At 55.6% G+C, this 70,174-nt stretch overlaps 1 protein-coding gene across 2 annotated transcripts; it reads left to right on the forward strand.

Moving 5' to 3' along the window:
- Window positions 1-28,863: 28,863 nt before the first annotated feature.
- On the forward strand, window positions 28,864-41,128 carry LOC138431438 (short stature homeobox protein). 2 transcript variants are annotated; one of them, XM_069573595.2, is made up of 5 exons: window positions 28,864-29,146; window positions 32,918-33,126; window positions 37,144-37,201; window positions 37,359-37,447; window positions 39,784-41,128. In XM_069573595.2, exons 1-5 carry the CDS (start codon window positions 28,864-28,866, stop codon window positions 40,027-40,029), a joined length of 885 nt encoding a protein of 294 aa, XP_069429696.1. In that variant the 3' UTR covers window positions 40,030-41,128. The 2 variants fall into 2 exon arrangements, with proteins under 2 accessions (XP_069429696.1, XP_069429695.1); XM_069573594.1 differs by lacking the exon at window positions 28,864-29,146 and having other exon boundaries at window positions 32,507-33,126.
- Window positions 41,129-70,174: the final 29,046 nt, after the last annotated feature.

Below are 70,174 nucleotides of genomic sequence, written 5' to 3' on the forward strand. Positions count from 1 at the left end.
CTCCGTAGTGTCCACGGAAAGCGGATCAGAAGGAAGCCTTTCCTCCGGTGACAAACCTTCTCTTCTCAGCACCAGGGGCCCCCGGAGACGTCCTGGGCGTCGTTCCGTCTACACTCGGGGACCCCGGCTTTCAGAGCCGCCACCAGCCATGAGCCTTAACCCATTCGGGGTCCTCCTCGCGGGTCCAAAGTCCTGGACAGGGTGAAGGAGGCGAGAGGGCTGGAAGACAGGCCAGAGGGGAGACTCGAGAAAGGAAGAGAGGGTGCCCGGTCGGCTTCTGAGACGACGAGGAGGACGACGCTGCGGACACTCGACGCCGGTGGGGACCGATGACAAAGACAGAAGCCGGCTCTCTGCACAGCCTGCCGCGCGCTAATTATCACATCAGCATTCTTTTTTCTTGGCTGAGAAAATGTGAAAACGTGTTTCCCTTTGGCCCCAAGACCGCCTCCAGCCGCGGTTCTGAGCGGCTGCAGCGCACTGCCGGTCAGACGCCCCGGGGCCATCTCTCCTGCTCGCGGGGGCCCCTACCTGGGCAACCCCCGGCCCCTCCAGGGGGTACTCAGCCGGAGTCCCCCGAGAGCCCCAGGCCCACCTGAGAGCTTTCCAAGTCTCCGTCCCTCCTTCTCGCCCCCGCGGACCCTTCCTGATCCCTCTGGCTGCCCACCCTGTCTTGCTCGGAGGGTCTGCAGAATGCCAGGTGGGGAGGACTCTGAGACTGCGGGTTGGGGGAGAGGGTCACACTTCTGTGATAACAGGGTCATATCTCTATGCCTTCCGTGGCTGGTGCTTGGGGTAAAGAACCTGCCTGCCACTCAGGAGACGGAAGAGACACACGTTCAAGCCCTGGGCGGGGAAGATGCCCTGGAGGAGGGCACGGCAACCCGCCCCAGCGTTCTCGCCTGGAGAGTCCCAGGGACAGAGGAGCCTGGCGGGGCTCGAGTCTGTGGGGCCTCAGAGAGTCAGACACGACTGAGCGACTCAGCACGCGTGCAGGACTTCTGCAGGTGGGATGGGAAGGTGGGAGTCGCATCCCTGAGACCCACCCACGGTCCGTGGGTTTGCACGCAAGCCGGCCGAGCCTGCACCACCGGAAGGCAGGCACCTGGAGCCTGCGGGCCCCTCACCGCCACCCAGGACCTGGCCTCCTTCCCTCAGCTCCTCCTGAGCGCAAGGACCTGCATCAGGGCCCCTGATTGGGGAGGGTGGCCGATCTGCAGGGGTGGTCAGTGTCTGTTCCGATTTCTCTTCTCCTCCCATCGGGATGTGACCCTCTTTCAGAATGCTGATTTTTGGATTTTGCAGACGACTGTGTCCCAGATACAATTTTCTCTGACATTACGAATATATTGAGAAGCAAATACTGGCTTTTTTAAAAAGTGTGTCTGTACAAGGTCCACGCCTTTAAGAGAAACCATCACCTCTTCTTTTCATACTGTTCATGGGGTTCAAACCACCCAATCCTAAAGGAAATCAACCTGAATATTCATTGGAAGGACAGATGCTGAAGTTGAAGCGCCAACACTTTGGTCACCGGATGGGAAGAACTGACTCGTTTGAAAAGACCCCGATGCTGGGAAAGATTGAAGGCGGGAGGAGAAGGGGGCGACAGAGGATGAGATGGTTGGATGGCATCACCGACCCGATGGACGTGAGTTTGAGCAAGCTCCGGGAGTTGGAGACGGACAGGGAGGCCTGGCGTGCTGCAGTCCGTGGGGTCGCAAAGAGTCGGACGTGATTGAGCGAGTGAACAACAATATGTAACTCTGTTCTGTATTTTCCGAGTCTCCTATAAATGTGTCCTCATACTTTCATAATTTAAGAAACAAAAAAAAGAAGGAGAAAAAAAAAGAAAACAAACATATGGTTACCAGGCGGGTAACAGAGTGAGTGATGAATGAGAAGATTGGGATTAACTCATACACAGCACTGTATTTAAAACAGATAAACGAGGGCCCACCGCACAGCACAAGGAATTTTACACAGTACTCCGCAACGACCTACACGGGCAAGGAATCCAAAAAGAGTGTGCATGTGTTTACGTGTAAATGAATCACCTTGCTGCAACCTGAAACACTGGGAACCAACACAACGTTGGAAACCAGCTATGCTCCAATAAGTATTCTTAAATGGATCAGTCTGTGGGCATTAGTGAAAAAGGCGCTTAAGGGGAGGAGAGTCATTCAAGGCGTCAATATACGTGCAGATGTAATTATTTTGTGCATGCGTGCTCAGTCGCTTCTGACGTGTCTCTCTGCCACACCCTGGGGTATAGCCCGCCAGGCTCCTCTGTCCGTGGGATTCTCCAGGCAAGAACACTGCAGTGGGCTGCCATTTCCTCCTTCAGGGGAGCTTCCCCACCCAGGAATCAAACTGCGGTCTCCTGCATGGCAGACAGCTTCTTTACGATCTGAGCCACTTGGGAATCCCATTCTAATTTTCAGACATCATTTATACAGGGGAAGACTGTCTAAAAAGAATTCTCTCTCTCTCTCTTCTTTTTTTCCATGTCTCCCCACAGTGCTTTATGGAATAACCCATTTTCCTTAGGAGATATTGCAGATACTCATTTTATCACACGAGTACCCTAAAAGCCTTGTATATCCAAGGTTCCGCCTGCACAGAGTGAAAGATGGAAAGAAACAGGCTGCAGGAAGCGTGTGCAATATTTCAAGTGTGCGCTGGTTGCTCAGTGGTGTCTGACTCTGCGACCCCATGGACTGCAGCCTGCGGGGCTCCTCTCTCCATGGGGTTCTTCTCCAGGCAACAACACTGGAGTGGGTTGCCCGTTTCCTCAGCTGCGGCCAGAGGTATAACCATCTATGGAACCGATTCGATGGACCAAATTTGGCAGAGTCGGTCTGTGCTCACAGGGTGTTAACTGGGTCACCTGCAAAGATGCTGAGACGCAGCTGCGGATACAGGGGTGCGGATTCTTAGCATCTTTTTCTCTGCACCACCCCCCACCAACCACCGTGGGTCGCTGACCTCTAATCAGGCAGCCGCCCCCCTCATCCCACCCTTTGGCAGCCGCTAAGGACCTGATTACCTATGAATTTATGGGGAGCTGCAGGAACTGGCCTTCCGCTCCCGATAATGTTTTCTGACACATTTCAGGAGCCGCGGATGATGTGCGAGGCATTATGTACGAGGGGGCCCGGCGACGGTCCACCGGAGACCTCTGGCTACCGACAGGCTCGCCGGGAAAGCGGTTGCCAAGGCAACGTGCCCCACAGCTGTAGTCAGACGAGGAAAAATAGTTTTATGATTATCTCAATGAAGTTTTTCCCTTTTCTTTCTTTCTTTCTTTTTTTTTAATTCACTGGAATCTTTTTGTTTGCAATCTCCATCATGTGAGTGTTTCAATAGGGTCCTCTCTAAACGGAATACACGTACGAGATGTAATTTCTATAGAGTCGCCGAGTGTCCTCTGTCCGTGGGATTCTCCAGGCAAGGATACTGGCGTGGGCGGCCATGCCCTCCTCCAGGGCATCTTCCCGACCCAGGGCTCGAACCCGCGTCATCTGTGGATTCTTTACACAGATGTCGTTTCTACTGAGCGATTAAATACTGAAGCACTGTCTGGAAAGATTCTCTTGTGGACCAAGGAGCCGGGATTGGGGGGCAGGAGGGCTGGAGCGTCTTTAAGGAGGAGGTCCCGAAAAGGGGATGGGAAGATTTAAAGGGAGGCTGGGTGGTTGCCCTAAATGCCTCCAACCTCCTCCCTCCTACGTCCCGGCCCGCATGGACAGGTACCTGGCTACCCTCAGTGTCTTCCGTGGTCTCCCCTCTCTCTGCCTTCCCACCATGCCCTGGAAACAGGACAAAGACCCGTCAGGGTTTGAGAGGGGGAACCTGAGCTGGCCCGTCGGCATCATTCACTGCCTCTCTTTCCTGAAGAGTTTGCTCGCTGGGGAGAAAGGGGAAAAAAAAAAAAAAAACCTGTCTGACATGAGTATGGAATTCATTAGAGACGCCGATCACCTGGAACAGGACCAGCAGTGACAGGTAATTTTGAGCCTTGATTTTTTTTTTCCCTTTTTTCCCCCTCCCAACGCCTCTCCCTAAGGTCCTGACTGTGTCTCCCCATTTGTACCAAACTGGAGGTATCTTTGGAAAGGCTCAAGCTTCCATAAACTGTCCTGTGTTGTTGCAAATGGGGGCAAGAGGGATACCACACTCAAAACCCAGGAGACTGCAACGATTCGGGGGCTGCTGGCAGCGACATCTGGGGGGCTTCCCTGGGTGGGGCTAGTGGGAAAGAATCCGCCTGCTAAGGCAGGAGACACGGGTTCGACCCCTGGGTTGGGAAGATCCCCTGGAGGAGGGCATGGCAACCCACTCCAGTCTTCTTGCCTGGAGAGTCCCACGGACAGCGGAGCCTGGCAGGCTGCAGTCAGTGGAGTCGCAAAGAGTTGGACAGGACTGAGGGGCTAAGACACACACACACAGGGATAAGGAAGGTGCGGATGGCAGCTTCCAGCCACAGCCGGGAAGGCGCGTTTGTACAGATTCAAGAGAAAGGCTTTTGGCAGCGCCAGCCAACGTTCTTAAAAAGATTCTGCATTCGACACAGTCGTTTCATGTCTACGACGGTGTCCGACATCAGGAGCAGCAACCAGAGCGAAATCAGAGAAAGACTCGTTTGGAAATGCGTTCTGTGTCAGGCCAGCAGACTCTTGGTAGCCGGTGGGGGGGGATGTGCACTACTCAACACTGGGCCTGGTTTTGTTTGTCCAGCTATCTGTGGCGTGCGGGAGTGGGACTTAGGTCAGATCTTCCTTGAAATCACAAGCAGGAAAATTCCAACTGGAGCGAATTTCCTGGGGTTTCAGTGGCTACAGTGGCTACGACTCTGAGCTTCTACCACAGGGGACCTGGGTGCGATTCCTCCTGCGGGCGCTAAGATAGCATACGCCACGCAGCACAGCTGAAAAAGAAACACACACAGTTCAGCTGGAGGACAAACCTAAGTCACTGCTGGACAGGCATCTCCTGTAACATCTACATAAGTGTAGAGTGGAAAAACCCTTTCTTTGTGACCAAGAAGAGAGACAGATTTGAGCGCGGAACATGGTTAAAATTGCCACACAAACTCCAGTACAGGGCTTCCCTGATGCTCAGTGGTAAAGATATCTGCCTCCCAGTGCAGGAGACATGCGTTCAATTCCTGGTCCGGGAAGATCCCACATGCCACGGCCCCACTAAACCCGTGCACCACAGCTCGTGAAGCCTGGGCACCCTAGAGGCCAGGCTCCGCAGCAAGAGACTCCACCACAGTGAGCAGCCTTGGCATCACGGCCAGAGAGTAGCCCCCTCTCGTCGCCTCCAGAGAAAGCCTGTGCTCAGCAACGAAGACCCAGCACAGCCAAAAATAAATATTAAAAAAAACAGGATAAAGATAAAAGAAAACCAGTACACTGAGAGCGAATATTTGCATTACACAAAAGTGTGTGGCTCAGTAACCATCATATGTAAAGAGCTGGTGCAGAGCAATCAAGAAGATGCAGACCGACTCCATGGAAAAGTGGCAAAAGGGCTACACGTAGTTTTGAGCACCTGCTCTGCTAAACAGCCAAGCTGGGGAAGCCCAGAGCTCGGTCCTGTTGTTCAGTCACCAAGTCGTGTCTGACTCTTTGCAGCCCCATGGACTGCAGCACGCCAGACTTCCGTGTCCCTCAGCATCTCCCGGAGTTTGCTCAAACTCATATCAAAGCAGAAATAAAATCTCCTGAGACAATGCTTGGTTTGTTTTCTCCCCAGCATCTGCTTTATCCTGTGCCAGGAAAACTTACCATTTCTTCTTCTTTTTTTCATCTGTTCTTCAGCCAAAAAGTCACATTTTTACACATCACAAAAAGTAATATTTGTGTTTTCAGAGGTACATACTATAGTCATTGGAAAAGACCCTGATGCTGGGGAAGATTGGAGGCAGGAGGAGAAGGGGATGACAGAGGATGAGATGGCTGGAGGGCATCACCGACTCAATGGACGTGAGTTTGAGCAAGCTCTGGGAGTTGGTGATGGACAGGGAGGCCTGGCGTGCTGCAGTCCACGGGGTTGCAGAGAGTCGAACACGACTGAGCGACTGACCTGAACTGACTATCGTCTAAGCCGTGAAGCTAGAATGCCCTGGGTGCATGTTTTGTTTTCTTAACAGAGGGCTTTCTGCAAACACTTCCTGCTGGAGACAAGCAGTCCTGGGACACGTGATTCCACGTGTCCACCTGTGAGACGCCATCTGTCCATCAGGCACCCTGGAACTGCGGTTCGGGACATTGCTCTAAGTGTGTACCATGAGGTTGCTGCAACCACACACACACACACACACACACACACAAACAGACACACACACACAGAAACAGACACCTACATGCAGGCTTCCATGATGGCCTAGCTGGGAAAGAATCTGCGTGCAATGCAGGAGACCCAGATTCGATCTCTGGGTGGGAAGATCCCCTGGAGAAGGAAATGGCAACCCACTCCAGTATTCTTGCCTGGAGAATCCCATGGACAGAGGAGTCTGAGGGGTTACAGTCCGTGAGGTCGCAGACGGTCAGAGATGACTGAGCGACTAATACTTCCCCTTTTCACTTTCATATAGATATATGAATAGTAGCGATACTATGATATTTTATTATATAATATAAATTGATACATAATAATAAGTTTGAAAAGATGCTGGGATTATACAGAGAGATAAAGACTTCTTTTTGGACCATAGTTTCCTGACCGGGGGTGGAAACCAAGCCTCCTGCAGTGGAAGCCTCGCATCCTAAGTGCCGGGCCGCCAGGTGAGTTCCAATGCAAACCAATTTGGGGGAGTGGATTTCAAAGCTGCCCATTTTTTCCCCTTCCCTGGGACATGCTTTAGTGCAAAGATCCAGGTTGTTTTAATACAGTCCTGAATGAATCCCTCTGTCCTTTTAAGTTCTGTTTCTACTCAGGGTCTACCTGGTTTCACTCCCTCTTCAAGGCTGATAAACTGCAAAACAGAGAGAACTGTTTTTTCTCTCACCGGGCAAAGCAGACGCACGATTGCTTTCTAAAGGCAGAGAAACCGTGGGCCTATTTCCAGCAGCGCCGGGAGATTGAATTAGCAGTGGACAGACCGATGGTCTTCACTTTTCTAAACGATAACATCGCTTTTTGCTTCCTATCAGAATCCTGGTCCCAGGAGGCAAAGATTAAGGGGCCTCGTTTTCCTTCTGAGAAAACGACCCTGGCGCTCTTGAAGCTAAAACTCAGGGGCTTGGGGGGGGGGCACACCGGTCCCCACAGATGGCGTGTCCGTCCCTCACCACCCCGACCCTGGAAGGCCACTTAAGTTTCTCCGGTGACCCACATGCCGGAGAGAGAGCTAGTTAATCGGCCCCCGGAGGACAAGAGATTCCTGGGGATGATGGCTCACTGGGATTTCATCACAAGTGTGAACCCATCTGGTCAAGAGACTCCCCGGAGACCACAGGTCAAGAAAAATACACTCGGGACAGAAAAAGTGTGTTGGCGTTTCCATGCACAGAGGGGCAGGTCTGCGAGGGGCCCAGGACACCCAGGAGGCAGGCGCAGGGCCTGTGGCCTGCACACCGCGCTGGAGAAACGAGTCAGAAAGAGTTAAATGATGAAACCAAGAGGCGAGGGCCATTAAAACCCAGAACGCTGGAGGCAGTGGGCGCCCCTTCCTGGACTCCGAGTCCGTCCCCAGGTCTGACAGCCGCTTCAGTCACCTCCAGGGCAGAGGGTAAGGCAATTCTCCCCTTTTTAATTGATAGGCAGGACTTTGCGGGAGATGATAGAATAAGGCCACATCTGACTCGCTGCAGCGCTTGTCGTAACACCTGGGATTTCTGTCTTCTCCTAAATGAAGACGGGGCAAAAATGAGGCTGCAGAGCACGCGATGCCACTGGTACGCAGAGTCTGTGACGGGCAAGACCTGCCAAGACACGGGCGGCTTCGTGCCTGATTAGGACCGCAGCGGGCAGGCCGAAACGAGGCATCAGAGCTGACTGCTAAAGGCACAGGGTTCCCTTTGGGGGCTGATGAGAATGTTCTCAAATCGACCACGACGACGGTTGTCCTGAGCTGTTCCTTTCAAATGGGTGAGCAGCATGCTCCATGAATGACACCCCGATCAAGGTATTTTGCAGAGAGAGAGAGAGACTCCATGAAATGCAAACCATCGATGGAAGCCATTTGCAAAATTTTTTCGGAGATGAGGTTCAGAGGGTGCGGACAAATGTGCGAAAGATCAGGGGCCACGGAGCCACTGCCGTTTCTTGCAGGCGCCCTGTTCCACGGGCCGCACAGGGTGGTCTCTACGGCAGGCGTGTGGGGGTCCCCAGTGGGTTGCAGAGCTCTTGGGATATTGTCCTGGGTGCGTGTGGCTGAGACGGGGTGTCTCGGAGGATTAACCTCCTCCAAATGGGCTGCTCTCATCCCCACACCACATCCAGCTGCATTTTCTCGTTCACCCAGCTTGAAATTTGAACTGCCGTCAAAATGACTCATGGATGGACGTTATACCCAGATTTTGATGTTACTGGTGGTTTTCTCTCTCTCTTTTTAAACGTAATTATAACTGTTACCTACAGACTGCCTGCAACCCTGATTGACTCAAAGCCAGGTGTTAAGGAGACATTGTTACTTTTTTTTTTTTTCCTGTTGGTGAAACACAGGAAGGCACAATCAGCCTTCAGAGTCAGGAACACAGACGCCTGGATAAAGCCGAGCTGTGGAAGACGGGTTGCTATTACTGTGAGGCTGGGAAACGTCACAAAAAATGTCCAAATGTTTCAGGTGTGTGGAATGACTTAAACTCCCTCAGCCGCCCAAAGGCACACTCTCAGCAGAGGTATCCAGAATCTGAAAGGTCTAAATTATACATGTACCGTTTTTCCTCTCCTGTTTTCAAAAAAAAAAAAAAAAAGCAGCTGGTGGCTCAAATGATAAAGAATCTGCCTGCAATACAGGAGACCTGGGTTCGATCCCTGGGTCAGGAAGATCCCCTGGAGAAGGAAACAGCAACCCACTCCAGTACTCTTGCGTGGAGAATCCCATGGACCGAGGAGCCTGGCAGGGCTACAGTCCATGGGGTTGCAAGAGTCAGACACGACTGTTGTTTTAACTCTTGCTTTTTTCAGATAAAATGAAAAGGGAAATTTTTGATTGAGTGGGGAAATCCGTGGAGTGTAAGAAAAGAGTAGCTTTTCCTGACATGAGTGCCCTTTGGCATGTATGAATTTTTTTGATGTATTTATTATTTTGGTTGAGCGGTGTGGGGTGCGGGGTCCTAGTTCCCTGACCAGGGATTGAACCCGTGTCCTGTTGCTCTGGAAGCACAGAGTCCCAACCAGTGGACCGCAAGGGAAGGCCTCCCTTTGATACTTGTAATGATTTTGTGGCTTATGGGCAAAACTGGGCACACACAGTCCACGTGGGAAGTTGTCAGAGGCTGCATACCGATGTCATCAACAGGTTCTGTATTATCCGGGCTTTTTAAAAAATGCGGTTTTGCGTGTCAAGACTCTTGAGAGTCCCTTGCACAGAAGGAGCTGCAACCAGCCCATCCTAAAGGAAATCATTCCTGAATATTCGTTGGAAGGACCGATGCTGAAGCTCCAATGCTTTGGCCACCTGATGTGAAGACCTGACTCATCGGAAAAGACCCTGATGCTGGGAAAGATTGAGGGTGGGAGGAGAAGGGGACGACAGAGGATGAGATGGCTGGATGGCATCACCGACTCAATGGACATGGGCTTGAGTGAGCTCTGGGAGATGGTGAAGGACAGGGAGGCCTGGCGTGCTGCCGTCCATGGGGTCGCGAAGAGTCAGACAGGACTGAGCACCTGAACAACAGCAACAACAGGCTTCATCAAGCCGTTGATGTAAAGACACACCCTCCTCCCGAGCAGAGACAGGCTTTCTGCAACCTCCTGTTTGGGCGTTTGCCCAGAACTTGTCCTCCGGACCCCACTGCTCCGTCTTTCTGGGTGGCAGGAAGCCCTTGACCGCCAGGGTCCTTCAAAGCTCTCAGAATTGTCAGCCTGGCGGCATCGTCTTGCTGAGAACCAGGCAACAGAGAAGCTCGTCGGAAGCGGGGTTCCTGGGGTTGGCGGTGGTCCAGGGGTGAGGAATCCGCCTGCCAGTGCAGAGGACACAGGTTCAATCCCTGGTCCGGGGAAGATTCCAACACCACGGGGCGACCAAGCCTGTGGGCCACAACGGAGCCCTAGGGATACACCCGCTGAAGCTGGGGCACCTGGAGCCCGTGGTCCCAGACAGAAGCCACCGTGGTGAGAAGCCCGCTGGTTGCAAGGGGGCAAGCCCACATGCAGTTAGGAAGACCCAGCCCAGCCAGAAATAAGTCAAAAAATAAATAAATGAAAGACAGACGACTTACTTGTTCAGACAGGAGGCTCCCCATCTTTTTTTGTCTTGCTGAGTCCTCGCGAGAAATTCACAGGACACTCCAGGACTGAAGGGGCTGGGGGTGTCAGCCCAACAGGCCCCCGCCCCCAGCCCATGAGACACCCACCGTTCAGAGGACCGCCCCCCTCCACCCTGCCCTGCCTTGGTTCAAACTGCGTCCTCCCAGCCGAGACTGCAGCCGGCTTTCCAGCCTCGGTCTGTCGCCCACAGCCTGCCTGAGCCTGCGCTCCCTCTCATCTGGGTCGGCGCTGTTGGCTGAGGGTCGGCACACCTTCTCCCGGTTATTGGAAGAACGTGTCTCACGCGATCACCCCCTGATCCTTCGTTACACTCTTTGACGGTCAAGGGGAATGGCTTGAACGCCTATGAATGGCAACCAGGTGGAATCAAGACCCTGCCCATAACTCTTTCCTTCCCCCACCCGTCACCCCTGAAACGTTTGGGGGTGTCGCGTGGGGTAGCCTGTGAGCTCAGCTTCACACAAATGGATTTTAAATGTTTCAGATGCTCCTGGCGCTGGAAGGAGCCGGGGCCTGGAGCCGAGGGGAAAAAAAAAAATGACAAATTAACAAATCTGTTCTATTTTTGTCTCGTTTAGACTACTTTCCCCCAAAAGATTGTAGGCCAGTTAAATTGAAGTCGTGTTTGTTTTTGTTTTAAAGCAGCTGTGTCTAGAGGCTTTGCCATAAAACTCCTCTAGGTGTCTTCTTGAGGCCGCCTGTGTGCATTTCTGGGGAGGAGGACTTGGGGTGAACAATGGGCCTGCAGTGCAGGAGATCTGGGTTCAGTCCCTGGGTGGGGAAGACCCCCTGGAGGAGGGCATGGCAACCCACTCCAGTGTTCTTGCCTGGAGAATCCCACAGACAGCAAAGCCTGGTGGGGCTACAGTTCAGGGGGTCGCAGACAGTCAGACAGGACTGAGCAACTTAAACTTTCACCTTCCCCTCCACGGGGGGGAGTGCTCTGCAAACAGCTGACCACATGCACCCACCTTCCCCTCCACGGGGGGGAGTGCCCCGCAAACAGCTGACCACATGCACCCACCTTCCCCTCCACGGCGGGGAGTGCCCCGCAAACAGCTGACCACATGCACCCACCTGCAGGGGCGGCTGGGGCCAGGTTAGGTGGGCCACGACGGGGGCCCTTCTTAACGCAGCAAACAGCCTGTTCCTAGACACGCCCCCTGACACCCAGGACCCAAAAGCACGTTCACAGAAAACCGTGCATCTCACAGACCCTGGTTTGGGTGCTTATCTGCAGGCAGATACAGAAATCCATAAACAGGGTCTGCTTCTGAAATAGTCACACACATTTTTAATCTACGCACGTTTAAAAATCAGGTGAGCAAGCGTGTTTTAAAATGGAGCGCGTCACATTGAGCAGACGGGCCGCCGGGGTGGGAGGGGAGTCTGGGGAAGAATGAATCCATGTGTGTGGACTGAGTCCCTTCACTGTCCCTCTGAAACCATCACAACATTGTTAATCAGTGATAGTCTGGTAGATACTAAAGTTGTTTTTTTTTAAAGGCTGTAATTGATCCATATTCATTATTGATACTCTGTATAAAATAGATAGCTAAAGAGGACCTGCTGGGCAGCACCGGGAACTCTGCTCGATCCTCTGTAGTAGCCTTGTGGTCACCAGGGGGGAGGATGGGGGAGGGGATAGTCAGGGAGTCTGGGATGGACATGGACACACTGCTGGATTTAACATGGAGAACCAGAAGGACCTGCTGTCCAGCACCGGGAACTCTGCTCAGTGTCACGTGGCAGCCTGGATGGGAGGGGAGTTTAGGGGAGAATGGATCCATGTACATGTAAGGCTGAGTCCCCTCTCTGTCCATCTGGCACTATCCCAACATAGTTAATCAGCTATACCCGAATACAAAATAAAGTTTGAAGAAAATGGGCACACGGGTATAGATATTCCATGCTCACACACCTCACACGAAAATCTCTCTGCTTTGAGATCGCATCGACTATGGACAACCCTCAAGATCAGCCCAACATTCATTTTCTGTCTATATCTGTGGTTTTTCCGAGAGACACACAACTGCTGTTGCTCTGTGTGAATAAAGTGTAAACCCCTCGGTGTTTGTAAACTCTGGGGCTGCTACCCGCTTCCCCGGGGAGGCAAGAATATGTCCTTTTGAAAATAACTTTCACGACGATGCGTTATGAGCTCACTTGTTATGAATTCTGCTATTTCTCTCTTAAAGGGAAAGGTGTGGAAGGTTCCAGGGTGTGGCGTGCATAAAATATTCGTGTCATTCCTTGAACCACCAAAGAGAGGCCCGGGACCCCAGCAATGCCCAGGTGAAGTATGTTTAGAGACACATCTGTGGGCAGGACGCCCTAAGAGCTTTCTCCCGTGGGCTGGAAGGCAGTATTAGGCACTGTGCTTGTGATTCTGGAGAAGGGCATGGCACCCCACTCCAGGATTCTTACTGGAGAACCCCACGGACAGAGGAGCCTGGCAGGCTATAGTCCATGGGGTCGCAAAGGGCCGGACACGACTGAGCGACTGAACACTTCACGCTTCTAACATCTCCTGGACAGCTGAGCTGACTGTGCCGCTTTGTAAACACCTCAGTAATTTCTTTCGCATCAGGGGGCCAACATATCAGAGCTTCAGCTTCAGCACTGGTTCTTTATAAATATTCAGGACTAACTTCCTTTAGGGTTGACTTGTTGGATGCCCTTGCAGTGTGAAGAGCTGACTCATTGGAAAAGACCCTGATGCTGGGAAAGATTGAAGGCAGGAGGAGAAGGGGACGACAGAGGATGAGATGGCTGGATGGCATCACCGACTCAAAGGACATGAGTTTCGGTGGACTCTGGGAGTTGGTGATGGACAGGGAGGCCTGGCGGGCTGCAGTCCATGGGGTCCCAAAGTCGGACACGACTGAGCGACTGAACTGACCGAGTTTCTTTCAGGCGATTCTTTTCCCAGTGATTTCCACCCCCTCGTCAGGCGTCAGAGGGGCCAACCAAGACGATGCTGACGATGTCGGTGGCTGACCGACATCCGAGGGTAGCGGCCCTCAGGCCAGGAGGGATCGGGGTCCGTCACGGACAGAGAGCGGGGAGGCACGGGGCAGGGAACGCTGACGCCGCGTGAGGGCGCCGAGGCTGCCTTCACCCAGAACTGTCACTTCGGGCGCTGCCAACGCGCCTGGCACTCAGGTCGGTCGGAAGCACGCCTGCCACAGGGCCCCGAAATGAGGAGGGAGAAATTAGAGCAATTATCCGTCCTAACGAGCCCCGCATCTCTTGTGTTGTCATTCATGAGGTACAAGATATGCAGCCGGGATTTTCTGCCTGTGGCGTTTTCTTAAACAGGATTTCACAGGCAAATAAAAATAGATCCCCACGAAAAGGCTTGTTTGGGGGAAGCTTTCGGTTGTGGGAGGCAGGGCAGAGGAGGCGTTCAAAAACAGAGTGGACAGAGACAGGGAGGGTGGGCACGGCTCCCACGACTCTGAGCCCCCCACCCCGGTGTGTTTTCCAGGCACCGGCAGAAGCGGCTCATCTGCGTCCGGTCTCCGCGTCTCGCAGGCGGGCGGCCGGGGCTGCCACGCGTCTTCTCGGCCACGTGTGGTCCGCACACAGCTTCTGCCTGGCTCTCCCTCAGCTGTCTCTTTGTCCAGCCGCCAGTGGGTCACAGAGACGGCCGTCACCACACTTGTCATTTCACCCAGCTCTGAGATTGTCAACCGTGACTCAGGACATGGTGGGGTTACTGTTGCTGTTGTTGTTAAACTTTTTATTTTGCATTGGGGTTAGGCAATTAACAACCTATGACGGCCTCAGGCGGGTAACAAAGGGACTCAGTCATCCAGACACACACACGCGCTCTCCCCCAAACGCCCCTCCCAGCCAGGCTGCCACGTGACACTGAGCAGAGGTCCCTGTGCTGTCCAGCGGGTCCTTGCTGGTTCTCCATGTTAAATCCAGCAGAGTGTCCATGTCCATCCCAGACTCCCTGACTGTCCCTTCCCCCATCCTCCCCCACCTCTGCCACTGCAAGCCCCTTCTCCTAGTCTGCGAGTCTCTTTCTGTTCTCTACGTAAGTTCACTGGTATCGTTTCTTTTCAGACTCCACATGCGAGGGATCTCATGCGATAGTTCTTGTCTGTCTTGACTTCACTCAGTAGATCGTGGCAAAATTGGATGAGGGGGAGATGGCTGTGTGAGCAACATGTTGGAAGAGTTTATTACAGCTCAGAAGTTCTCAAATGAGCAAGCCCGACAGAAGCACGTGAGTCCCTCAGCTGCTCCAGCCACTCTGCTGCTGCTGCCGCTCAGGCGTGTCCGACTCTCTGCGACCCCGCGGACTGCAGCACACCTGCGTGACAGGCTTCCCTGTCCATCACCACCTCCCAGAGCTTATTCAAACTCACGCCCACCGAGTCGGCGACGCCATCCCGCCATCTCACCCTCTGTCGTCCCCTTCTCCTCCCGCCTTCAGTCTTTCCCAGCATCAGGGTCTTTCCCAGTGCGTGAGCTCTTCCCATCAGGTGGACAGAGTACGGGAGCTTCAGCTTCAGCCCTTCCACTGCTCACCACAGACTGATGACCTTCAGGGTGACTTCCTGGTGGGCTTAAAAATAGGAAGGGGCTCAGAATCCATCCCCGGCCTGCAAAGCACCTGTTGCTTGTAGCACGAGCTGCTTTTGACTTGATGATGTCATCGGTCGGGGGCAAATCGCAGGATGGCTGAGCCAAGCGACGATCAGGGTCCTTTCGTGAACAAAGAGTTATGATTCGCAAAGTGCAGTTCTGAGAATTGCTCTAAACTGTCCCAAGGAGGCCGCGATTCTTGCCTCTTGCCTGCCACCTTGACCACCCCTGCCCCAAGCCCCGCATTCATCTCCGTCTCTCCCTATAACCTCAGATTCTCCTGAGTCACGGAGCTTGCCCCGAGGGGAGCACTGACTCTCCGCTCCCCTGTCTGCAGCTGGGGCTTTGTGCTAACCACCAGCTTCCCTCAAGACAGCGCTCCCCCCCCCGCAAGGTCACATCTGGCCTCAGGGCCAGTCTTCCCGTTCTCCAATGAGAAAAGCGAAAGAAAAACCCTTCCCGTCTTTCTTGCCTAAAATGCATGCAGTTAGCACACGTCCCGCTTGCAGAAATTGGCTATTTCCTTTGCTTGGAGAGAGACTGTTTTTGAGAGGAGGGGTGTCTGCCTGCCTCTGGGGTGGATGAGTTTGCAGTTGGTGCCTGAAGGCTCTTTGATAAAGACTCTTCTGGGGAATTCCCTGGTGGTGCAGTGGTTAGGGTTCTGTGCTCTGCCTGCTGACGGCCCAAGTTCAAACCCTCGTCAGGGAACTAAGATCCCGCAGGCTGCAAGGCCAAAAATAAGTGACATAAAGTTAAATGAAATGGATTAAAATAACCTTCTTGTTGCAGCCGGGCGTTCCGGAAACACGCTCACTCAGAAGGGCAAGGCAGATGGTGGAGTGTAGCTGACTGCACCGGTGGGCCCCAGGCAGAGTCTCCTCTCAGCCAAGGACCCCAACCAGCGTTTGTGGAAACGTTCTATACCCTAAGCGTACATGCCCAAACCCACTTCCCCAAACTCCCTGAAACTAGTCTGAACCAAGGGAAAAGAAAGATACAACCAAAGTTAACCCGTGATCTTATGCCTTAAGCCTAGGTAGTTACCAGTGGACAATCACCAATAGGCCTGTGGTTACGCCCCAATAAGCATAATACAATGTATGATACTATCCACTTACACAGAGAATTAGGGTATTCTTTTCGGCGATGGAGAGCCCCGGGGCTCTTCCATGGGGTGGGGTGGGGGGGCTGGTTTTCCAGTCGGGAGGTCGTTTCCATAGACACTGGGCACAGAGCACGAAGTCCACAGTCTGGCCCAAGAGGGAGTTCTGCTTTCAAGACGGAGCGTGTTCTCTCTGTTTCCTCCTTCATTCAGGGACACATTTGGGACACATGAAAAGATAATACCGAACTGGTGGCGAGAGGTGGACCACAAAGAAAGCTGAGTGCTGAAAAATTGATGCTTTGAACTGTGGTGTTGGAGGAGACTCTTGAGAGTCCCTTGGACTGCAAGGAGATCCAACCAGTCCATCCTAAAGGACATCAGTCCTGAATATTCACTGGAAGGACCGATGCTGAAATTGAAGCTCCAATACTTTGGCCACCTGATGCAAGGAGCTGACTCACTGGAAAAGACCCTGATGCTGGGGAAGATTGAGGGCAGGAGGAGAAGGGGACGACAGAGGATCAGATGGTTGGATGGCCTCACCAACTCGACGGACATGAGTTTGAGCAAGCTCTGGGGGTTGGTCATGGACAGGGAGGCCCGGTGTGCTGCAGTCCACGGGGTCGCAAAGAGTCAGACACGGCAGAGTGACTGGACTGGACTGAACCAAGCTGGTAAAAGGTCTTCAACGTGTTGAGTATGTGGAGGGAGAAAAAGAATTGGAAAAATGTGTGGCTAAAACCATCTCTCCCATTTTCTTGTATGAGCTTCTCTGAAGCCCGCAAAAGCAGCTCTTGGAATGTGGGAAGGACTGGATCCGTTTTTCCGACATCTGGTTAGAAATTCATAGTTTTCCCTCCCTTTTTTTTTTTTCTTCTTCTTCTTCTATTAACATGTGGCATGCCGTGGTTAACTGTCAAATATGAACCCAACCTTGCCTTTCTGGGATAAACCACTTTTGGCCATGGCGTGTCATCCTTTTAATGCATACACTTTTGAATTCGACTTGCTGGTATGTTTTGTTAAGGATTTCTGTATGATTCTGTATATTGGTCTGTAATTATGGTATTGTGGTGTTTTTTTTTTTTTTGGTAACATCTTTGTCTGATTTTGTATTCAGAGTGATTCAAGCCTCACGAAACAAGTGAGGAATTGTCCCGTCTGTGTTATCACTGAAAGAGTGTGTGAAGGTCATTTTTCTTCCCTGTGGTAGACTTCGCAAGGCAGTGTGGGCCTGGAGGTTCCTTTACGGCCACGCTATTAATTATGACACCAATGTCTTCACGATGTCTGTCTATTCATATATAACTATCCACGTTTTCGAGTTTCCCTTCTGTTAGCTCTGGTAACTTACATCTTTCAAGGATGTATTTCACCTCAGTGATTGAGTTCATTAGTAAAAACATTGATACTGTTCCCTTGTGGACCTTTTTTTTAAAAAAAAATTTTATTGGCTTATAGTTAATTTAAAACGTTGCATTAGTTTCTGCTGTACAGCAAATGAATCAGACATATATACATATGTATATATATAAACTCTTTTTGAGGTTCTCTTCCCATATAGATCATTACAGAGTAGGGGCTAGAGTTTCCTGCGCTATAGAGCAGGTCCTTACTCAGTTCAGTTCAGTAGCCCAGTCGTGTCCCTCCCTTTCTGAACCCATGGACTGCAGCACGCAAGGCCTCCCTGTCCATCACCAACTCCCAAAGCATGCTCAAACTCATGCCCATTGAGTTGGTGATGCCATCCAATCATCTCACCCTCTGTCGTCCCCTTCTCCTCCTGCCCCCAATCTTTCCCAGCATCAGGGTTTTTTCAAATGAGTCAGTTCTTCGCATCAGGTGAGTAAAGTATTGGAGCTTCAATTTCAGCATCAGTCCTTCAGTGAATATTCAGGACTGATCCCCTTCAGTATGGACTGGTTGGATCTCCTTGCTGTCCAAGGAACTCTCAAGAGTCTTCTCCAGCACCACAGTCCAAAAGCATCAATTCTTCAGCGCCCAGCTTTCTTCACAGTCCACCTCTCACGTCCATACATGACCACTGGAAAAACCATGGCTTTGACTAGATGGACCTTTGTCAGCAAAGTAATGTCTCTGCTTTTGAATATGCTATCTAGGTTGGTCATAACTTTCCTTCCAAGGAGCAAGCATCTTAATTTCATGGCTGCGGTCACCATCTGCAGTGATTTTGGAGCCCCCCCCAAAATAAAGTCTGACACTGTTTCCACTGTTTCCCCATCTCTTTGCCATGATGTGATAGGACTGGATGCCATGATCTTCGTTTTCTGAACATTGAGCTTTAAGCCAGCTTGTTCGCTCTCCTCCTTCACTTCCATCAAGCGGGCCTTGGAGTCGTCTCTTTCACACACAGCAGTGTGCGTGTCAATCCCAACCTAAAGAGTGTATCGCTCCCCGTCTCTCACCCCTGGTGACCGCAGCTTTTTTCCTGCGTCTGTGACTCTGCTCCTGTTGTGTAACCAAGTTCACTGGTGCCGCTTTTTAGGTTCGACATGGAAGTGACCTCATGTGACATGTGTCTCTGTCTGTCTGACTTACTTCTCTTCGGAGGGCAGTGTCTAGGTCCCTCCGTGTAATATTCCATTCTTTTTCCTGGCTGCATAGTATTCCATGGTACACATGTACATCTTCTTTACACAACTCAAAGAATACACACACATGCACACATACAAACACACACATAGACACACATACATAGACACACACACACAGACACACACACCTGCACACAAAACACACACATATACACATGCAGACACACAGACACACACATGCACACACACATATACACACACAGGCACACACACAAACACACACACATACAGACACACAGAGACACACACACAAAAGCACCCACATACACACATGCATATACATACACACACACAAACACACACCACATATATGCATACGCATACACACACACACCACACACAAACACACATACAACACACACATACGCACCCAACCACACACAAACACACATACACACATACACACACACATATACACACACAAACACACACCACATATATGCATACGCATACACACACACCACACACAAACACACATACAACACACACATACGCACCCAACCACACACAAACACACATACATACACAGACACACACACAAACACACACACATATACACACACAGACACACACATATACACACACAGATACACACACCACACACACAAACACACAGACACACACACCACACACAAACACACCCACATACACAACCACACACAGACATACACATACACACCCATACACATACACACCCATACCACACACAAACACACCCACATACACACAAATACACACACATGCACACACACACCACACACAAACACACCCACATACACAACTACACACACACATACACATACACACACACACACAGACACACACACCACACACACAAACACACACACAGACACACACACAGAGCATCTTCTCATCAAAGTCTGGGTCAAGCATGCAGCCCTGCACTTTCTCCAGAGGGAGGAGACGGCCCTGGCCTCTGACGCCCCTCCTGTCTTTCACCAGCTGTTCCTGCAGCCTTGAAAGTGAAAGCCACTCAGTCTTGTCTGACCCTCTGTAGTCCATGGGATCATCCAGGAAAGAATCCTGGAGTGGGTAGCCCTTCCCTCCTCCAGGGGACCTTCCCAACCCAAGGATGGAACCCAGGTCTCCTGCACTGCAGGCGGGTTCTTTACCAGCTGAGTGCCTTCGGGGTGCTCTAACTCTCTTGCCCCCCTTCCCTGACCTGTATGCCGACAGAACAAACCCCAGCATCAGAAAGACAGAATCCAGGCTCTGCTCCCAACAGGAGGACCTGGGAGGATCCTATCCAGCCAGTTGTGCCCTGAAGCCACAGGGACGCAAACTGCCCCCCTTCTGCTCTGCCCTGGGGCATCCCTCTTCACTTGCACCCCCAAAAGATGCCTTTCTGATCCTCACACAAGCCCCAGGAGTCTGGGAAATAAAGGGCAATTTAGATTTGGAGGGGGTGGTGATGGTGGGGGGCGGTGCTCTTCCCTGTCCAGATTCCGTTAGCCACCCCCCCCCCGCCAATCTCCTTCCCTCTCACGTCAGAGTGGCAGCGGAGAGGAGGACCAGACCCCGGGGCCACAAGCCAGCTCCAGGGCCACGCCAGCGGCGCAGGGCTGTGCCTCTCAAGCCAAGGCCCTGGCACAGATGGGACAACCAAGTGTTCACTGCTCAGTCGTGCCCGACTCCCTGTGACCCCATGAACTGCAGCCCAGCAGGCGCCTCTGTCCATGGGACTCTCCAGGCAAGGATACTGCAGCGGGCTGCCATGCCCAAGAACGAATGAGTGACTGAGTGAATAAGTGAATGAATGAGTGAATGAGTGAGTGAATGAGTGAATGAATGAGTGAGTGAATGAGTGAGTGAGTGAGTGAGTGAATGAGTGAGTGAATGAGTGAATGAATGAATGAATGAGTGAGTGAATGAATGAGTGAGTGAATGAATGAATGAGGGAACGGATGAACAAGTAAGTGCAGGAATGAGTGAGTGACTGAGTGAAATGAATGAATGAATAGATCAATGAGTGAATGAGTGAATGAATGAGTGAGTGAATGAATGAATGAGTGAATGAGTGAGTGGGTGAATGAATGAGTGAATGAATGAGTGAATGACTGATGGAATGAATGAGGTAGTGAATTAGTGAATGAGTGAGTGAATGAATTAATGAGTGAATAAGTGAATGAATGAGTGAATGAGTGAGTGAGTGAATGAGTGAGTGAATGAATGAATGAGGGAACGGATGAACAAGTAAGTGCAGGAATGAGTGAGTGAGTGAGTGAAATGAATGAATGAATAGATCAATGAGTGAATGAATGAGTGAGTGAACGAATGAACGAATGAGTGAATGAATGAATGAGTGAATAAGTGAATAATGAGTGAATAAGTGAATGAACGCGTGAATGAATGAATGAGTGAATGAATGAGGGAGTGAGTGAGTGAGTGAATGAGGGAACGGATGAACAAGTACGGGCAGGGATGAGTGAGCGAGTGAGTGAAGGAAAGAAATGGATGAGTGAACGAGGGAGGGACGAGGCAGCCCAGGGCAGGCCTCTGCCGGCAACAGGGGGAAAGCCCAGCTCCGCACACACCCTTCCGGGCTGGGAAGCGCCCGCGGGGGGGAGGGGGCGGTGAGGGACCCGGGTGCAGGCCCACCCAGGACCGCCAGCTGACCGGCTGGTGCCCGGGCCTGCAACGTGGCGTTTTCGGCCCAGCGGGCCAGCCCGCGGGTACCCTGATCGCGGACACGATGGCCACGCTCCCTCTCTGGACCCCTCCTTCCCCCCGGACCGCGCCTCCACCCGGCCAGCCCGCGGCCCCGGCACCTCCCCAACCCCGTGGCCCCTCCCCCGCGGCCAGCGCCGGAGTGGAGGAGCCCCCGCCCAGGTGGGCTCCGGGCTGGCGGCCAGCGGGCGCTCAGGCCTCTAGCCCCGGGCTTCGCCGCAGGCCAGGAGGCTGAGCTGCGCTGGAGACGCGCGCGGCCCACGGGCAGTCTCTCTCCCCGCCCGTCCGGGGGCCGCCCGCCGCCCCTCCGTGTCTGCCCCGGCCTGTGACTCTGCTCCGCAATTAGCAGGGCCCCCCCCCCCCGCCCCAGAATCTCCGACCCTGCCGCTCCTGGCTTGTCCCTTCCCCGCTGGCCCCCAACCTGCTCCCCCCACCCCCGCGATGGCCGACAGGTTCCCCGACCGCGAACAGGAAACCCTGGGCGCTCAGCACAAGCTTCTCATTAGTGGGGTGTGGGGGTCGCCTGCACAGGCCGCCCAAAGCCAGTCCTCACTGAGGCCCTGGTGAGGAATGAGACGCACTCCCACAGGGCGGGCGAACCTGGGGCTGGGAGAAGCCAGTCCAGATCCTGTCCAGACTCAGTCCTGTCCCACTCTGCGACCCCATGGACTGTAGCCCGCCGGGCTCCTCTGTGCATGGGGTTCTCCAGGCCAGAATACTGCAGTGGGTGGCCTTTCCCTCCTCCGGGAGATCTTCCCCACCCAGGAATCGAACCTAGGTCTCCAGCGCTGCAGGCGAGTTCTTCCCGTCTGAGCCGCCAGGGTGAGCTGGCTCATTTTTCCAGAGACAGAATCGTCTGAGTCGGTGGCCGCCAGGAAGAAGTCACAGCCGCCCGCCACGGCCTCCCCGAGTTTGGGCCACTGCAGGGCCACTCTTGGTTTCCCTCCCGGGCGGGTGTGAATCGCACTTTGCTGATCCCCTTTGCAAACTTTGTGGAGGTTGTCCGGAAGTCCGGGGAGCGCTCCAGGCCCTTTCTGCCGGCACTGACAGGACCGACCGGTGCGTCACGTTCGCGGGCACCCTGGGGACGCCGCCGGCCGCGGAGCCGGGCTCCGGGCAGGCAGGGCCCGCGGGCACATCGCCCGCTGCACACTCCGCCTGCGCCCCGGGAAGGGCTGGACCGGCCATCCCCGCCTCACCCGGCGGTTGCGAGACTCTTTTTTTCCTTCCAGCCTTCGGGCCGAAGCAGAGTTCTCGCAGGCGGTGGGTGTGGGACTGGGGTCCTTCTGCATTTTGAGGATGGAGAGAAAAGACCGGAGTTTTCTGAGCCGGTGTCTGGAGCGAGACGTTTGCAGAGCCCTCGGCGACCCGGAGAAGCCAGCCCGGGTGAGGGCGCGCCGGCAGGAAGGAGGTACGGGCTTGCGTGGCCCGCGCCGAGGCCCTGGGCCACAATTCAGAGCGAAACCCGAAATCCAGCACCCCGCCCGGAGGTGGCTTCGTGCAACATTAATTACCGCAGAAACGCTTGCCTGGGACCGCCTAATGTATTCATCGCGACGGAGAGCCGCTCATTGTTTGTTTAGCGGTGGTCTCTTGGAAGGAAAAAAAAAAAAAAAGGCCCTCCCTAGTACACTGCTTTGCTCCCCGAAAAAATAATGTTTTTCTTCAATAAAACGTAGAGGACCGGGCCTGTGATTAAATCTGAAAGTAAAGAGTTTTAATGTCCACCATATGCTTGCAAAGTACATGGCGAGGAAAAGAGAGAATTCCACTGAAAAGCAAACAGCATTTCCTCCTACAAAATATGTTGTTAAAATTGCCTTTTTTTTTTTTTTTTTGCACTGAGGGTTATTTTAAAACATGTCCTGGCCCCAAGGTGGGCTTTATAGCAAACATGAGATGGAAAAAAAATATATGTGTATATATACATTTTGGGGGATGTGTATCTTTGGCAGCTTAGAGGCAGCCCACACTCCAAATAGGAGCCGGAAACCCACCCTGCTCCCTCTTGCCCTTTATTAATATTATAGATGTCGAATTTGTCGACAGGATCAATCTTATCCATTCAGGAGCTGGATTAACAGAGCCCCGTTGTAATGAAAATCTATTAGCCTCCTGTTTGAAACACGGATGTTTGCGTCAATCAATAAACAGCCTACTGGAGAATACAAAAGCCGGTTTCTAAATTTGAAAGGGGCGGGGGGAGGAAGGAGAGCCAGCTAAGAAAAGTGTGAAGACCTCTGTAAAATCAAGCCTCTCTGATCGATACTTATAAATAGTTAATGTGTAAGGAGGGGTCGACTGTTGTTAAAAAAAAGGAAAAAAAGAAAAAAAAAAACCTCACTCTTAGGTGAAAACCATCAACACCTCCACTCTTATTATTTTTGATAGAAATTGTCTTTTGAATTAGGGGCTGAGAAATTGGGCCAAACGGAAGGGGCATTCCTTGAAAATTCCTGTTTTGTGGGCAGCGAAGATGACCCCCAGGGTGGCTGATGAGTCTGAAAGTTGCTGGGCCTTGGGGAGACCAAACTGAGTGGATGACTCCCACTGCCCCTCCCCGGGGGGCGTCGAAGCCACCCACCCCCAGACGGTGGCTTCTTGTACTCCGCTCTTAAGCTCACAGCATGAAATTTCATTTCAAGTCAACCGGTTTGGGTCACAGGAGCTTCGTGTCCCTGGGCTGAACGTGAACACTCGGAGCTCTGCCCTGGAAGCCTCAGATAAGGCAAATATGAAGCGTCTGAATATTCATCACCTTCCCCCGCCCCGTTGGCCTCCCAAATACAGGGAAACCGGCAGCTGTAGTTCAGTAAGATCCCCCTAATTCACATCGGGAAAGTCAGATTATTTCCCAAGATCGAACGTGGCCAACGTCCAGCTCCTGCTGTCCGAAGTCTGTCCCTGGGTCCCTCGGACCACAGTGGTTGTGGGGGTGTTGGGGGGCGGTCAGCTGCGTCTACGGGCTCTTTCCCCAGATATCCCGGGGACTCGGGGCTGGGTGGAGGAGCCTGGACGTTCACGCTGAAGTTCAGATGAAGGCAGGGAAGTGCAGCTAAGAAGTCTGGGGGTCATTTCTTTTCTGCGGGTGATGGGAGAACAGAGAAGGGGCAGAAACCCCCCACCCCGGGCCACCCCCTGTCCGCCGGCACCTTGCCCGCTCTGCTCCAAGGGTTCCAGGACACACACGGGAGGCTGAATCTAGCCGTTTCTGCCCCTGGGGACCAGGGTGTCTGAGCTTTGTAGCTCAGCCTGGGTTCAGAGGGGAAGCCTGGGCGGGCTGGCTAACTGGGGTAACTGGGGGTGAGTGATGGGGTACAGAGTTCCAGCTCTGCACCAAGCCAGTGTGGTCCCTGGCCTGCGCTGGGGGGGGGAGGGTCCTCAAGAATTCAGGAAATCTGACCTGGAAGAACAGGGCCCACATATAATGGTTCAGGTTTGGGACGAGGAGGGTTCGTCCCAGCCAGCCCCCCATCCCCCCTTAGCTCCTGCCAACTGTAGGGGGGGACCCCGTGGCAGGCTGGCTGAGAACCTTTCTTGGGATGTTCACTTCCCCCACCTACCCAGCAGGGGCCTGGGTCTGTGGGCACTCCTGGACCGACCCAGACCTGGGGGCGTCTCCAGGCTGCAGAAAGACCCGGGTCCTCCTGCCTTTAGTCAGAGACCCTGCCCCCCTCCGCGGCACAAGGTACCCCTGGCGTTGTTATTTTGTTCAATTGCATCTGTGTCTGCGTCTCTTCCCAGGGGGACGGAAGGCAGGGGTCGGACCCTGGGACCTGTGTTTGTGCTGTGTACACAGCGGGGGCGGGGGATGGGGAACAGTTTCTGAGCAGCGGGTCTCGGATCCACAACCCAGGAGAGCCCCGGGCTGTGCTCCCAGCTTCTGGTGGAACCCACGTTGGAACTTCCGTCTTCTCCCAGAAACCAGATCCCCGACCTCTCCCCAGCCCAACCCAACCCATGGCGTCTTTTTCTTTTCTTTTCTTTTTTTTTAAAGAAAGCAGCTATGGTTTCGTTTCTATCCACAAACTTTTCTGAAGCCTCTTTCAAAGCTGGCAGAATGCACTGGACACCTGGAAGCATCCACAACTTCCCAAGACAAGTTGAGATTTTTAAAAAGCACTCTCTTTTCGGGCCCCTTCTTCTCCGGGGGAAGGTGGGGGGGGGGGTGGAGAGTCTGCAGAAACTGGAAACAAGAGCCCCTTATGCCCGAGAGGGTCTGAGCTCCGGGCAAACCGCCCCCCTCCGCTCCCGAACCTTGCCCCGGCGGAAATGTAAATGTGACATTTCATAAACCATACCCACCCTGCGGCCTTGGGCACCGACTTGAATTAGCAAAAATATGTGTTCGAAAAAGTCGTTGCCCAGGCTGAAATATGAAAAATAACTCTGAGGGTGGGTTTGGCCACCTCTGGTTGAAAGGTGACAAGGTTAAGGAGCCGTGTGTGTGTGTGTGTGTGTGTGTGTGTGTGTGTGTGTGTGTGTGTGTGTGCGCCCCTGGCTAGGGACAGACGGGCAGGGGGTTCAGGGGACATCTGGCTCCTCACTCCTGAAAACTGAGAGGGTTTGCTCATCAAGCGAAACTGATTTTGTGAAAATCTTATCACAGGCACAGCCTTGGGACTGACGGAAGAAGCCGGTTGGATGGCTTCCTTCCTCCCAGGACGGGTTATTTCGGAACCAGGTGTCGACTGGGAACCAAATATGGGAATCAAAATTGGGAAGGGGGTGACTTTAACTCTCTCTTGGGCTCAAGGTTTTGGATACCCAGGGTCACCAGCTGGAGGAGACCCCTGGGAGCCACCTGACCCTAACTCCCAGCGAGTTTCCTCTTGGGTGGGGTTCAAGGTCCCAGGGATGGAGGGGCGGCCCTGTTTGGGGGCTTGGGACTTCTCACCCTCTGTTCCCTGCAAGTGAAACTCAGGCCCTGTAAGACCCAGCTACTGTGTGCCTCCCAGGGGAGGCTGGGTCCCCGGGGGGCCGGGAGGGTCGAGCAGGAGAGGCGCAGGCCGCAGGCCGGGAGTCCCTGGGGAACCGGCCTCCTCACCTGAGGCCTGGGAGAGCCACTCTCCCCTCCGAAGCCTCCAGAAAGTGGCTCAAGCTTGGGCCCCGGCCGGTTTTACCCCGCTTCCGCTGCTGTCAGTCCACTCTTCTTGCAAATACCGAGTTCCCTGGTGGGCGGGCCTGGCCCCCTGACCGGGTAGACCTGGAAGACGCCCGCAGTGGACCAAGTGACCGCGGGGGGAGACCTGGGGCGCGCGACGCGCCTGTGGCCAGGATACGGAGCTCCTGGGGCCGCCCCGCACCCCCACCCCGCGCGCCCCCTCCAGCTCCGGCCGCGGCCTTCGGCGTCTCCCCCAACCCAGCGCAGACCCGCGAGGCGGCTGCATGTTTAATACATGACGGGCTATTTGTACTTCTGTGTGATAGGCGCGCGCCTCCGCTTTGATTAGAGCTGCGGCGGTGACAAAGCCCTGTTTGTCAAGTTGCGAGCGCCTCTTTGCCTTTTCGCTTTTGAAGTCCGCGGGGGAGCAGGCCACGGGGCCCCCTCCCGCCCAGACTCGCCGCAAGTCTTCCCCGCCCCCCAGCTCCGTCCGCCGCACGCGGGGCCGAGCCCACCTGGGGCCGCGCGCAGCGACCCTGCAGGGTGGACCGAGGGCGCGGAGGACCGGACGGAAACCCGGGGGAGAGACTGAGGGCGCGAGGCAGGGCGACGGGGAGGAAGGGCCTCGAAAGGACGGGACGAAAGAGAGAAGGAAGCTCTGCGTGTCTGCATCCCCCTCTTCCCCGCCTTCCTGGCGTCCCACCCCCCAGATCGAGGTATCTCCCCCCTCTCGAACTCGACCTTGGCCCTGGGGCTTCACTTTCTTTCCCACCGAAGGAAACCCTGGGCCCCCAGGGCGCCCCGGGTCCTGGGTCCTGGCTCACCGGCGCTTCGCAGGATGAGGAACTGACTCAGAAAAACTGCAAAGCGAGCTCCTCCAAAACCCGTACCACCTCCCCCCCCCAACCCGCCTTCCACCCCCCGTGACCCCTCGTCCCAACTCCCTGGCGGAGGGGAAGGGCAGGTGGAAGGGGCCGCCAGGAGAGATGACAGAAAGCAAAAAATAATAATAATTTTTAAGCGGGTAGGGGGCAGAAAAGTCACTTTATTTGCGGACGGAATTTTGCATTTTGCAGAACGGATAGCTCCTGTCGCTGCCGTGGTTGCCAAGTGCATTTCGAATTGCAGCTGAGAAAAGGGGGATCCTTTTAAAGCAGGTTACAGCGTTCCGAGAGAGGCGGGAGAGGTCAGCAGAACCAAGGCACAAGCAAAAAAAAAAAAAAAAAAAAGGAAAATAGATGTCTCCCCCCGCCCCCAATAAATCTCTCAGACACCAGGCTGACCGCACGGCTCGAACAAGAAGGCTGCGTCGGTCCGGCGCCCCCAAGGACCGCTGTGTACGAACCGGTTCTCCCAGAGAGGGAGCCGCCGGCTTCTCCGCGCCTAGACTCGCGCGTCCCAGGCAGCCGAGGGCCGCAGGGTCCGTGTCTCCGGCCCCTCCGAGGTCTCCGAGCCGCTCTGCCCAGCCGCTGCCGCCGCCGCGGAGACTCGGACACCCACGTTCGCCCTTCCTCGCGCTTTCGGGGTTCTGCAACTGTTCCCCGATCAGGCCGCGCGCGCCCGCACACCCTCTCCGGGGGGTGCTCCGGCGGGTCCAGCCACGCCGTGCCCAACCGCATCGCCAAGCTGGGAGTCAATTCTGCCCCGTGGGATGGCGCATCGGCGCCGCCGCCCCGGGATCCCCTCGGTGGCGGCTCGGCGCGGCCACGCCCGGAAGCCGCATCCCGCGGGGAACAGATTCGAGGCGCGAGGCTGCGGCGCTCCTCCTGGTGCTGGGCCGCCGAGGACGTTCCTCACCATCCCCAAACTCCTCGAGTTTCCTTCCCGCCGGCCATTGAGAGAAGACGGATACCTGTTCGCGGCGCTGGCTCTTTGCGCCCCTGCGCGCGCGCGCGCTCTCTCTCCATATCCGTCTCTCTCTCTCTCTCTCCCTTCAAAAACTTGATCTTTACCGCTCCAGACCAAGGTGCCACAGACGCCAAACAGTGATGAAATCAAAAGAAAACCAATTGCCGGACTGGAGGTGGGGGAGAGATAGCGCCTCCGCGTGCGCCCGCCGCCGCGCCGAGAGGTGTAATTGCTGCAGTCAGAGAGCGTGGGGGGCTGGGCGCAGAGGTAGCCGCGTATAAATAGTGAGATCTCAAATTGAAAGGCATAAATAACAGCAGGAGGGACCTGCCTTCACACGGACGGTCCTCTCCGCGCGCGGGAGGCGTGCGGACCACAGCCCGGCTCCTCGCCAGCCCCGCGGACCCCCGCGGCCCCCCCCCCCGTTCCCACCCCCACACCCCCGGGCAGCTATGGAAGAACTCACGGCTTTTGTATCCAAATCTTTTGACCAGAAAAGCAAAGACGGCAGCGGCGGCGGCAGCGGCGGCGGCGGCGGCGGCAAGAAAGAGTCCATCACGTACAGGGAAGTTTTGGAGAGCGGACTGGCGCGCTCGCGGGAGCTGGGGGTTTCGGAGTCCAACCTCCACGACATAACGGAGGCCGGCGGCCACTGCCCGGTGCATCTCTTTAAGGACCACGTGGACACCGACAAGGACAAACTGAAAGAGTTCGGTTCGGGGAGGGCGGCGGAAGGTAAGCCGGGCCGGACGCAGGCTCCGGGCCCCTCCGGGGCGCGGCGCTTCTCGTGGCCACCGAGCCCGGCCGCCCGGCGTCTCGCTCTGCGCCACGCGGAGGCCCCGGGGAGGGGGCGCCGCGGTGGGCGCTTCGTTTCACCCCCAAAAAGCTGAACGTGACCGCCACGGATCGGACGCAGAAGGGCCCGGCCGCCACCCGTCGCCAGGCTTTTCGTAAGAAAGAAACCGGCCGGAGAACCGAGGAGGCAGGGGCGGATGGAGGCCCTGGACCCGAGGGCGGGCAGCGGCGCGGGGCCCGCGCGCATCGCGTCCCCGGGGGGCGCTGGCATTGGGTGCCAGCGGCGGGCCCCTTCCCCGGATGGAGCGCGAGCCGGGTGTTTGGGCTTGCCAAGGCCGGTCGAGGGTAAGGCTGGCGGCTGCGCGCCCGTATGCCTGCCGGGCTGTCTGTGTGCCCTGGGACGAGCCCCGGAGCTCTCTCCAGGCGCCCGTCGCCTGCCCGCTTCCCCCGCTAGAAATGGGCGGCGTTGGGGACCGCGCCGGCCGGCAGGCGTCGGCCCCCTCCCTCGCCTCTCAGCCCCGGGCCCTCTTAGGCAGAACTTTCCCTTGATGTTGGCTGCCGCAGGGCCCGTGGAACTAAAACCAGCCCTGTGCCCGCAGGTGGCCAGGGTTTGCGCGGGGGAGAAGGGCCCGGGGAGGCTCGGGAACCTCTCTCCCGCGCGCGGCGGCCCAAACCCCGGCCGGCAGGGCACAGCGGGCCCTCCTGCAGGACCTTCATCCTGCGGCTTTTCCTGAAATCTCCGAGGCGTTCGGCGCTGTCCTTGACTGCAGAGGCGGCCGGGAGGGGAGGCTTGTTTACAAGGGCTTTCTCAGCGGGGCGAGATGGTCCCCACCAGGGGCGGATTTCCATGCAAGCAGGGCAGCCGGCAGCTATAAATCACAGGAATACAACTGGCTGGATTTCTCAGCAGGGAGCGTTTGAAAGCGTCCGAAGGTCTGTATGTCTCATGACAAAGCGAGGGGAAACAGAAGCTTGCCATATGGGGCCTGGGTCCCCGTGTCTTCCTCTTGCAGTGTTGAGAGGGGTCGGCATTGGCGACCCCTGGAAGCCCCTGGGTCCCACACTTCGCTGGGGGAGTCCCCGCACGCGGGGCTTCAAGGCTGGCCCAGACTGCCTTTGGAAAGTTTGACCTTAGGGGAGGCAGAAGGCTGGCGGAGGCTTAGTCCGGATAAGCCCGCGACCCCGTGAGAGTCCGCGCGCAGCCTGAGTTCGGATCGTCTTACCTCTGGGGCTCACCCCTTGGCGAGGCCTCACGCACCTGGCCTTGTAATTCCTACAAAGACGGTGTGCTTTGATGGAGACGCGGCTGTCTGCCGGCCAGAGTCCCGGTCAGGGCCTACTTTTAATTTACAGCGCCTGGCGACTGACCTCCCGGGCCCCTTCAGGGCTTCCCCCATCCTCCTTAAAGGCTGAGTTCCCCCTCTGCCTACCTCGGCTCACCCCTGGACAATCAGGGCAGCAGAACCCTGGCAATCAGCAGCTGGAAAGAGGGCAGAGCACAATCGAAGCCTTTTTATTTTCTACCTTAAATAGGAAGAGAAAGACAGGGCTGTAACAAGTAGAAGCAAAAAAAATCCCAGTTGCTCCTTTCCTGTCTGGCTCTGCAGACCCCCCCTCCCCCGGCCCCTCAGAAGGGCCGAGCCCCCCTGGCCGAATTGGCAGAATGGAGGGGTGGGAGACGCCTGGGGTGTGGAGAGACACGGAGGTGTTGAGCGCCCGATCGAGCGGAACCGCTGAGCCTGGGGTTTCTGCAGAGCTTCAAGGCCAGCTTCTCATTCTGGGGTCAAGGCCCTGGGGTTCAGGCTTAAGACACCTGCACGACAGAGTCAAGGCGGGGCTACCCCTGGGAAAGGATATTTTTCCCCGTGGCGGAGAAGTAGGGCATCCTTGGAAAGGCATTCGTCTCAGGAGGTGAGAGGGCATTGGGTGCCCAGTACCCAGGAGCCTTGAGGAGAGATGTTTCAAGACTTCAGTGCTAGAGAGCATCTTAGGAACCCCCGCTGGGGGACAGGCTGGTTTCACTGATTTTCCCCTGGACCCACGGAGAATTGGAGTCTTTCCCCCTTGGCGAGTCTTCGGGCTCACGGCTGAGGGCTTCTGCAGTGCTCCCGGACTCTTTTCAGAAGTTGTGAAAGCCCAGACTCTTTGGAGAGAGTTTACGGAAAGCACTGTCTTCTCCTTGACCCAGAGGGGACATCTAATGAGGGCGTTGGGAGCCCTTTCTGCCTGCACCCCCGTAGCCCCTATGATCCGAGAAAAAAAAAGAAAAAAAGCACAAGGGCTGCTAAAATGTTGTCACTCTTTGTGACCCCGTGGACTGCAGCGCGCCAGGCCGCCCTGTCCATCACCATCTCCCCGAGTTTGCTCAAACTCATGTCCATCGAGTCAGTGATGCCATCCAACCATCCCATCCTCTGTCGTCCCCTTCTCCTCCCACCTTCAATCTTTCAGCATCAGGGTCTTTTGGCTTCCACCAACTCTGCGACTGGGGAGCCAACTTGTATTTTCAATCCCTGAGTTTGGTGTGGGCCTGCATTTCCTGGAGGTGGAAAGGAGAGGCGTCTGGGTTAGAATCTGGTTGATCCTGACCTTACTGCCCCCACCCCCAGCAAATACAGATGCTCCTGTAATTTTTGGACCAAAGAGAGTTTGCACTCCTGGCTTCCTGTTGGGGCGTCCAAGACGGAGGGGCAAAACAGGAAGTCAGGAACCTGTGCTCTTGGGGGCACCCCTAGACACCTTCCTGTGTGCCTTAAGATATGGCTTTGGCTTTGGCGGGGGAGGGCGCTTCCTTGGTGGCTCAGACAGTAAAGAATCCACCTGCAATGCAGGAGACCCGGATTTGGTCCCTGGGTGGGAAAGATCCCCTGGAGGAGGGCATGGCACCCCACTCCAGTATTCTTGCCTGGAGAATCCCATGGACAGAGGAGCCTGGTGGGCTACAGTCCACGGGCTCGCAAAGTCAGACACGACTGAGTGACTGACAGTTTTCTTTCCTTCTTTGCTTTGTTGATCAGAGGGAGATGAGGTCCCCCCACCCCATCGCCCAGCTCTGTGGCGACCTGGAGGAGGCTCTGGCCTGGCTGGAGCTGCCCCTGTCCTGCTGGGGTTGGTGGAGGGACAGGGGTTCGGCCTGGCCTGGACCCCTAGCCAGGCCTGGCCTCTCCCGGAGCTCCCGCCAGGGACCCCGCCAGGGACCCCGCCATACTTGGGTGTCTCTGCCTATGCGTGTTTGACTTAATATTTAACACCCCATTCCCTTTCAAAAAAAAAAAGAGAGAGAGAGACAGAGGAGGGGGTGTGTGTTGGTTTCTGTCAGTATGTCAACAGAGGCGAAGTGGATAATTGAGGAAACTATTCGGAGATTAGGCCAAGATACACCAGCCGGGCCGGGAATCGGAGTCGTTACAAAAGAGCTCGCCTGGCCTGCGAGTTTGCTTTATCGGCTCCACGCAGCTCTGCGTCAGGGCGCGTTGTCCGCCGAGGCCCCGCGCCCCGTGGGCGCACCCAGCGCTCGGCCACGTGGAGCCAAAGCTTCCCGGCGCGCGGCCTGTTCGCCGCGCGCGGGGCCGGGGTTTCCAGCACGCAGGCCTGGCGGGCCGGCCCCGGGGAGGCGGAGGCCGGCGGAGGGGCTCTGCGCGGCCCGCGGGGGACTCGGGCCGGGACGCGTCGCGGGGGGACCTCAGCGCTGTGCCCTCGGCCCGCCCGTAGGTGTCTACGACTGCAAGGACAAGCGCGACGACGTGAAGTCGGAGGACGAGGACGGGCAGACCAAGCTGAAGCAGCGGCGCAGCCGCACCAACTTCACGCTGGAGCAGCTCAACGAGCTGGAGCGGCTCTTCGACGAGACGCACTACCCCGACGCCTTCATGCGCGAGGAGCTCAGCCAGCGCCTCGGGCTCTCGGAGGCGCGCGTGCAGGTGAGGCTCGCGGCCCCCGGAGCGCGCCGCCCCGGCCTTGGGGGCGCTTTCCGGGAGCGCGCGGCCCCCCGGGGCCGGGCTGGGCGTTCGGAGGCCTCCCCGGGGCCTCGCGCTCCGTGTCTGGCGCGCTCGCCCTCCAGGTCGAGCGCACAGGGTGGGTGGCTGGGGGCGGTGGCTGGAGCTGGGCGTTCGGGGGCATCCCCGGGGTCTCGCGCGCGCCCTGCCTGGCATCGCCCTCCGCGTCTCGGTGACTGAGGCTCCTGCCCGCGCGGAGCCGGATTAGCCGGGGCGCCGGGCGGGGACCGGGGAGGGGGCGCGCAGGGGCGGCGGCGCGGGCGCATGGAATTGGTGATGTCCCCATCTGGCGAGCCACCGGCTGCCGGGGGGTGGGGTGCGCCCGCACGTGCGCGGGGGAGGGGGCGCTCCCGGTGGTTTTGTTGTCTTTTTTTTTTTTTAAACCTCGGGTTGTTGTAAACGTGGAAGTGAAACGGACGACTTTATTGATGGGGCAGGGTGGTAGAGACCCCCTTCCAGACGCCCCCCCACCGCCACCCCGCAGGCGCTGTCGACAGTCGGCCCTGCCAGTCGTCCTGGGCTTTTCCGTCGGCGTTGACGGTTCGGGGCAGGACAGCAGAGCCCGAGAGAAGGAAAAGAGGGTCACGGTCCCTGGGCTCCGGGGACTGGTTATTTAAATAAATGGAATTAATGCAGCCAACGGGGGGGAGGGGACCGCGTGCAGCCGGGGCTTTGAAAGAACGGCTTTCTTGTAGCTGTAGGATCGGCGTCTTTAAACACGACTGGGCTAAGATTGTACGCACGAAACGAAAACACGGAAAGGGTTTTAGAGCCAGTGTTTTACAACAGCTTTCATTTGGGGAGCGCGGGGGAAGGGGTCTGCATTCTGCGTCCTTCCCGTTTCCTCCCTGCCGCCGCGGTGACTGGGATTTCTTAGGCGGGCATGCCGCAGTCCCCCAGCGTGTCCAGGATCCGCCGTGGCCTGACGCGGTGATGCGGCCCGCATCCCTGGGACCGCGGGCCGGCTGGCTCTGGGGACCGCGTCCCCGAGCCCATTTGTCCCGGCGTCTGTGGCCGAGGCGAGGAGGGGCGCGAGGCGGTGAGGGGGGGACTCCTGGCCACTTTTCTCCGTCGAGATGGATGGGGCTGCCCTATATGGATTAATGAGAAGATTAAACTTTTGCTGAAGGGGACATCAACTTTTATGTCATTTCACAGCCTTTCTGCCCGGGATCTGTAATATCTCCCAGGCCTTGATGTACTGTTTCTATAAAAATAAATTACTTGTAATTTAATTCCACACTATTTCTTTCAGTAGTCTATTACTGAATAGCACCTTCGCAGGAGAGACCGAGTTGGCAGAAAATTGCTTCTTGGGTGGCTACAGATCTTGAGAAAAGCCCTAAAAAAAAAAAAAAAAAAAAAGGTTGAGGGGGGTGGGAGGTGGGAAAATGGGAAAAGTGAGGCACAGGCCTATTGATCCAGAGTTGGATTAAAATTTAACGATTGTAAATAATAATAAAAATAAACATGGGAATATAAGAAATGAAATAATTTCCGATTGGCCACGGGGAAAAAGCATCGTGTAATAAAGAGAAGGCAGAAAGTGGTCATAAAAACCAATTAGTTAAAACTCGGACCCTGCTGTGCCGAAGCCAGGAAAGGGGGCGGGGGAAGGGGGGACTCAGAAAGGAAGAGACGAAAATGCGGTATATTTTAATCCTGAGTCTGAACTGTTGGGTAATCCTTTTCCGTACAGGCTGTCCTGTGTTGTTAGAGGATAGTGTTTCAATTTAGAGTGGAAATTTGCTGTAAATAAATTGAAGACCCTTTGGAAGCTGGTCCTTATTAACCTTTTATTTTTAGTGTTGTGCTGGAAAACTCATATCACACAGCTGTCAGGGTTATAATCGAAAGTTATGAGACCACGGTGAGGCGCGGGCGGTAATTTAATTACGACAAATATCTTTGGGTTTATGGCGCAGAGCTAAATTAAATGTCATTATTCACTGTCTGTAATGGAAATCAAAAGGAAATCAGATTACAGCATTTGTGAGAGAAATCAGCGAGTGATCCTTAATGAAGAAATAACTGTCTAAAGCACTGTCGTGCGCTTTACTTAGCATATTCAGGACTAATTGGAATTGATCGTGAATCACCCCAAGACTGATTTATTATCGCCGAACGCAGCGGCTAATTCATCACTTTTATTCTCCGTAATCTTATTTTTTTTTTCTTCTTTCCCCGTGCTGAAGGGAAAGTGAGTTTTCTTTCTTAGGTTTAAATAGGATTCTGTTTTCAGAAAAAAATGCCCTTGGTGGTGGGGGGTGGGGTGGGGTGGTGGTGCAGAATTTCCACATCTGGCTCCGAATTTTCACATCCCCTGCTGAGGCTGGCCGGGTACCGGACCGCAGGAAGGGTCGGAAACGGAGAGCGGTCCCAGTCCCAAGCTGAGGGCAAGGCAGCGGCGATTTGGGGTGGTTCACCTGTAGGGATGGAATCGGAGTGCAGGCTTTGGAAATGCAATCGGTATTTGTGAACCTCCACACATCTTAAGAGGGGGCACGGTTTTGGGAAATTCTTTTTAGAGCAACGGGGCATCCAAATTTGCTAGGCTCCCTGTGGCCTGGCGGGTTGAGCTTTCCCCTGCTTGGGGCGGGGGTCAGTTCTGTTAGAACAGGCGGGTCGTAAAGGTCAGCCTTGGATGGAAAACGGGCCCTTCAAAGAGGCTTCGAGGGAAAAGTCGTGAAGTCCAGTCTGTTTGCAGCCTCCGTGGGAGCTGAGGTTTCCTGGGCAGGCTGGGAGGCGGGAGCGGCCCCAGGCCCTGGGCTTGGAGCATTGCATCGCAGGGCCCCCGAGTTCCCCCCAGAGGTGGGGCATGGCCTGAGTTATCCTGGAGCACCACGGAGGGGACAGGGTGAGAGAGGCTGGAGGGGGCATTTCAGAGAAGGTCAGGAAGGAAACATCGAGTGCTGAGGAACCCAGATGGCGGGGGAGCCCTGGATTCCATCTTCATGCGGCTGTTTGGTGGAAAGGGGACCGTGAGCGTGGGGGAGGACTGGACGGGGCACTGGGGTGGGGCGTGGGGCCTTACACCCCAATCTTGTCGTCAGGCCTCTGATGCTCATTGGCTTGGGGCTCAACACCCTTTCAGGAGATTCTGAGCCCCTCCAGTTACACTTCCTGTACCTGAAGTCCCGCGTCTGCATTTTGTGTGTGTGTGTGGCAGCGCCGTGGTGGGGGGGGCGGTGGGGGGCGGTGTGTGCACCAGTCCTTGGGAATGAAGAACGGTCCTGACTCTGGGATGTATAGCTGGGACCCTCCAGGCTTCCAAGGAGTTGGGGGGATGCCTTGGAGGACTTGGAAGTTCCTGGACCCCGGAGCTTGATTAGGGAGGAGGCTGGTCAGGAGGTGGAAGGTCGGGGTGGAAGGTCAAGTTGGACCAGTGGCCTGATGGGGCTGGAGTGGGGACTGCCGGTACAAAACGATGGAAGGTTCTCCGTGGCCACCCGAGGACCCTCTTGGGCCTCCCTGGGGGCTCAGATGGTAGAGAACCTGCCTGCCGATGCGGGAGACCTGGGTTCGATGCCTGGGTGGGGAAGAGCCCCTGGAGGAGGGCACGGCAACCCACTCCAGTGTCCTTGCCTGGGGAATGCTACGGACACAGGAGGGTGGCAGGCTCGTCTACGGGGTCTCAGAGTCAGGCAGGACTGAGCGACTAAGCACGGCAGAGAGGACCCCCTGCTCGCATTCAGTCCGTGGGTGCTAAGGCTGTAGTCCCTCTTGGCTGAGGACACTTGTCAGCAGCTCCAGGTGCCCAGTTGCGCTGGGGCTGGGGAGACGGGGGCAGGGGAGGGAGGCCTTGAGGGGGCCCACAGGCAGCTTTTATTTGGGGGGGGGGCCCTGGAACCGGAAGCGCCTTGCACAGCCTCTGGCGTCGTCTGGAAAGCAGGCTTTGCCTGCGCTCACGATGGGGGTGCACGTGTGTCTGCTTCACCCCAGGTTTGGTTCCAGAACCGGAGAGCCAAATGCCGCAAACAGGAGAACCAGATGCACAAAGGTGAGTGCGGGGGTAGGGGGGGGAAGGGGGAGGCCCGAGGATGGGGGTGGGGCGGCGGGGAGGCCGCCGGGACGGCTTGGGGGGCAGGGCCGAGGATGGGGTGGGGGCGGGGGAGGCCGCAGGGAGGAAGGTTCACTTGTCCTGTGCTCGCTCGCAGGCGTGATCCTGGGCACTGCCAGCCACTTGGACGCCTGCAGGGTGGCCCCCTACGTGAACATGGGCGCACTGAGGATGCCTTTCCAACAGGTAGCTCGGTTTTGTATTTTTATTTCTCCCCCCCGAGGGGAGCCGCCGCCTCCTCTAACCCGCCTGCGGGGAAGAAAGGGGAATCACTTTTTCACAAGGGCGAGATTTATAAACCCACTGTGCTGTGTGCGTAGTTACACAATCCTGTCCGACTCTTTGCAAGCCATGGACTGCAGCACGCCAGGCTCCGCTGTCTGTGGAACTTTTCCCAGGCAAGAACACTGGAGTGGGTTGCCATGCCCTCTTCCAGGGGATCTTCCCCCGCCAGGAATCGAACCCGGGTCTCCTGCACTGCAGGCGGGTTCTTTACCAGTGAGCCACGAGGGAAGCCTTGTTAACCCGCTGGTGCATCTTAACATCACGCTATTAAAAAAAAGAAAACCCGGAGAGTTCTGTTTGAGGGACGACTAGGACAGAAAGCCAGACACAGTTTTTTTTTTTACGAAAGTCAGAGGGAAAACTTAAAAAATGCTGCCCACCCAGGAAGCGCCCACTCGCTGGGTGCCTGCTCGGGGACGGAGGGGGTATGACTCCCACTCGTGCGTGAGGCCCTTTCCCTGCAGCCAGCCCGGCCTCTCTGCATCTCAGGGGGCGGAGGGGGAGTGATCCTTGCCCCTGACCCTCAGAGATGGGGGGCGGGGCGCGGAAGGGGGAGTCGGGCCCAGCTCGCAGCAGCGCAGGCGGTCCTGTGCAAGGAGGGGGGCGGCCGGGCTGTCGGAGGACAGACAGAGGCCCTCGGAGGCCCAGGTATCCCAGGGGCCGCCCCACCGCCCCTGGTCTGGAGCAGCCCCGGGTGGGTGGCCGGGGGCAACGTGGCGGGACCTGCGGGGGCAGCTGGGCTGGAGGGGGCGCCCTCGCTGCTGCGGGAGGGGGCGGGGCCCGTCGTGAGGGTGGGGGCGTGCACGCTGCTGGACGGGCGTGGCGGGGCGGCGTCGGCCCAGCATGGGGGTGGGGGTTGTGCATGCCGGGGGGCGGGGCGGGGCGGGGCGGGGCGGCGTCGGCCCAGCATGGGGGTGGGGGTTGTGCATGCCGGTGGGCGGGGCGGGGCGGGCGCCCAGCATGAGGGGGGTGGGGGGTGGGAGCGTGCAAGCTGGGGGGCGGGCGTGGGGGTGATCCGGCCATAGGAGCAAGCAGGACATGCCTGGGGGTTGTCTCTGCGCCCGTGGGTGCTGAGGGCCGCGAGGTCTGAGGGTCTGACCTGGCCTGCAGCGTTGTCTAGGCGTGACAGCGTGGGGGGCCGTCTCGCCACGGAGGGTCGTTTAGGGGTGACACTGTGGTTTCGGCTGGGAACTCCCGCGGGGCTGAAGGCAGGGAGGGAGTCCGGGGCTGCGGGCCGGGGAGGGGTCGGCACCCTGCTCACTCGGACTCCTCCCCCAACCTCCAGGCCGGGGCCCCTCGCCCCCCCAGCATCCCTGGGCCAATCCTGTAACGGCCCCTGGCTACTACGCGGGCCGCTGCCCAGGCGTGGGGTCAGCGTTGGGCCCTCTGAAGTGAGACCATTGGGAGCTCAGAGACTTGGCTGTGCTCTTTCTGGAAGTGGGTGGTCATTTCCTCCTCCTGACCCAGGGATCGAACCCTGGTCTCCTGCGCTGCAGGCAGGTTCTTTACCGTCTGAGGCACCACAGAAGCCCATATAAGTTGAAACTTTGGTCTGCATTTTTTACAAAATGCTGTGGCTCAGACGGTAAACGGTCTTTTGGAAGATTCCCAGACTCTGGCCCGTGGGAAGGGGCTGTGTGTGGGGAGGCGGTGGGGGGGGGGGTGCTGCCAGGCCTGAGCTATAGACAGGACCCTGAGTCCAGGGGCACGTCAAACCATCAGCTGAGGGTGGGGTGAGGAGGGGGTACCAGCTGTAGACACCTTGATGCTGCGGTGGGCCCGGGGATCTATGCAGATCCCCCAGCTCCTTGGCGGTGGGAAAGCCTCCCTCTCCAAAACAGCCAGTGACACCCATCCAGACATCAGGTGTCCAGAGAACAGTGGGTGGTGGTCCCCTGGTGTGTGTGGGGGTGGTCCCCTAGTCTGGGGGGTGGTCCTCCTGGCGGGAAAGCCCCCCAACCAGAACAGGCAACGACCCCCATCTGGACAGCGGGTGTCTAGAGGAGAGTGGGTAGTGGCCCGCTGGTGGTGGTGGAGGGGGTGGGGGGTGGAGGGGGGTCCTCGAGGCAGGAAAGCGCCCCCCCTCCCCCAGAACACGCAGTGACTCCCATCCGGACACCGGGTGTCCGGAGGACAGTGGGAGGTGGTCCCCTGGTTTCGGGGGGTGGGGGGGCCTCGGTGCAGGAGAGCCCGCCCCCCGCCCCCAGGTCCTGACTGAGCGCGATCTCCCACCCCAGGTTCAGGCGCAGCTGCAGCTGGAAGGCGTGGCGCACGCGCACCCCCACCTCCACCCGCACCTGGCTGCGCACGCGCCCTACCTGATGTTCCCGCCGCCGCCCTTCGGGCTGCCCATCGCCTCCCTGGCCGAGTCGGCCTCGGCCGCCGCCGTCGTGGCCGCCGCGGCGAAGAGCAACAGCAAGAACTCCAGCATCGCCGACCTCAGGCTGAAGGCGCGCAAGCACGCGGAGGCCCTGGGGCTCTGACCCGCCGGCCCGCCGCCCCGCGCGCGCCCCGGGCCCCGCCACCCCGTGCGTCCCTCCGTCCGTCAGTCCGTCCGTCCGCGGCGTCCTGCACTCCACCCCTCCGCTCCCCGCACAGCCCCCCACCCTCCGCCTCGACGGGCCGCACGGCCACCCTGGAGCCAGGGGGCAGCGAACTCCCCGCCCCGGGGCCGCCCTGGGAGATCCCTCTCCACCCCCTGCAGGCCTCGGGACGGGGACATCGGGGAGCGCACGGCACCTCCAGGGCCTCGCGGAGACCGTCGCGGGGCGGGAAGAGCGAGCAGGGGACGGTTGGACCACCCCAACTCGGCCCCCTCTTCGGGCGGTCCGTGCGTCCTGGAACGACCCTCGGCCACGTGGAGCTGCCCTGCGACCTCGCCTGCGGCTGCCACTTCCCACCCTGTGCATGCGGCCTGCGCCACGCGCCTTTCCAAGATCTCACAGTCTAGGAAACAAACAAACAAACAAAGATCTGGGGCTGGTCTCTGAAGATGCCAGCGTTTGGGTGCGCGCGGTTTTCTTCACTGCCACGGACGGAAAAGTTTCATCGGAGGAGCTACGGGACGCCCCCGCCCTAGTCCCAGTGTGGATTTCAGCGTGGACGCGGGCATCCGGAAGCAGGGACTCCCTCCTGGGCCGGCCCGCGCACCCACCGTCCCCCTACCCTTCGCCTGAAAGGTAGCAATAACGAAGCTACCTGACACGGCCCGGCCAAGGTGATGCTGCTCACCGGGGACCTCAGGGTGTCACGTTGAGACCGTCCCGGGGAGGGCCGGCGGCCTGACCGCCCCCTGTCGTCCTGCCCGCTTCTGGCCCCGGCGCACCAGATTCAGGATTCCTTGGGCCGCACAACAGGCGACTTGATAACTTTCCCCCCAGTCTTTTCGATTCCCCCTCGAATGGACGCTCTCTGGCTGCTCTGCAGAGCGCAGATGCGGAAAGGACTTGCAATCGGGACAGAGGGGCACGGTGGTTTAAGGTATAATAGTAATAACTGACGAAGCATCCCCGCTAGTGACATGCAATGATGTGCAGGAAAGTGCAATATTGTAAATATTATAGATTTAAAAAAAAAAAGAAAGCTGTCCACTCTTGACCCTGTCACCTCCGGACTTTGAAGGGCATTACCTCCGCGCCCCCCACCACCACTCTGCATGCTGCGGGCCCAGTGCCAGGATGACCGGGGTAGGAGGGGAGTGCTCGCCGTGGTGGAAGTGAGTTGGATGTGGCTTGAGATGAGAACCTGGATGGGGTGGGGGGTGGGGCGCCAGGAAGTGAGGGCGGGGAAGGGGCTGAGCTGTTTCTGGCGCGCCTCCTGCAGGCAGGCAGTTTTAAGAGATTTTTTTTTTTCTTTTTTTTTCTTTTTTAAGGTGTGGGGCTTTCCTAGCGGCTCAGTTGGTGAAGAACCTGCCTGCCAGTGCAGGAGACCCGGGTTCGATCCCTGGGTGGGGAAGATCCCCTGGAGGAGGGCAAGGCAAACCCACTCCAGTATTCTTGTCTGGGGAATCCCATGGACAGAGGAGCCTGGCGGGGTTGCAGTCCATGGGGTCACTCAGAGTCCAAGATGACAGTGTGACTTTCACTTCCTTTCACTTTTCTAGGGGTAGCCAGCTCTAGCCTTTCTTTTTTTCCTTTTTATCCCCCTCTTGTCCACAGGTTTACCCTCCCCACCTGTTGTGTGAACATGAGACAGCTCTCTGTCTTAGCAACAGGTCAGGGGCGGTTGGGGCATAGTCGCTTGACACCGTGTATGCGAAGTGTTGAGGTTCCCAGGTTGAGGTGGGGCGGTGGGCTTTGCTCCTGCTGTGTGAGGTTGGGTTCAGGGGAGTGTGGTGGTGGCTGCGCACCCTTGCTGGGCTTGTCTACCTCGAAAATGTGCGTTTCTTTTTTTTCTTTTTTTGTCTGTTTGCCTTAGTCAACCCAGGCGTGCCCAGAGAGAACGTGCTACCTAGTTCCCCAGAGCCCAGCTGGTCCACTTCGTAAGCCAGCTTAACAGCTTTTCGGTCTTGCTGACTGTTTTCCCTTACTCCTTCATTTGGGTACATTTCTGTAAGAAAAAAAAAAAAAAAACTTTTTTCCCTTCCATGTAAGGGAAGACATTCTGCCTTTGCGTTGACCTGAAATGCAGATTCATTTACAACATCTGAAACTCTTTTAATCAAAAGGCCCCCTCAACATAGATTTTTTTTTTCTAATTTTGAAAGTTAAGCTAAAGCTCTGAGATGATGAAGAGAGAGACGGGGTTAAAAAAATTGCATATTTTTAAATCACTTGCAAGCGTCGCTCCCAGCATTCATGGCGTTATGGAATTTGCCTTGTATGTATGTGCAGATCTCCTGGAAGGTTGTGAATTCTTTTTTTGTTGTTGTTTTAAGTCCTCTCCATGGGATTTTTCCAGCAAGAGTACTGGAGTGGCTTGCCATGTCCTTTTCCAGGAGATCTTCCCGACCCAGGGATGGAACCTGGGTCTCCTGCGTGGCAGGCGATTTCTTTAACAATTGAGCCAAGAAAGCCCCTGGAAGTTGCAACTTTGCTTAACGTTGTTTACAAAATGCCGTGGCTCAGATGGTAAAGAATCTGCCTGCAATACAGGAGACCCAGGTTCAGTTCCTGGGTCAGGAAGACCCCCTGGAGGAGGGCATGGCAGCCCACTCCAGTATTCTTGCCTGGAGAATCCCATGGACAGAGGAGCCTGGTGGGCTACGGTCCACGGGGTCACAGAGTGGGACACGCCTAAGCGACAGACACTTTCAAATGAGCCTCGTCCGTCCTGGAATCGAAGGCAAAGTTTGGAGGTGAAATGTGTTCGTGCGATTTTTTTTCTTTTTGAAGGTTTATCATGCATCCGTTGTAGTTAAACACTGACTCCCCACACATGAGGGCTGGTCTGGCAGAAGGTGAAGTTTTAAAATAGAGCTGCCTGCTGGGAGGCTGGGAGGCCTGCCGGATGGGGGTGTCATCTTGTCCTTGTCTCTGGCTTAAATGGAGTGAGCTGAGTGCGCCCCTCCTGGATGGGGGGCCCCCTTAACTGAACAGAGCCTGAGCTGTTTGAGGGGGTGGGGGCTGTGAGAGGAGCTGGCATGGCTTCTTTCTGGGCAGAAAGAAAGTCTGGGGGGTGGTGGATGACTGTTCAGGGAGCCCAGGGTGGACGGCGGCTCCTGGCCTCCTGTGTCTCCTAGAAATTCCAGGACAGAAGCGAGCTAGGAGCCCCAGTTGTGGTCAGTTCTGCGCAGCCCAGATCATGTCTGCTTTCTCCCTGTCCGGCAGTCGGCAGGGTGTGCTGGGGTGGGCAGATGCTCTGTGTAGGTCCTGGTCTCCCCGGGACCGTTTTTGGACCATCCTGGTCTCTTCCCAGCGGCCGTGGGGCAGAAAATGTACCGAGGTGGACGTAGTTTGGCTGTTCTCCGTGTTTTCTGAGTAAACACAAGACCCCCTTCTCAAAGTCCTTCACGGCCACTTCCAGAGGGAGCACACCAAGTGAGGAATATCGCTTAGAAAGCAAAGTGGACGGGTTTCCTCCTAACAGCACCAGACGTGGCGTTTTTGGTTGTGAAAGCCACGTGCAAGCGGGCCCGTGCGTGCAAACGTGCTACCAGATCTCTGCGATGTTGAGCCCACGGGCTGCAGGGCTGTGTTCTGCAGGACGGGCCCTGGTCCACGGAACCGGTTTCGTTTCCTGAGACTCTGGTCGGAGAGGTCTTTCTTGATGGAGACTCCCGGTTTAGCAAAAACTCTTGTTCTTCTCAGCTGGGTTGTTGTGGTTCCACGTCTTTCTTACAGAGTCGCTCTTTTTTTTTTTCCTTCTGTTGTGAGGCTGGGAAACTTGCAATTTTATCTCAGTGGGGGAGGGGTTGCACTGATGGGTCTTAGCATCAGACGGGACTTAGCATTGTTGGGCTTCCCTGGTGGGTCAGATGATAAAGGAGCTGTTGCAATGCGGGAGACCCAGGTTTGATGTCTGGGTCAGGAAGATCCCGTGGAGAAGGACATGGCGACCCACTCCAGTATTCTTGCCTGGAGAATTTCCATGGACAGAGGAGCCTGGCGGGGCTGCAGTCCACGGGGCCGGAAAGAGTCGGACGCGTGGGAAGCGCTGGCAGTTTCACTTTCACCGTGCGTAGCTGAGGTGGTGAAGTCTGTGACTTGGAGAAGTTTTGCTTGCTCAGCAGAGAGGTGCAGAGATCCCACCGGTGGCACGTTTCCGGAGGGATCACAGAGGTCATTTTGCTGTCGTGTTTTATAGGGTGACTGTTCCCCGTGACCGAGGCCGAGTGCGGGCTGGCCGAGGTTGCGGTACAGGCTAGCTGCAGACAGAAGTGACCCGCCATGCTTGTGTTCCAATCTTCGCAGAGTCACGCGTGCGGTAGCATTCCCCCCCCCCCCACCCCGCCCGGGAAGTGGATCTTCAGAAGAGCCTCACACGTCCCCGGGGGGTGCAGGGACCCCCCCCCCGCCCACCTTGCTTCCATCAGAGTTGGGACCCCTGACCAGCTGCCCCTGACGGCAGGCACTTGCGCGCTCGGCCATGAAGTCCGTTCCCAGTGGGGCCATCTGGACTCTGAAACGGGAAGGGGTTGGTGTCTAAGCTCGAGGCCACCCTCGCCCTGCTGGTAACTGCCCCAGCCCACTGTTCCCACCGGCGGGTGTCACTGCTAATGATCCCCCAAGTCAACGGGGGACCCCAAGCCCTGAGTCCCAGCGTCGCTTACAGATAAGCCGACTTCCGTGACAAACATACGTTTGAGGCACTTTGCTCTTTTTTCCCCCCCCCACCCCAAGTTTGGGAGGTTGGGTTGGCGGAGGGGTTATCCGTGGACAAGCTCGACATTAGAAAAAGAAAAAGAAAACCTGGTGCCTAATTTATTAAAAATTAGCTTAGGAATATGCTGACTTTTCAATACAGGTGAACACGATGCAGTTTATAAATGTTTTATTGAAATTTGATATTTAACGAGAAGCCGGTTGAGGAATGTAGAAAAAAATGTTCAAGTTGGAAAGCTATTAAAACGCGCTATTTATTGAGAGGCGATGGTTTCCCCAAGCCAGCCCCGCAGCACGTAGAGCTCCCGGGTCCGAGAGGGGCTCGCCCCTGTGCTCCTTGGGAGTAGGTGTATGTGGATGTCTTATTTATTTCTCCCCACCCCCTTTGGTTGAAAGTTCCTGAATATGTGCTATCTTAATTATGTTGAGTGTAAATTTGACGTTGCCTTGCCTTTATTTTTATATATTTTTTGAGCCTGTTGCTTTTTCCCCCCGGCCCTGCTTCCTTTCTCCCCTGAATTTACGAGCAGCAACCATCATTTAGGGCACAGCGCCCGCGTTTGGGTTATGCATACAAGGTGTGTCTGGACCTACGCAGGTTTTCAGGGATCGCGCAAATGAAATCACACAGCAGCCCCCACCAACCCCGCACCCCCGCTGTTGTGGGGTGAAAAGGAAAACACGCCAAAGGTTTTCTTGGCTGTGCTCACCGGCAACCCACCCCCCGACCCCGACCCCCCACACAAAATGCCCTTAACTTTAGTTCCACTTACAAAGTGTATTTTGTCAAAACCGTATAGGATGAATGTACAGCTTGTAAAACGGAGATATAAATAAACTTATAAATATTTGTATTCAAGTGTTAAGAAAATGCACACCTCTCCCCAGAGGAGACTGGTGTGAGTGGGCAGTGGGGTGGGGGGCGGTGAATTTCCGAGTCGGACGAGGCTGAAAGTCTTGTTTCCGAGGGGACAGCAGAGCGTGTGTGTGTGTGTGTGTGTGTGTGTGTGTGTGTGTGTTTATGGTGGCCGTGTGGCTTTCCCTTCACGACTTCTCCCATAACCCTGACCTCGGGGAAAGGTACGTTCCACCCGCCTCCACCCCTCGGAAAAGTGGGGAAAGAAGAGAGAGGAGGAGAAACAAATCCCCACTTGCATTCAGGTCCAGATTGGAGGCTGGAGGACTTGAGCAAAGTCCACCTGCTTCGGTTTCCAGTTTAAAATGACCCTTTTGTGTGATTTCTTTGGGGACTGTGTGCGGGTTCTCCGCTGTGGCTTTGCACTGATGGTGGAGTCCTTTTGGATAAAAAAAAAAAAAAAAAAAGAATAAATGGGAAAAAAAAGGAATACTTAAAAAAAAAAAACGAGAGACCTTTTTTTTTTTTTTTTTTCGGCCTGTGCTTTTTATCTTGTTCTGGAGCGGAAGGTTAACAAGGTGATGTCATCCTCTGTGTCGATTAAAAACCACACGTGGGGAGGAAAGGGCAGGCAGATGTGGGGTCGGGGGAGCCGCCTGGAGGTCCAGGGAGGCTGTGTGAGCTGGAGCTGAGGGGCTGGGGCCTGCGAGTTCGGGGGGCCGGGGTGGGGGTGACCCTCCCAAGGGCGTATCCGTCACCGCCCAGGTGTGCCCAGAGCAGCTCGGATCCTCTCCTCTTGTTCTTGGTCCCAGAAACCTTCGCAGCCAAGGATGGGAGTTCTAAAGGACCTTCTTGTTGGATGCTGCTGCTAAGTCTCTTCAGTCGTGTCCGACTCTCTGCGACCCCATAGACGGCAGCCCACCAGGCTCCCCCGTCCCTGGGATTGTCCAGGCAAGAACACTGGAGTGGGTTGCCATTGCCTTCTCCAATGCATGAAAGTGAAAAGTGAAAGTGAAGTCACTCAGTCGTGTCCAACTCTTAGCAACCCCATGGACTGCAGCCTACCAGGCTCCTCTGACCCTGGGATTCTCCAGGCAAGAACACTGGAGCGGGGTGCCGTGCCCTCCTCCAGGGGGACAGGCTGGTCTCCACGAGATGTATTCTGCACCGTTATTTGATCATTCAGAGAGCCGTAAGCGTCCAGCTGTGTTCAGCAAACGCCTTCGTGCTGTTTAACATGAAGAGACCGGTTTCTCTTCCACACAGAGTCACTTTGCTGCGGATGTAAGCAATCTGAGACGGAGCTGACTCTGTCCTCGAGGCGATCCTGGCAGAGCTGAGCCTGAAATGTCAGTTTGTCGGCCCTGAATTTCTTTTTTTTTTTTCTTCACCCCACTGTGGACTGTGCTGAGCCTGTTCCTTGGATTCAAACTGAGTTTTGTTTTGTTTCTAAATGATTTTTAGTCCCCCACACGGACACACCCTGCAGAAAGACGGGGCTGGGGGTTTCTGGACGGCCGGACAGCTGTTTCTTCCGACCCGGTTCTCAGATCCGTAAATTGAACACGAAGGCGCGTTTGCGCTGCGTCCTGTGTTTTCTGAATCCAGGTTTCCGAGGCTTCTGCTGAGGGGTTGCAGGGGCGGGGGCGGTGCCCTGCCTCTCGTAGTCAGTTATAGGAAGCAAAAACCGCGGCCTGGCCGGCAGACACACCCTGGTGCTTGCCAAAGCGCTCTCGGAGCAGTTGTTGGGGAAAAAAAAAAAAAAAAGTCGTTTTTTTCACCAGCGTGTCTGTCTCTTCACACGGAGTCAGAGCACAGATGAGAAATGGTGGTTCTCTGCCTCCAATCCCGTGGCCCTTTTCTGATTTTATGGGTTGTTTTTTTTTTTTATGACTCTATTCTTTTTTGTTGAAATGCTGACATTCTTTGAATAAACGTAGATACAGAGTGCTTGTTGCCGAATCTTACTTGTTTGCAAGTCAACATTTTGGATTTTTTTTTTTTTTTCAATCAACATGATGGATTTTTTTTTTTTTTTAGCCATTGATTGAAGTGATGAGCTTTTTCTTCTTAGGGTATATTTGCTTCTGTTGTTTACCTGAAATCACAGAGAATGAGCTTAAAGTCCTGAAAAGGTCTAGCTTTAGTTGGTCCGTGGGTGTGTTGGGGCAGAAATAACTGTGGTCAGAGGGAGTGGAGACCCCATGGGCGTCTGTCGTGACGTTCCCTCCTGGACCGCCTCTCTTGGCCTCTGTCCTCGGAGATGTGAGGTGACCCTGAGCCCAAGAGATGCAGCAAAGTCGGGCGGAACCACCGTGCGAGGTTGTCCCAGTTAGAGGAGGCAGGTCACCGGCCCAAGCTGTCCGTGTCCGAAGAGACGCAGGCAGGGTGTTTGCAATATTTAGTAAAAGCGCCCTAGCGCAGCAGGCTGTTTTGAGAGTGGGCTGGAGGGGGATAGAGGAAGTGCGGTTCAGACACGCAGAAGCAGTCGAGACAGAGAGCCCTTCCAGAGGCTCTGTCTGAGTGGCCCACCTCAGACAGGGAACGCGTGCACGGCTGTTTCTCACATCGAGGGCAGCTGGTCCCGGCTCAACTCGGGGGTCTCCAGACCCAGCACACGGTCCGCTCTTCGTTTTATTCCATTTTCTTGAGATGAGGACCCCACTGTGGGCAGCAGAACGTGGGCGCTCACAGGGACCCTCTGCTGTGACGGGCAGGTCGCCCTCCATCCTACGGACTTTGGTGACATACAAGCCGGTTTCCTTCCAGAAGGACGGTGAGCTTTCCACAAGGGAGATGAGCTTTCCACAAGGGTAGCTTGAAATGATGTTTTATCATCAGAACTATTTATGCAACATCTAGAGAAGGAAATGGCACCCCACTCCAGTATTCTTGCCTGGCCAGTCGCATGGACAGGGGAGCCTGGTGGGCTACAGTCCAGGGGGTCGTAAAAAGTCAGACAGGACTTAGCGGCTGAGCGACAGCAACAAGCTTTTAACAACTGTTGGAAAAATGCCTTATCATGCATGTATGCTCACGTCCACAGACACACACACACAGAGCAGAGAAATGAATCCGAGTAGAATTACGTTGTGTGTTCAGCAAGTTCAGTGAAGCCCGACCGCACACAGACGGGTGGGTTGATTTGATGCGTATGTTGGCGGATGGAGGTGACTTTGGGAAACGAGCCGTGCAGGGACCCACACCAGCTACTCAGAAAGTTTCTGCGAATCTGGGGCTCCAGGTGAGCGAGTATCAGAGCGGAGACGTGGATGTTGAACTGAGACTCGAGGGCAGGACTCGGTGACACCGTGAGAGCTCCGGGCAGACCCAAGGCTGCAGTCGGTTGGACAGATGTGTGTCCTCTTCTCAACACGTCTTGGAGAGTTCTGGTTTGGGTCATTTTCTGGGGAAACTAGAATGTGCGTTTCTGCACCTTGGCCGAGGGTGAAGGGAGAATTCTACAGAGGCGCGCAAGAGAGGGAAACCGCTGTCTGGGAGGAGCCACGTGCCTCCTGCCCTTCCTCGGTCGCCGAGGGATCTTCTGCAGCGAACAAGGTCAGGTGGTCAGCAGCGTGTCCAGCCGTGCAGGACCACAGGGCCTGTGCTTCCTTTTCTCCAATTCAAGGGAAGCTTTCTATGTCTGCAGACAGGGCTCCGGAAGACACAGTCAACGCCGATATGCTGTAGATGCCCCGAGCCTCTCTCTGAGGTTCCTGACAAAGCTTATCCAAGGTGAAACGCTACATAAGAAATCGCTGGATATTTGCACTGAAGTCTCAGGGGACCATTAGACACAAGACTCTGAGCGCACTCACTGTACTGGCCACATCTGTGCAAACGACGTCAACGGACGCCCCTGCTCCCAGCAGCTCAGCTCGAGATTCCTTCTTGGCCTCTGACAGAGATGCCGGCAGCGCTCACCTGAGTGGAAGGTGAGACTGTGCCCCGTTGCTGACTAGCATCAGATTCAGGCTTGCTTTCCGCTGGGACAGTGCGTGGGGTCCCCGGGACCAAGGATCAGAGACCAGTGACTTCAGACCAGAAGCATCCGTCCTCCCCCAGCCCTGGGGACCACACGTCTGAGGTCAGGGTGTCCCAGGGCTGAGCTCTGTCCGGAGGCTCCAGGGGAGGGTCCTCCCCGCCGCTTCCAGCTCCCGGGGGCTCCGGGCGTCCGTCCCTGGGCTGGTGGCCGCCTCCCTCCCGTCTCCGCCTCCGTCTCCATGTGGCTTCTCCCCTGCGTCCGTGTCTCTCCTCTTCTGTGTCCTGTGAGGACCCTGTCCCTGGGTTTAGGGCCACCCCCATCCAGGAGGACCTCATCTCAGACCTTCACTCCGTCACAGCTGCAGAGACCCAGATTCCACATAAGGTCCCATTTGCAGGCTCCAGCCCTCTCATTTCATGGGGTTCCTGTGTTGGGCCTGTGTAGGTAATCCCGGCTCCCCAAGATGGTGATCGTACCTCTGGGCCGCTGCTTCTCTGACCTGGGTGAACCTTCACGGAGGTTGAAGGAGGCGGTGACAAGTCACTTATTTCTGAGACTTTCAAACACCCGGATTTCTGGACCAAACACACGGCAGGGCTGAGGCTGAGAGACGGGGCTCAGTGGAAAGGTTTTGAGCCGCAGGGAAGTGGGGTCTCGGACCTTATTGCCTGGGAACTTTGCTGGGACTCTGAGCTCCTTACTGAAAGGAAAGAACAGACAGAATCAGCGCGCAGTCTCCACGGAGAGTTCCTGCATCTTGGCTTAGAACAGAAGGGCTCGTTTCTGCTTAATGCGTAATATATGTCTACGTATATGATGGCTCACCCATTCCTGCTTAACGTGCACTTCAAAGAAAGGCATAGAGACAGAGGAACCGGGTCGTATGTATGTCTGTGTGTGTATGTGTGTGTGTGTGTGTCTATTGTTGTTCAGTTGCTAAGTCATGTCCGATTCCGTGAGACCCCACGGACTGGAGCCCAGCTGGCTCCTCTGTCTATGGGATTCTCCAGACAAGAATACTGGAGTGGGTTGCCATTCCCTTCTCCAGGGGATCTTCCTGGCCCAGGGATCAAACCCCGGTCTCCTGCATTGCAGGCGGATTCTTTACCGCTAAGCCATTGTATATGGGAGATGTAGAGTCAACCCCTGAGTTGGGAAGATGCCCTGGAGGAAGGGTAGCAAACCCACTCCAGTGTTCCTGCCTGGAGAATCCCATGGACAGAGGAGCCTGTTGGGCGCCAGTCCGTGGGGTCGCAAAGAGTCAGACACGACTGAAGCAACTTTGCAGCTTATACGTGTATGTATGTGTGTCTGTGTGTGTATGTATATATACATATGAATTTTCAAAAATCAAAATTAAAATGCTGTTGGGGGCACAACACTTTTGTATCTGGGAGTTTAAATACAGCTCTGTCCATGCGATGCTCTAGGCAAGAACACTGTGGGTTCTTGGGAACCCACAATGGGAGTGGGAGTGGGTTGACATTCCCTCTTTCCAGGGGGTGTTCCTGACCCAGGGCTGGAACCCTGCCCGTGTTGAAGGCAGACTCTTTACCATCTGAGCCACCAGAGGACCCATCATATATGGACGTGAATCTTCAAAAGGCCAAGTGGAAACGCTCACGGCGAGCATAGCTCTTTCTGTGCCCCGCGCTTCACAGGTACAGACGTTTACACTCTAAATATAGCTCTTGCAAAGGCACGGCCACAGGTGGAAATGTGTGTGCTGGGTAGTTATTTTCGATACCCAGGCAGTGAGCCCCCGAGAGGGGGCGCACAGCTGCTTCCGGGCCGGGGCGGACCCCAGGACACGGGGGCCCTTGTGTTGACATCTTCCTGGTGCCTGGTGCTGACACGGGGGTCTGTCTGGGTGGGCGTCAGGAGCGCATCTGTTCAGGAACCTCACAGCGCTGCGGTTGCCTTGTAGGGTGTCCCATTTCTGGATGCGGACTGAGGAGCGAGACAGGTGTCTTCTCAGTTCCTCGAGGCGTCATGGCGCTGATGTGCGCTAATGACCGAATTAGTCATGCCCTCTAGCAGACAGGCCTGCACAATCCTTTAAATCTTGATTTTTTTCCCATCGAAATTTACTTTTTATTGGAACATGATTCCCTAAAATTCACCCAAGTGTGCGATCCAGTATTTTTTTTTTAGCACATTCACAATGCACTCTAGTCATCGCCGCTATCAGATTTCCAGAGATTTTTCTCATCTGCACAAAGAAAAGTCTGCACCCGCTACGCACTCATTCTCCAGCCCCCTCCCGCATCCTCTTCACCGCTGCTGCTGCCAAGTCGCTTCAGTCGTGTCCGACTCTGTGCGACCCCATAGACGGCAGCCCACCAGGCTCCCCCGTCCCTGGGATTCTCCAGGCAAGAACGCTGGAGCGGGTTGCCATTTCCTGCTCCAATGCGTGGAAGTGAAAGGGAAGTCACTCAGTCGTGTCCGACTCTTTGCGACCCCACGGACTGCAGCCCACCAGGTGCCTCCGTCCATGGGAGTTTCCAGGGTAGAGCACTGGAGTGGGGCGCCATCGCCTTCTCCACTGCTGGGCGACCACAGATCTCCCTCCTGTCTCTGCCTCTTCTGCACGTTCCCTCTGAGCAGAACCACACACCGGGCGTCCTCCTGTGTCTGCTTGTCCCACCGAGCAGTGTGTCTTCAGGGTGCGTCCACCCTGCAGCGTGTGTCAGAGCTTCACTCCTTTTCCTGGCTGCGTAATATTCCACCGTGTGCCGGACCCGTGCTGTCTGTCCATGCACCCATCCGCCCACCCACTGATCCACCCATCCACCCACTGATCCATCCATCCATCATCCACCCACTGATCCACCCATCCATCAATCCATCCACCTACTCACTGATCCATCCATCCACCCACCCATCAGTCTATCCACCCACCCACTGATCTGTCCATCCACCCACCCACTGATCCATCCACCCACCCACTGATCCACCCATCCATCCACCCAGTGATCCACCCATCCACCCACTGATCCATCCATCCATCATCCATCCATCATCCATCCATCCACCCACTGATCCACCCATCCACCCACCCACTGATCCATCCACCCACCCACTGATCCATCCATCCATCAATCCACCCACCCACCCACTGATCCATCCACCCACCCACCCACTGACCCACCCATCCACCATCCATCATCCATCCACCCGCTCCTCACCCATCCATCGACATTTCTGCTGTCTCCACTATTTGGCTGTTTTGAAAACACTTCCACATACCAGTTATTGCACGGATATATCATTTCTGCTATTTTTCTTCTGAGTTCCATAGAATTTGTTACAATATAGCTTCAATTTTATGTTTTTTGTTTGTTTGTTTTTCTTTCTTTGGCCGAGAGGCGTGTGGGATCTCAGCTCCCAGGTCAGGGAGCAAGCCCGCACTGCTTGCGTTGGAAGGCTGAATCTTCACCCTGAACCACCGGGGAAGCCCCGGCGATGTCGTTTTAGACCCGATGCTATTGCATGGTTACTTACAGTCTCATGGAAACATAAGCTGTAGAAGCCCTGGGAAGCCAAAAGACTCGGGTGACTCCCTTCATCACGATATTCGCTTTATTGAGGTGATTTGGAACTGAACTGGAGGTATTTCGGAGGTCTCCCTGGATTAACGATGGTGGAAAAATAACGCCCCCACCACCGCGTCTTACCCTTCTAGTGAACCATCTGTTTCAATATTCCTATGTATTTTTCCAGGCTTTGAGCATAATTTTTACATAGTTATAATAATACTTCATGCAATTTCGGGCTTTTCCCACCCAGCACATATGCGTGAGGTCGGGCGCGTTAATTTATATGAAGAAATACGACTGCCACATGGAGCCAGGGCTGTGCACCAGCCAACACAAACATTCATTCTTTCACAGGGAACATCTACTAGGCAAAAGAAAAAAAAAAAGTCAGTTTAGAAAAAAACCACTTAATGTGAGTGGAAAATTGAGTTAAGTTGCATGATACCACCCAGGCTGAAATCCTCAAAGAAATCGATCCTGAATATTCACTGGAAGGACTGATGGTCCTTCACGCTGAAGCTCCAATACTTTGGCCACCTGATGCGAAGAGCTGACTCATTGGAAAAGACCCTGTTGCTGGGAAAGATTGAGGGCAGGAGGAGAAGGGGACGACAGAGGGTGAGATGGCTGGATGGCATCACCGACTCGATGGACGTGAGTCTGAGCAAATTCCAGGAGGTGGTGAAGGACAGGGAGGCCTGGCGTGGGGTCACACCGTGGGGTCACACAGAGTCAGACACGACTGAGTGACTTAGTACACACAGCACGGGCGTTTTCCAGGTTTCAGGTGGGATCTGGCTTTTCCACATAAGCAAGTCCATCTTGACCCATTTATTCCAGGTTGAAGATATATAGATGTTTTCAGGTTTCCAGAACTATGTATTTCGTCTTCGACTGCCGCTGCGGTGGTCATCACCCAGGAGGGAGGAATGAGGCGTTTATGCAGCAGTCGGAAGATATGCTTGTTTGGTTTTTGAGAGTATCTCCCTAGTTGAATGGTCCCTGTCACACAGGCCAGTGACAAAATGCTTGCCTGTTGCTCTTGTCACGATTGAACAGAACGCTGCCATGCTTCCCCTCTGGGTTTTATTTCCATCAACCGTCACTGGCCGTTTTCAGGGGATGTGTTGCTGACGGACGCTGCGGTGCAAACACGTGGAAACTGATGGTGGGCTCTGGGACTGGCCGTTTCGCTCTCCACGGGGAGTGCTTGAAAGTGTCAGTCGCTCAGTCGAGTCTGACTGCTTGCGACCCCATGGACTATAGCCCGCCAGGCTCCTCTGTCCATGGGATTGTCCAGGCAGGAATCCTACAGTGGGTTGCCATGCCCTCCTGCAGGGGGTCTTCCCGACCGAGGGATGAAACTGAGGTCTCCTGCGTTGCAGGCAGATTGCTAGCCGCTGAAGCACCAGGGAAGCCCCGAGCAGCAGTGATTCTGTGTTGAGATAAACAGGAGTGTGAGATTCTGCCACACTGAGCATTATGGGGTGGCATTTAAGGACAGGTGCTGTGGTTCACAAAGAGCGCCTGGACTGTCTGTTCAAGGCTCCTCTGAGCATCTTTGTCCTTCCGAGGAAGACACAGCAAAGCTGCGTCTGGATGTAGGCGTGGTGAGCACCAGGAATGTGCCTCCCGCCTCCTCCTCGGGTCCATTTATAAGTATCTGTGGAGCCAGCACTCTGGGTCAGTGATGGCAGGCACACAGCACCTGGCCCCCAGGTGGGCACAGACATGCAAGTGCCTGGACTTACAGGTGGGGACGTGTCGGGCTCAAAGACAGCCTGAGCGAATGAGGTGATGCCCAGAATCCGGCACAGTCCAGGGTCTAGAGGAGACGGTGCACCACGGGATGGAAGGGTCTGTGCTGGGGGTGTGCGTAAGAGGGACTGCTCTACCCGTCGACTCACAAACGTGCACATCGTGAGAGTTGTGAGTCAAGTTTTATTTGGGGCTAAGTGAGGACTGCAGCCCAGGAGACAGCGCCTCAGACAGCTCCGAGAGGCTGCTCCAAAGAGTCAGGAGGGAAGGTCAGGGTGTATGGGATTTTGGTGAAGGCGGAATGCATGCAATCACGCGCATATCTTTGCAGAGGGTTTCTATCAGTCGTGAGGAAACCGTCATCACCATGAAGGATTTCAGTGCTTGTCCAGGGACAGAGGAGCCTGGTGGGCTGCCGTCTATGGGGTCGCACAGTCGGACACGACTGAAGTGACGCAGCAGCAGCAGCAGCAGCAGCTACATACGAGGCTTCCAAGATGGCACTAGTGGTAAAGAACCTGCCCACCAGTGCACGTAGACGAGAGAGACCCGGGTTCGACCCCTGGGTCGCGAAGATCCCCTGGAGGAGGGCACGGCAACTGCAGTCTTCTTGCCTGGAAAACCCCAGGGGCAGCGGAGCCTGGCGGGCTGCAGTCCCCGGGGTCACACAGAGTTCGACATGACCGAAGCGATTTAGCATGCACGCACGCACTCTACTTGGAGAGGTACGAGAACTGGCCTCGTGTACTTGCCACCTGAAAAAATCCACGTATCTGAAGACCTGTCCTGCAGGTTCTTCCCAGAGCGGAGGAAGTGTGGCGGCCGCTGTCCACCCTGAGCCCCTTTCGGGGGGGGGGGGTTGAAGCTCAGCAGCTGCAAGAGCTCTTGATCTCGCCCTGGATGGCAGGTGCCCGTGGCAACGGATAGTTGGCCCTTTACCCCAGAGACTTGTCCTCAAGGGGCCAAGGCGTGTACAGATAAGGGACCTTCTTGGGGCCAGGGGGCTAGAACCCTCCTCGGACCGACCTGCCCTCCTTGGAGGGAAGAGCTCGGAGTGTGCAAAGGGGAGTCCTATTTCACTCACCTGGGACGAGCCCCGGGGAAGCGTCTAGAAACCCACTCTGGGTTTGCCCTGAGTTCGCATCCTGGGAGCTTACCCAGCTCTGAGGCACCTCACTGTTAGCCACGCCTTGTGTAACCTAGGGCCAGTGGCCAAGAACCCGTCTGTCTATGCAGGCTATGTAAGAGACGTGGGTTCGATCCCTGGGTTGGGAAGATCCCCGGAGGAGGAGATGGCAACCCACTGCGTATCCCTGCCTGGAGAATCCCGTGGGCAGAGGAGACGGGTGGCCTGCAGTCCATGGGGTTGCAAAGAGTCAGATACAAGGGCAGTGAGTTCACAGGCACGTAGCATGCAGCATCTTAGTTTTCCTCCAGGGATTGAACTCACACCCCCCGAGCCAGGAGCATGGAGCCTTAACCACAGGGCCCCCAGGGAACTCCCCGTCTCTGGGTCTTTTGACAATTCCTGCAGGGAAACACACACACACACACAGAGTCCAAGTAATTTCAGAAGCAAGGAAGCCAGGCTGCTGTTGACCACCTCAGGTTCCTGCGCCCAGCTTCCCTGGGCTCCGGAGGGGACAGGGGACAGGGGTCAGAAATGCAGACGGCGGGGTGGGTGTAGGGCCTTGGGAAGCAAGAGCTGATTTCCTGCGCTCACTGCAAAGGGCGCTGCCCTCCGCCCACATCATCTTCCCGAATTCCTTTCCCCCTTCGAGAGTCTCTCTGTTGCCTTTTGATTCCTGCGTGAACTCTCGGCTGCACACCCAGTATTAAAAAACAGAGACGCCGCAGCCGGGGAAAACACACGCATGCACACGTCTGCCCCCTCCCTCCTGGTTTCAGAGGACCAAAAAAAAAAAATTCATAAGCAGAGCCATGCTTTTCTAATAAAAAGTCATTAAATAATGGTTATAAGGGATGAAACGCGGGCGGAAACAAAAGCAGACGATGGAGGGGCTCGCTTTGAACTGTTTTCCTGTAAAGACAAAGCAAACACGGGCTCTGCCTGGAGCTGCCCCCCACCCCCAGGAGAACCAGCCCCCAGCTCCCCGCCCCGCGGTTTCTGCGGGTGGAGAGGAGGCTTGGCTAGAAGCTGACCCAAAGCTGGTTTTCTCTTGCGTTCCCTCCTTCGATGCCCACAGGCGAGACTCAGAGAGGCACAGACACCCAGCTACGGTTGTCTCTCTTTTTGAAAAGATTTGTCTTTTTAATTAGAGGATGATTACAATGTTGAGCTAGTTTCTGCTGCACAGCAACGTAAATCAAACTTGTGCTTAGCCGCTCAGGCATGTCTGACTCTCTGCGACCCCATGGACTGCAGCGTGCCAGGCCTCCCTGTCCATCACCAACTCCCGGAGCTTGCTCAAAGTCAGGTCCATCGAGTCGGTGATGCCATCCAACCATCTCATCCTCTGTCATCCCCTTCTCCTCCCGCCTTCGATAATTCCCAGCATCAGGGTCTTTTCCAGTGAGTCAATTCTTTGCATAAGGTGGCCAAAGTGTTGGAGTTTCAGCATCCATCAGCCCTTTCAATGAGTATTCAGAGTTGATTTTCTTTAGGATGGACTGGTTGGATCTCTTTGCAGTCCAAGGGACTCTCAAGAGTCTTCAACACCACAGTTCGAAAGCACCGATTCTTCTGTGCTCAGCTTTCTTTATGGTCCAACTCTCGTATCCATAGATGACTGCTGGAAAAACCATAGCTTTGACTAGACAGACCTTGGTCGGCAAAGTGATGTCTCCGGTTTTTAATTAGGTTGGTCACAGCTTTTTGACGAGATGGACCCAAAACACGAGATGAGACCCAAAGGGGCTTGCTGCAGTCTGGCCTCACTGGTCCCTTGCAAGGTGACGCCTGTGGCTATACCAAAGCCTGTGTGTGTTTCCGGCCACACAGCTGTTCTCACATCTGACTCAACAGCAGGGCCAGGCTCGGGGACCCTGGCTCGGGGACTCCGGTGGTTCACCTCCGCTCCGTGGACCCAGGGGCTCAGCTCACGGGCTGGACTGTGTCTTCTCCTCTCCTCTCACCGCCCACACGCCACCAGCTCTGGGAGGAGCAGGGGTCGGGGAAAATCCATTGAAAATTCCAGGTCCAGTTACTGGTTCCTTTTTCTTCCCCTCTCTTGATTGCCAAGTATGAGCGGCTGACTCAAGTTGACGACTCTTGGCTAAATGGATCCTGTTAACGACGTCTTCGAGAGGACCCATCCGTCTTGAGGATTCTCTCTCGGAACCGAGGTCCGAGTTCAAGGAGCATAATGGAGGATCGTCACTCATCCAGGGACGGGGGTGAACGTTAGAGTGTGTGCCTGCTCAGTCGCTCAGTCGTGTCCAACTCGTCTGCGACCCTGAGGACTGCAGCCCTCCAGACTTCTCTGTCCATGGGATTCTCCAGGCAAGAATACTGGAGTGGGTTGCCATTTCCTCCTCCAGGGGATCTTCCCGACCCAGGGATGGAACCCGGGTCTCCTGCATTGCAGGCTGATTCTTTACCATCTGAGCCACCAGGCAGGGGAAACATGAGTGATCACTTGGTCAAGTTCACACAGGCGGACAGGTGGCTCGTCCCCCAGGGCAGTGAACCCAGGACTCTTACTGGGCCCCTGGAGCTTGATCTTGACTTCCGTTCCTGTTTAGCGACCCTTTTCTTTTTAAATTTGTGTAGCTGTGTAGTTGCTTGACAGTGCCGCCTTCGTTTCTGCTGTTTACAGCAAAGGGAATCAGTTACACTTACACGTCTATCCGCTCTTTCAAGATTCTTTTCCCATGTAGGTCATTACAGAGTATTGAGCAGCGTTCTCTGTGCTATGCGGTAGGTTGCCCCTAGGGATGTGTTTCATACGTAGTATCAGGGAGAGAGTGAAGGGCACGGAAGCCTGGCGTGCTGCAGTCCGTGAGGCCACAAAGAGTCAGACTTGACTTAGTGACTGAACAACAACATCAGCAAAGGAATAGTGTGGGCTTCCCTGGTGCCTCGGTGGGAAAGAATCCGCCTGCCAATGCAAGAAACGCAGCTTCGATTCCACGGTTGGGAAGATCCCCTGGAGGAGGGCATGGCAACCCACGCCAGTATTCTTACCCTAGGAAATCCCAGGGACAGAGGAGCCTAGTGGGCTACAGTCCACGGGGTTGCAAAGAGTCGGACACAGCTGAGCAATGAACAACGACCATTATCTTCTTAGGACACCCATGAACAGTCCCGCCTCACCCCTGGGGAGCTGGCCTCGACCCCCATCTGGGAGGAAGGGAGGAGACTGGCATTGCTCCTGAAAAGACCTGGAGTCAAGTGTTAGCAGTTGGTCCTAAGCTTACTGAGGCCAAATCTTGGGAAGACTTGGTGGGATGTCTCTGGACGCCAAGGGTAGATGAAGTTGGTGCTGGTCATGCTGTCCCTAATGGACTTTCCAGGTGGCTCTAGTGGTAAAGAACCTGCCTGTCAGCGCAGGAGACCCAGGTTCGATCCCTGGGTCGGGAAGATCTCCTGGAAGAGGAGGGCATGGCAACCCACTCCAGTATCCTTGCCTAGAGAATCCCACGGACAGAGGAGCCTGGCGGGCTGCAGTCCATGGGGTCACACAGAGTTGGACACGACTGAAGCGACTTAGCGTGCAAGATAGGGTCCCCAGGAAGGGCTGGACTGTGGGGGACACTCCAGGTAGGCACAGAGGGGGGTCCATGCTGGTGTCCTGATGAGACCAAGGTCAGCCCCGAAAGAAGACAGATGGAGTGAGGTAGCCCAAGATCAGGATGCTGACGCGGGGGCAACCTCCAGCCCCAGGGAGAGCAGAGACCCCGGCTAGGGCTGGAATTCCTCCCGGTGCTTGTTCCTGCACCGAGGGGCCCTGGAAATCACATGCATGTCTGGAGCGAAACGCTGCACCTCCACTCACCACCACTCCTGGGTCTCCTCCGAGAGAAACCCGTGCTGTCTCTACGGGGGGCGTTCAGCCAACGCTCACGAGGGGACTCTCCGAGACTATCGGATTCACGCCCGCCGGCCGGGGGGAACAGGCTGAAATCGAGGAGCCTCCTGAGTCCCGTTTGCAGAGCTGGAAGGCCAGCGCGTCAGCCCACAGAGCCGTCGACCAGGCGTCCCCCCCAGGACACGCCGTGGAGCGTGATGAACGCCGAGCGCTTTAAGCAGCTGCTTCTCCCCTGTCCTCTGGTGGAAGGTTAGGGAAGGCGCTGGGGGGCTGGGGGCTCCGCGCCTCGGTCAGGCTGAGTCTCGGGACGGAGGGGCTCCCTGCGGCGCGTCTTTGCTCGGCGATTTCCATGTCACAGGTACGGTGTGTCTCCAGTCAGGGGTTCCTGCTTCCCGCTTCGAGCACTCGCACATGTATGTGCGGATGTATGGGGTGTGTCTGTGAGTGTGTGTAAGTGTGTGTGTGTGAGTGTGTGTGAGTGTGAGTGTGTGAGTGTGTGAGTGTGTATGAGTGTGTGTGCGTGTTTGTGTGTATGAGTGTGTCTGTGACTGTCAGTGTATGAGTGTGTGAGTGTGTGTGTGACTGTGTGTGTGTGAATGTGTGAGTGTGTGTATGTGAGTGTGTGTATGTGTGTGTGAGTGTGAGTGTATGAGTGTGTGTGTATGTGCATGTGTGTGTTTGTGTGTGTGTTTGTGTGTGTGTGCATGTGTGCATGTGTGAGTGTGTTGTGTATGTGAGTGTGAGTGTGAGTGTGTGAGTGTGAGTATGAGTGTGTGTGACTGAGTGTGTGTGAATGTGTGTGACTGTGAGTGTGTGTGTGTGCGTGCGTGTGTGTGCGTGTTTGAGTGTGTGTTTGTGTGTATATGAGTGTGTGTGACTGTGTAAATGTGTGAGTGTGTGTATGTGTGTGTGTGAGTGTATGAGTGTGTGTGAGTGTGTGCGTGTGTGTGTTTGAGTGTGTGTGCATGTGAGTGTGCATGTGTGTCTGTGTGTGAGTGTGTTGTGTATGTGAGTGTGAGTGAGTGTGTGCGTGTGAATGTGTGTGTGAATGTGTGTTTGTGTGTGTGTGAGTGTGTGCGTGTGTGTTTGAGTGTGTGTGTTTGTGTGTGTATATGTGTGTGTGCGTGTGTGTGTGAGTGTGTGTGCTCAGATGTCTAGATTCAGCATCCCTGCAGCACTAAGGTGGTCGCACCTGGCGAGGTGGGGAGTCACCAGCCATCCCTGGAAGCCCCTCCCGAGACCCGAACCTTGACACTGAGACTGGGATTCAGCGGTGAACAGGGGCTCTCCCTGGGGAAGTCAAAGTGTCAGTCGCTCAGTCGTGTCCGACGCTTTGCAACCCCACGGACTGTGGTCCGCCAGGCTCCTCTGTCCATGGGATTCTCCAGGGAAGAATACTGGAGTGGGTCCCATTCCCTTCTCCAGGGATCTTCCCCACCCAGGGATCGAACTCAAGTCTCCTGCATTGCAAGCGGATTCTTTAGCGAGGTGATTGCAAAGGCAGCTGACTTGGGATGTGTCTGTCGGGGACACTGTTCGTGAGCTTTCAAAGTGTCCTGATGGAGATTTGAGAGGGAACAGTGCACACCTCCAGTGGTCACACGCAAACATGAGAGTTGGTCTGTAAAGACTGAGCGCTGAGAGATTGATGCTTTTGGAGAAGACTCTTGAGAGTCCCCTGGACTGCAAGGAGATCCAACCAGTCCATCCTAAAGGAGATCAGTCTGGAATATTCACTGGACAAATCCATGTGGAATTCAGAGCAGGTAGAATTGTTTAAAGCCAGCGTCACTCCAGGATCTTGGCAGGGGCTGGAGCAAAAGGCAAAGGCCTTCCTGCCATCCTTCTGTGAAGCCCAGTCTCTACGGAGCTTTCTGGCAAAGCCCACACGCAACTCACGATGGTCGCAGAGAGGGGGCACTGGGCCTGGGGGTAAACCCTCCAGGGTTTCCACAGCCGCCAGCCCCGCCCTGCTGTGGCTCAGAACCCGTATGGGGGGCGTGACTCTTGCTATCACCAGTCGCCCAGCAGACTCACTAAGATCCCACCAGGCCTGGACACCAAGAGACCCTTGGACTTTTTTTTTTTTTTTTTTTGAGGTTGTAAATTTTTTTTCTTCGTCTGGTTCTGTTCCACCCTCGATTTGATTAATTACCGAGGCGTTGGGGAAAGCGGGGGACTGGGGGCAGCGGGCAATTGATTTACAAAGTGTGTACACGTGATTTCCTTCAAGGACTGTAAATTCACACCCAAGGAGTCGTTGGAACGAGAGCCGCGGGTTCTTCAGGCTTTGAGGTGGATTCTGAGCAAAGCCCTGGCGTTTGGGGCTTCGTGTCGCTGTATCTCCCTGGCCGCTGAACCCCGGGTAGGCAAGGGCGCGAGCTGAGGGCCTGGAAGCGGGCTCGAGGAGCCGGGGGAGCTGCAGACGCGTCTGTTTGTTGCTCTTCTCTCCTGGTTATCACCGCAGCCACAGAAGCAGGCCCGGCTCAGCCTAAGACAGCACAGCCTCCTGCCGCCCGGCGCAGGGTCCGCGACAGGCTCGCCCCCCCGGCTGGCGCAGCACCCGTGGCAGCAGAGCAGCGGTACTCCCGCCTCTCGCGGCTGCCCCAGCGCACCCAGCCGGGGCTCAGCAGTCACACACCCCGCCTTCTTTCGGCGGGACTCACACGGGCATCCAACACAAAGAGGCCATCTCCAAGCGAGGCCCCCCTGAGGCCAGTGTGCCCCGCTGCGAACCGTCTCAGCTGTCACGTAGGTGCTGTTTGCAGACGTGCGGCAGGGAGCCTGACCTGCCTGCCTGGCTCACTGGCCCCCTCCCCACCCTCCACCCCATCAGGGTCTCGGGCCTCGCGTTTGGGCGCACTCCCTCTTCTGTGATGCTGCCTTGCCGGGTAACGCTGACCCGTGGGTTGACATCTGGCATCAGAGGTGGATGCTACAGCAAAGAGTGGCCGCTTCAACGCACAGCCAAACCCAGGGCCACGTACCATTGGAAGTCACGTTGCACCCTTGCCTGCTGGGGCTGGAAGAACCACCCACCACACCTGCAGTGCCCTCACCATCCAGGGCAGCGTCCAGTTCACCGTCTGTCCTTGTGAGGTTGCAGGGAACCCTCCACAGGGGCGACTCCACCCCTGCGGGGTTTCTTATTAAGGACCCACAAAACCCTCACAGGCACCGGGCCCGCCCTTTCAAGGAGGGGATTTTTTGCAGTGTTCATAGTCCACCCACGTGATTACATTTTTCTATATCTGAGGGCACAGCCTTTACAATCCGGAATCTACATCACAGGACGCAGTCTGTACAGTAAAATCTATCACAGGACACAGCCTTTGTAGTACACTGTCCTAAGTCCACGTCACAGGACACACCTTTACATTACAAGCTCCATCAGAGGACACAGCCTTTATAGCACACGGTCCTAAGTCTACATCGCAGGACACAGCCTTTACAGTAAAATCCACATCGCAGGACACAGCCTTTACGTTACAAGCTCCATCACAGGATACGGTCTTACAGTACACGGTCCTACTAAACCTACATCACAGGACACAGCCTTTACAGTAAAATCCACATCGCAGGACACAGCCTTTACAGTACCCTCTGCACAAATCAGCCCACGTCTCCCTCTGCGTATCCCTGGTGGATGCTCTGCGGGGTCTTCACCCCCCAGAATGGCATCTCGCATGCCTTCCCTGTGTTCCCCTCCAAAAGGACCCTCAGAGCCCCCCAACTGGCTTCGGGCCCACCCCCGTGTCCCAGAGTCTCAAAAGCCAAGCTCTCAAGGGCTCTCCTAGCGTTGCTGAAACTGCTTGCCCAAGTCACCCCATTCCCCCTGAGTCCAGACGTCATGACGTCAGTCACGCTGGGGGCCCCTTGAGGATCCGCCACCAGGCTGGGCCATCGACTGCTCATGTTTCACTCTCCACTGGACAACATCCTCTCTGCCAAGCGGGGACCCGCTCATAACCTTCCTCATCACCGCCTCTTACCGCCTCGCCGTCAGAAATGCTGGGTTCTCCAGGGCCACGGGGTTCTTGCTCTAAGGCCAGTACCTGTGGCTGTGGTTTTCCCAAGCCTCTCTGCACCTGGTGTATCAGCCTGGCATCACGGAGCGCTCTGTCCATACTGGCCTTCAGGCCAGTCCGGAAAATCCACCCCACGGGGCCAGCGGCGGTCCGTGCTGCTTCGTCCGGCAAACAGGAACTCACCCGCCCGTAAAGCCTTTTCAGTGCTGTCTGGGAACCGCCCACCCCAGTCTCCCACCGAGAGAACCTCGGCCACTGGGTACCACGCGCTCTGTGCTGGCCGCTGGCTTCGTCCATGCAGGGGAGCCTGGGGCTCCCTTGCCTGCTGCGTATCCTGCCGACAGCTCCAGCTGTACGCTGTATCTCCCCGTTCGCTGAGCCCAGGGTAGGCAAGGTGCACGCGAAGGAAGGAAGCTGCAGACACCCTGGGAGGAAGCTCGAGGGGCTGCAGACACATTTCTTCTCTCATGGCTGGCGCGGCACCCGTAGCAGCAGACAGGCTACAGTCTCTCCTGTCGCGGCTGACCCAGCAGATGCAGCTGGGCCCGAGCACCAATGCCCCTGCTTGCTCCTCGTGGAGCTCACACAGGCGTGCCACACAGAGTACTCCGTGACCGAGCGAGGACCTCGAGACACCTGTGCGCGGTGCTACACACGATCTCAGCTGTTGAGTTCAGTTCAGTTCAGTCGCTCAGTCGTGTCCAACTCTCTGCGACCCCATGGACTGCAGCACACCAGGCTTCCCTGTCCATCACCAACTCCCAGAGCTTGCCCAGACTCATGCCAGTCGAGTCGGTGATGCCATCCAACCATCTCATCCTCTGTCCCCCACTTCTCCTCCTGCCCTCAGTCTTTCCCAGCATCAGGGTCTTTTCCAATGAGTCAGCTCTTCGCCTCAAGTGGCCAAAATATTGGAGTTTCAGCTTCAACATCAGTCCGTCCAATGAACACCCAGGACTGATCTCCTTCAGAATGGACTGGTTGGATCTCCTTGCAGTCCAAGGGACTCTCAAGAGTCTTCTCCAACACCCCAGTTCAAAGCATCCATTCTTCAGTGCTCAGCCCTCTTTACAGTCCAACTCTCAGCGGGTACATAGTCACTATTTACAAAGCGTGGGGCCAGGGAGCCTGACCGTGCCATCTTGGCTAATTGGCCCTCTCCACACAGGCTTGAAGACCTGTCTTCAGCGTGGGGCGTGTGGGTGCATGCTGGGCTGTGCACCGAGCATTGGGGCTGGAATCCTGCCCCTTGTTCTAATGCACGTTTCTTCCTCTTTTTTTATCCTGTTCTTTGACACTGCGGCCTCTCGGTTCAGGTTGGGAGCAGGGATAAAAGTCAGCTCCGTTGTGGAGATTTGGTGGTAAACTGGTTCAGATGAGGTTGAAACTGGGAAGTCTTCCCTCTCAACTCACCTATAGGCAGTGCTGTGTCCAGCTTCTCTGGGTCTTCCCTAGCGTGTTCCTTTAGGCCAGGGGTCCCCAACCCTGGGGCTTCTTGGTGGCGCTAGTCGTAAAGAGCTTACCTGCCAGTGCAGGAGACGTAAGAGACAGTTTCCATCCCTCGGTCGGGAAGATCTCCTGGAGGAGGGCACGGCAACCCACTCCAGTGTTCTTGCCTGGAGAATCCCATGGACACAGGAGCCTGGGGGGCTACAGTCCATGGGATTGGACGGGATTTAGCACGCATGAACACATGCCCTTGACTTTGGGATCTAAGGAAGCATTTTATACCCAGGGCGTGTCGTGACTTTGCACGTGAAGCTGGGTGTACACAAAGAATTCGAGGGTGTCCCCAGAGTCATAGCTCTTTAGGGGTGATGTGTAAGGGTCAGTTGACTCCTTCCTGGGTTCCTGGCCCCCGCCTCAGGAGCACTGAGGGGACGAAATATTAGAGTAACAGAGAGGTCTCAGCAATGCCCCCGGGGGATGAACGCAGAAATGCCAGATGGAAACATACAGGGCCTCTGCTCAAGGCGTGCGCTCAGCCAGTGCGCAGGACTCAGCCCGCCCAGAGCACGTGAGCCGAGAGCTTCTCAATCAGGGCTTCAGGAAGATGGTCAGGCAGCTTCCCGGCCTCGCGGTTCTTGCGGGAGTGCTGGGTGCGACAGACACAGGCAAGGACCTTGCTTGCATTGATTAAAAACGACTGGTAATAATGGCAAGAGGGTGCTCACAGCCCCGGACCATGTGTCTCTGATTTCCAGGGGGTCAAGATCTCATTAATCTTCCCCATGTACTTACAGCTCCGTGCCAGTTTACCTTTAAAAGGACATGGTTTGATGAAGGCTGGAGGTAAATTCCCTCCACTGTAGGGCAACCTCTCTCTCTCTGTCTCGCCCTAACACATTCGACGGATGGGGGTGGCGTGCCACGCGTGTCCCTTGGTGAAGATAAAGTGGGATTCAGTATTTACTGACATTTTGCAAACAGAGTCAGCATGAAACAGATGATGCATTTTTTTCTTTTCAAAGCGGTCTCTTTGTGATCTTATTATTTAGCCATTTTTGCAGAAGGTTGTCCTGCCCAAATCCATCCCTTCTTCTTTTTTTTTTCTGAGCACAAGATTATGCTGTGTTTTGCGGCCCCTTCTGCGTTGGGTATTGTCCTGTGGCCGAGTTCTTGGTGGTGAAACAGGAGTGGAAGTGGTCACAGCCCCACCTGCACCTGGACTCTAAGACAGGGTCTTCTCTGCATGTTGTTCTCTGCTCACAAGATGGAAGAGCTGGAGACAAACTTCCAGCCTCCAAGACCACCGTGGAGAAGTGTGAAGGGCTGGGCGGATGGAGCAGGCAACCCGAGTCCCTCAGCGGCTGTGCGGAGCAGACGCCCGTCCCCACGGACGGCTCCCTCGGAGCTGCGGAGAGAGACAGAGACAGACGCCCTGGGTCGTTCCTGCATCCGTGTAGGGCACGGACTAGGACTCCAGCCCTATTCTTGTGTTTGAAGTGAATGCAGGCTGGCTGTTCCTGCAACTCACACTGTCAAAGTGAAAGTCGCCCAGTTGTGTCTGGCTCTCTGCAACCCCCTGGACTGTAGCCCGCCAGGCTCCTCTGTCCGTGGGAGTCTCCAGGCAAGAATGCTGGAGTGGGTTGCCATTTCCCTCTCCACGGGATCTTCCTAACCCAGGGAACGAACCTTGGTCTGCCTACGTTGGAGGCAGAATCTTTATCATCTGAGCCACCAGGAAAGCCTCCAAGGACAGAATTAATTTCAGCCAAACAGTGTGCAGGTTTTGAGGGCAAGGGTGGATATCTAAGTCAGCTTTTATATCTCTTGTCTCAAAGGATCTGCTCATTTTATCGGAAAATCATTGCTAATTTTATTTTCTGTTTTGTATAATCCTTTATTTTAAAAAAGACTGTTTGCCACTCAGAGGTTGGGCTCAATCCAGGGCTATATTTGTCTTCAGTGTAACTAGCTTCCTGCCGCAAGTCTGCCTGCTGAAGGCCTGCTAAAGTAGGGAGACCACCATCCTGGCAGTCATGTGTGTGCCCCTCGGAGACACCCTCCAGAGACCAGGAAGTCAGCCTGGCAGGCGCAGCCTGAGTGTCTCACTCCTGGGCATCACTGCTAACCTGCAACTACAGTAAGACAGGCCACTTCAGCTCCAAGCCCCCTCCCCCCAGTTCCAGGACCGTGGGAGACGGTGATGGGTGAATGACTCTTCCCAGACACGGCACTGCACGGGCCGTCTGCACAGAAAAGAAGCTCTCTCACTCTCATACGCCATGTGTGTGTCAGCTTCAGTCCATATTTGGAAGCCCCAATTCTCCTCAGGATGGTGTTAGCAGGTGGTTCTTTGGGAGAGGTCTAGGGATCATTGAGGTCACAAGGGTGGGGTCCCCATGATGAGATTAGTGTCCTTGTAAGAAAAGACCTTGTAAGGAGATCCAACCAGTCCATCCAAAAGGAAATCAGTCCTGAATGTTCATTGGAAGGACTGATGTTGAAGCTGAAACTCCAGTCCTTTGGCCACCGGATGTGAAGAGCTGACTCACTTGAAAAGACCCTGATGCTGGGAAAGATTGAGGGCGGGAGGAGAAGGGGACGACAGAGGGTGAGATGGGTGGATGGCATCACCGACTCGATGGACATGAGTTTGAGCAAGCTCCCAGAGATGGTGAAGGACAGGGAAGCCTGGTGTGTTGCAGTCCATGGGGTCACAGAGAGTCAGACACGACTGAGCGACTGAAGAACAAGTGAATAATGGCTCCGTGTCCTCTCTTCTCTTTGTGTGTGGGTGCTGAGTGCTGAGTTCTCAGCCCAGGACATCTCCGAGAAGATGTACAGAAACTTGCAAAGAAAGTATCCCCACCCTGCACCGCAGCCCCTGCTGTTTTCTCCAGCGACCCGACAGCCCCTTTGAAAGGTCCCATCCAAATTGAGGCTTCCCTTTCCCCCTCCACCACCCTCTCCCACCAGGCACACAGCTTCCTTGATTCTCGAGATCTAAGTCCCATCCGATCCAAGACGCCGGCCGTCAGCCTTCCTTTGTGGCGGACCTTCCGCTTTGACTAGTGCCGCTCAGCAACGGCCTGGAGAGTCTACAGAACGCATGTTTCGGGAAGGACGGCAATGGCAGGGTTTTGTTTCCCTCATAACGAATGAATTCTCCCCCTAGATTCCGAGGAACGGAGGTCTTAAAGGAGACGGTGGCGCAGCACATGTGCTGGGCCCTCACGGTCTGCGTGAAGGTGGCCGGGCGGAGGGGCTGGCCCCCGGCGGAGCATGCGGGGCAAAGGGAAGGGGGGCGGGCGCCTGTGTGTGGAGGGGAGCGCGCTGGGCTGCCTCCCGCTAATGGCACCGCAAGTGGCATTTATGGGCCTAATTTACAGAGCACTCCTAGGAGTGGGGTCGGGGTAAATCATCTCGATATCAAGATTTATGTCTCGTGGGCCAAGGACTAATTTCCATAAGGCACTTACCAAATCCATCTTGTCCCCGGAGGCTGTGATGAGTGGGCGCCCCGGTGGCCCCTGACCCCGCGGCGGCCCCTCCCCGCACCGGCCGAGTTCCCTTTTGGTGCCTTCTTTCTTCTCCCCTTCCTCCCTCCCTTGCTTCTCTCTCACTGTCTCTCCCCCGGCCCGCTCCCTTCTCTCTCTCCACGTTTATCCGTGTCTGTCTATTCTGTAGTCGGCGTCTCCAGCCGTCCGTTACGTGTACAGGCTAAGCGGCTTCAGTCCTGGCCGACTCTTTGCACCCTGTGGACTGTAGCCCCGCCGGGCTCCTCTGTCCGTGGGATTCTCCGGGCAGGAAGACTAGAGTGGGCTGCCACGCCCGCCTCCAGGGGACCTAGGAGCCGAACCGGCGTCTCTTACGTCTCCTGCCTCGTCAGGCGGGTCCTTGACCACTAGCGCTACCTGGGAGGCCCTCCAGCAAATCTACCTAGCTGTGCACACACATACTCTCCACCTCTCCGACTCTGCATTCCGCCATGTATCTACGGAGCTGCCTCTTGACCTGTCCTCTGTCTGGCTCCCCTGCCCCTCCCTCTTGCCTCTCCCTGTAACTCTCTGTCCACCCGCCCGTGCCCATGTATTCTCTAGCAAGCCTACCATCCAGCTATCGATCCGCCCATTTACTCCCTGCCTCCTCTCCTTCCCTCCCTGTGTTCTCTCTCTGTATCTGTGTCCATCTGTTCTATCGTCTGTCTCGCGTCCAGTGTATCTGCCATCTGTCTGTCCACCCACTAATCTCTACCTCCTGTCCTTCCGTCCGTCTGTTCTTTCTCTGTATCTGTCTTTCTATTTCCATCTGTTCCACAATCTATCCATCCTTTATATCTACCGTCTGTCTGTCTGTCCACCCACTAATCTCTACCCCCTGTCCTTCCGCCCGTCTGTTCTCTCTCTGTATCTGTCTATCTGCCTATGTCCATCCATTCTATAGCCTGTCTATCACCCAGTATATCTGGCTGCTGTCTGTCCATCCACTAGTCTCTCTCTCCTCTCCTTCTGCCCGTCTGTTCTCTCTCTGTATCTTTCTCTATCTACCTACCTATGTCCATCTGTTCTATCGTCTGTCTCACCCACTATATCTGCCATCTATCTGTCCATCCACTAGTCTCTCTCTCCTCTCTTTCCCTCCCTCTCTGCCTCTTCCTTCCTCCCCTCCCTCCTTGAAGCCAATCGCAGAAGCCGACGAGCATCCCAGGGCTCACGAGCGGGACACACACACGTGCCTCTTTCTCTTCGGGCTCATGGGTACTG

This window comes from Ovis canadensis, chromosome Y (assembly GCF_042477335.2).
Source record: "Ovis canadensis isolate MfBH-ARS-UI-01 breed Bighorn chromosome Y, ARS-UI_OviCan_v2, whole genome shotgun sequence".
In the NCBI taxonomy this organism is placed as follows: Eukaryota; Metazoa; Chordata; class Mammalia; order Artiodactyla; family Bovidae; genus Ovis; species Ovis canadensis.

Excerpts from the sequence above, each read along its gene's own strand:
- LOC138431438 (XM_069573594.1), top strand. The coding sequence starts at position 32,527 with ATGTCAACAGAGGCGAAGTGGATAATTGAGGAAACTATTCGGAGATTA. Across the intron at positions 37,202-37,358 it reads GGAGAACCAGATGCACAAAG|GCGTGATCCTGGGCACTGCC; the intron begins GTGAGTGCGGGG and ends GCTCGCTCGCAG. Across the intron at positions 37,448-39,783 it reads TGAGGATGCCTTTCCAACAG|GTTCAGGCGCAGCTGCAGCT; the intron begins GTAGCTCGGTTT and ends CTCCCACCCCAG.